This window comes from Pelodiscus sinensis, chromosome 4, assembly GCF_052426305.1.
Source record: "Pelodiscus sinensis isolate ZL-2025 chromosome 4, ASM5242630v1, whole genome shotgun sequence".
Taxonomy (NCBI): Eukaryota; Metazoa; Chordata; order Testudines; family Trionychidae; genus Pelodiscus; species Pelodiscus sinensis.
The window spans coordinates 78,128,624-78,200,712 of NC_143055.1; positions in this window are offsets into that span (position 1 = coordinate 78,128,624).

A 72,089-nucleotide genomic window follows, 5' to 3' on the forward strand; every position below is an offset into this window, starting at 1 on the left:
ATAATGGAGTATGACGTTAATATATGACCAATAAAATACCACTAATATGACAAATAAAATACTACAAATAATGGTAGGAATAAATGGCAAGTTTTCAGAATGGAGAGAGGTAACTACCGTATATTCCGGCGTACAAGACGACCTCTGAAGTTAAAAAACATCCCCCAAAAATCGGGGGTCGACTTGTAAGCCGGATGCCCCGCCGCTGGAGCCCCTCCGCGGCTTTGAAAGCCTCGGGGGAAGCCGGCGGCGGGGCATCCCAGGCGCGCATGGGCTGCCCGCTCGCCGGAGCCCCTCCGCGGCTTTGAAAGCCTCGGGGGAAGCCGGCGGGGGGGCAGCCCATGCGCGCCTGGGATGCCCCCCCGCCGGCTTCCCCCGAGGCTTTCAAAGCCGCGGAGGGGCTCCGGCAGGGGGGAGCCCAGGAGCTCCTGGCGGCTTTGCTCCCGGTGCCTCTGGTCTGCTGGGGACCATCTCCAGCAGACCAGGGACACCGGGAGCAAAGGAGGCGGAAGGGCGCTGGGGTATAAGATGAAACCCTATCTTTTAATTAAAAAGATAGGGGGTCGTCTTATACGCCCAGTCGCCCTATACGCCGGAAAATACGGTAGTAGTGCCCCACAAGGGTCCATACTGGGACCAATTCTACTCAATCTATTTATAAATGATTGGGAGAAAGGGGTAAAAAGTGTGGTGGCAAAATTTGCAGTCGGTACTAAACTGCTCAAGATAATTAAGACCAAAGTAGACAATGAAGCACTTCAAAAAGATCTCACAAACCAAAGTGATTGAGCAACAAATTGACAAATGAAATTTAAAGCTGATAAATGTAAAGTAATGCACATTGGGAAAAAAATAATCCCAATTATACATACAAAATGGAGGGCACTCATTTAGATACAACTACTCAAGAGAGAGATCTTGGAGTCATTGTGGGTAATTCTCTGAAAATGTCCACTCAATGTGCAGCAGCAGTCAAGAATGCAAACAGAGTGCTAGGAATCATTAAAAAAGGGATAGAGACTAAGATAGGGAATATTTTATTGCCTCTATATCTGCCCACATCTTGAATACTGTGTACAGATGTGGTCAGCTCATCTCAAAAAGGATATATTGGCATTGGAAAAGGTTCAGAAAAGGGCAACAAAAATGTGTAGGGGTTTGCAACGGGTCCCATATGAAGAGAGATTAAAAAGACTGGGACTTTTCAGGTTAGAACAGAGGCCACTAACAGGGGTATATGATAGAGGTCTATAAAATCATGACTGATGTGGAAAAATAAATAACGAAAAATTATTTACTTATTCCCATAATATAAGAACTAGGGGTCGCAAAATTAATAGGTAGCAGGTATAAAACAAAACAAAATGAGGAAGATTTCAGTCACACAGCACACCGTCAATCTGCAAAACTCTTTGTCAGAGAATGTTGTGAAGACCAGGAATTTACCAGAGCTCAAAAAGAACTAGACAAACTCATTGAGGTTAGGTTCAGCAATGGCTATTGACTTCCCACATCCCTAGCCTCTGTTTGTCAGAGGCTGGAAATGGATGACAGAAGAGGGATGACATGTTGATTACCTGTTGTGTTCCCTCCCTCTGGGAAGAAAAGGCCATTCTTAGGTTCTTACAAATACCAATAATTGTATCATCCTGTTTTAAGTGGGACTCCATGACATCATAGAGCAGTGATGGGCAACCTAAGGTAGTGAGTAGTCTGCATGAATTTCCCGCCTTCATCTCAGTGGGCCTCAAGTTAAGACAGTTGTAATCAAGACAGTCTTCTGGGTTACAGAAGTTTTGCTAACTATGCTTGTATACCTAGAATCTGCAAAGTGTGCCATGTGAACCATAGCAGTGCTTTGACTGGATGCAGAGGAGTGCACGGCTCTCACAGTCAATGTTGTGTGCAATAAGCACGTACTTCACTTCACATGCCCTTGCTTTATATGCATTTCACTTTAGTAATACTAGCAGGAAAAAATGACATAGACAGAGACCAACCAAATCTGGCAACCCTGAACATGGGCAATAGTAAACAAAATGTCTCGTGGGCCATACCTTGAACCCCGATGAGCCGCAGGTGACTCTTGCCCACCAATGACATAGGGTCTGTTTTGGAAGACCCAGTTGAAGGACTAGGAGTATGTTAATGCTAATACCAATAATACTTTACTCTTCCAATAAGGTGTGGAAAATTTTTTAACATTTAAAACTTGTTGGTAAAACTTAACTTGTAAAACTTGAAGCTTCTCAGATGGAATTCTGGCCCATTTTATTTAGTGCCATAACACTCATTGACTTCAGCAACACTGGGATTTCACTCCCCTATGCTTTCTAAATTTGCATCTATCTATTCAAAATCTTTATGAAATAACTGTTTGTCTGAAACTTTGGCAATTTTCAAACTGAAACAGAAAAACAGGCTTCTGCTAGTTTTGGATGCAACTCAGAACAAAACCACAGGAATGGATTATGGACATGATTCAATTCTGAACCCCTTCCACAAAATCAGAAGTTTAAATTCAGTGTCCTTCCACACTCATCTAGTTATTACACATTTAATAAACATATAACCATTTATTTTTAGTTTACTTACCAGGTATCATGCCTACTTCTTAAAAAGCACTTAAAAGTTTGGAATACATCTAATTAAAATGTGTCATATATATAAAACATATTTAACTCATTTTTAAGATACATGTGACAGACCCAGAGCTGTGGGCTACAGCAGTTTGATCAAAGGCACATATACTGGCCACTGGAAAAATAGTTTTTTGTTCCCTGAATGACCACGGTGAGCAGGACTACTGCAAAGCAAGCAGGTGAATGCTAGAGCCAATTAAGTGCCAGTCAGAAGCAAGAGAGAGACAGGCTAATCCAAAAGGCCTGCTGGAGCCAGTTTCAAAGGCATCCTTTCAGGGAGGGCAGAAGGCCAAGGACTGGGAGTGAAGAGTGTGCTGGGGAAGAGTGGAAGGATGTGGTCTGGTACCAGGAGAAAAGTACTTGGAGGAGTTGGTTGGAGAAGTGGCTCAGGGAAAGGCTGCAGCTCTGGTGGCGGAGGAAACACTACTTGCTGTTGCTGCCATTAGGCTCCCTGGGCTCCAACATGGAGCAGAGGTTAGGCCAAGGTCCCCCCCTCCCCCACCAGCCTCCCCTCACCACTAAAGAGACTATCCCTGAAGGAGGAGGTTGGGACTAGTGGGATTCACCCCACCCTGTTTGATTGGCCCATGATGAAGGAGGCTCAATAGTCTGTGACACCTCTCTCCAGTAAAGGGAGAAGGGCTACTTTGACAGTCACAGGGGCTTGATGAGGCAAGTGTTTATGGCCTAGAAGCACAGGGCACCACAAGGCAAAGCTGGAGCTCTGCCACACAATGCAACTTTCATGTATGGATTATTACTTACTGCCAAATACTTTCTCAGTTTTTAACAAGGCCTTAAGGATTTGGTGAACTATAATTATGGCTGTTGTGCTACTACTTGATCCTTCAGAGTGTTCTAGTTGTAATCAATGCTTTACCTCTCTAATTCTTGCCAAATATAATCCATTCTGTAAGTAAAGAAAGATAAAGAATATGCTGAGGACCCTTGTGAAAGGCAACAAATATGCAGCTGCTTAGTCACCAAACAAGCAATCTACAATGTAAGTATAATATTCAAAGATAATTATGTGTACAGCCACTTCAGTGCTTACCAAGTCAAACCAGTACAAGCTGAAGAAAACTCAGTGATAAAATATTAAATACTCCAACATGGCTTAATGCCTTTAACATTTTTATTTCTACAAAAGTAGTAAAAGCTAATCAAAAATTTAATTTGTATTTTCCATTTTGCTTCAGCCCTAGAGTCAGCTCATATTGTATGTGGATAAAGCATCACAAAATTGTGGTATCTATTTCAGTGGTTTTTAAATAGCTAGTATTAAACATAAAGGCTGTGTCTATATTGGCACCCCTTTCTGGAAAAGGGATGCTAATGAGACACTTCGGAATTGCAAATGCCGTGGGGGATTTAAATATCCCCCGCGGCATTTGCATGAACATGGCTGCCGCTTTTTTCCGACTTGGGGTTTTGCCGGAGAAAAGCGCCAGTCTAGACGGGATCTTGCGGAAAAGGGTTTATTTTCCGCAAGATCTTGTATAGACTGGCGCTTTTCTCCAGCAAAACCCCGAGCTGGAAAAATGCGGCAGCCATGTTCATGCAAATGCCGCGGGGGATATTTAAATCCCCCACGGCATTTGCAATTCCGAAGTGTCTCATTAGCATCCCTTTTACGGAAAAGGGTGCCGGTGTAGACACAGCCATTGAACATAAGTCTTCTGCTACTGCTGTCTCATTTTCAGAGAGCACTGTGAAAGATTACTAAGGCTTTCATTCATCTCATGGTCATTTTTACCATGCTCAAATTGGTCATGGAACAGCATTCTAGTCATTGGATATTAGGAAAATCTATTTCACTAGGAGGGTAGTGAAACACTGGAATGGGTTACCTAGGGAAGTAGTGGAGTCTCCATCCCTAGAGGTGTTTAAGTCTCAGCTTGACTAGACCCTGGCCTTCTAGTGCTCCAGCCACCAGCCAGCCCAGATCTGAAGAGTTGTTTTGCCATTGGCTGTTCATGATGACAAAATTCAATCTATGTGGCCCCAGTAAGGGTAGGTCTAAACTACATGCCTCTTTTGACAGAGGCATGTAGTCTAGATACACCCTAAGTGTGCCCCAGTGTCAGGTTGAAGCAAAATACTGAACAAAAATGAACTATTTTAGCCTTTTAAATTTAGAAATGGAAACAAAGACATTGAGGGAACTAAAGTGTGGAGCCATGCATCATAATCATTTTGGCAAAGAGTTTCTTCAACTTACATTGCTTTGACTTTTTATATACCTGGCTCAGGACAAAGGAAAATAAAGAAGTGGCCTAGAAATGCCAGTTAAATGTTGCCATAGGGGATAAATTAAACTAGCATAAAACAGATTTAAGGAAGACCAGACTGAAGTGAAGGGTTGAATCTTGATGGACTAAGGATGCCAGAAAAAAGACCTGGATTAGGTTGGAGAACTGACAAAAAATAAGGCCAAAATGGGTGTTGGAGGAAAACATGATGAATGAAAAGATAAAATTTCTAATACTTAACATGTAATATACTTAAAAAAATGTGTGTGTTGCAAAATACATGATAGCAAAAATCCATAGCATATACAGCCATCTATCAGATTGTTGTCATCCCTGAGCCTTTATTTTTGTAACCTGACAATGTATCTGGGGTATATAATAATGGTCCACTAAAGTGTGTCCTCTTGTGTCTTCCTGATTAAGAACTTTATAAGTGAACAGTTGAAAAACAACATTAGCTAAAACAATAACCATTATAGATGATTAGCTGCAGGAAAATTAAAATGTTTGTTATGATCAGTTTTTCCAGTCGATTAGAAAATGAAGATCTTTGAGCTTTCAAATTGCAGTTGCCATAGCAACTAAATGTATTTAGTTGCCATAACAGCAGCTTGGGGTTTTTTTTTTCAATAGTAGTGTTACTTCCCCTTCATACCCCTTACAATTGAATGCATTCCTGCGGGCTAGGGAGAAATAACTATTTTGCATACAAAGAGGAAATAGTGAATCTACACCTTAGGTCAATTTCACATAATGGCAGACTGGAACATCGGCCTTGTAATGCAAGGAGAATGGAAACCAAGAGAAAAATATGTTTAAGACTTACAAATCTTCATCCATTTCTTTCGGTCTTTCTCTCTCATTGAATGAGTCTGAAGCAAAATGCAGGACATTCAATCTTCCATATCATCATCAGACCCTTCAAGCCTTCTGATTGTGTATGGATTTCTCTAATACATGATTTCCTAATATCTGATTAATCTGGAGCATTTTACAAATCATTCTCTCCTTCCAATATTCGTTGCTCTTCATTTTTTACCCCAGTTTCATTCTTCTGGCTAATGTGGCCTTTAATCCCATGTAAACAAGTGCTACAATTTGACCCATAGTTAGGATTCCAATTGTTGACTCTCAGGCAAAATACATATACCAACATATCCCCATTTTGTTTATTTTCTGGGAATTTCAGGGAATTATTATAATTTCATTACAGTAGCAATGGTAAGAAAAGCATCACCCTGTAACTCTAATTGTCTCTGAATACAGTGTTTGCACCCCATTTTTCAGGGTATTAAAATGGAAACCGGCATGAGAAACCAAATTAAATCCCAAATTAAAACATGATGCAAATAAAAAAAAATCTCTAAAGAGAACAGTAGTGGGCAATGATTAAGCTCAGTTTAACGTGAATGTGTTGCTGCTACTCCTCTCTTTAAAACTGGTAAACATTTCATTGGGGGGGAAAAAATCCAAAAACCTGGCATGCAGCCAAAACTGAATGTCTAGAAAGCACATTATAGGACTGACTTGTACCAAGGGCAGAAACACCCTTCTTCCCTTTCAGTGGGCTGTTAAGTATATTTGATGTTGTAAACATAACAAAAGCTAAAGGTGTTGTGTGGATGTACTATATGGCTGCAACTGCCTAGTATCCTATCCTGTTGCAGAGAAGTGCAGGCAATTTTCATGTGGCCTTGAGCCAGGGAAGGGCAATACGCAGCCTTTGTGACTCAAACCTTATGCATATTGTGAAGGAAGATCAGTGCCAGTGCACTTCTCATTTTCCGTGTTCAAACTGCAGCTTTACAAAATGAAATGTTACAAGGAGAAGTTTGCATTGATAACTTGTGATTCGGTTTTAAAATAATCAATTTGGCCTAGAAAGAAATGTATTATCTGATATCTTATTTGAGTCGGGTTGCCAGATACTTTCACAAAAAATTCCGAACATGTCCGGTATTTTGTTTGTTTGTTTTTTTACCAGACAGGAGCCGCAAATACCAGACTGCCTGGGTGAAAACCAGACACCTGACAACACTATATTTGAGTTTATTTATAGTAACAGGAGATGTGACTTTCAGTTCATTCTACAAAGAAGGACTTACCATATTGGTCATCTTACCTCCCTCCTTTATGGCCAGTACCACCTATAAGTTTCATAATTTTGAACTGTGTAGGATAAAACTAGTCCAGGGTAGTCAAATGGTGAACTGCAGGCCAAATGCAGACTGGAGACAACCAGGATGTGTCTACACTGCACCATTAATTAGAGATAACTAGTGTTATTTCAAAATAATTTCAAAATACGGACAGCTTATTCCAAAATCTGTAAACCTCATTCTATGAGAAATAACGCTTATTCCAAAATAGCTATTTTGAAATAAGGCGTGTGTAGACACTGTACTTCTGCTATTTAGAAATAGCCCCTCACAGGCATCATTCTACGTTATTCCTTCCCAGTACCTCCTGGGGCTCTAAATTAAGATAGCACATCTACATTAGGGAAGCCGACTAATTTTGAGGCTTCCCTGCAGTGTAGATGTGTTATTTTGAAAAAAGCTATTCCAGAATAGCTTATTTCAAAATAAGTGTGCAATTGTCGACGTATCCTCAGATGCTACTGAAGGGAGACCAAAATCCTTTTAACTATCATTACTGTTTTTATCATCACTTTCTCTGGAGTCTGATTATACGTTGTACAAGAAATTTGGACTTTTACAAAAAATAGTTTATTGCTCCTGTCTTAGGCAAATATGCATAATGCTTTATCACATTCTTCATTGAAGTTATATTAAATAAAGAAGATTGTACAATATTTCTCATCCTTACAGATGAGAAACAAAGTCTATTGGAAATAAACAGGGTTTGTGAGAGGGGGAAGGGGATTAGAGGGCCAATTGTACTCCAAATAAAAATAAACACAAGTCTCAATTACTTAATTATGGGATAGAGTTACTATGACCTGAAGAGCACTGAGTAGCTTAAAATCTTGTCTCTTTCTCCAACAGAAGTTGATCTAATAAAAAAAATTGTCTCACCTGCCTTGTCTCTCTCATGAGGTAAGAAGATAAAGAGAATACATTATATAAAAGAGAGCCCTACAAGTGCTGAAAAAAATAAAAATAAAAACCTTCTGTGATTCGAAGCTCTTTCCCAAACTCACATATATCAGCACAGAATGAAGTCAAGCATGTTGTTTTGTTTGTGCGTTCTGACATTTCCTTCCATTGAATGTTGGTTATGATTTTATTTCTTCCCTCAGTTGTCATGGAAACATGCACACAGGAAGTTATACCAGATAAAGCACTGCTAACAACAACAACAACAAAAACTGGGCTGATTTAGACTGTGCTGTCTGAGACTCTCAATGGCCATCTCTCACTGTTTCCAATAGATGACGTGGGCCGCCTTCAGGTGGCCCTTTGTTCACCTCATGTAGGCCAGAGAAGGGCCGAGATAGGAGATTAAGACGACAAAAAGCAGTGGAGGCAAGTAAATCATAGATGAAGCAGAAAGAGAAAAAATAAAGACAAAGGAATATTGGGTGAAGCAGGGAAACTGAATGTGGGGAGAATGGGAAAAATAATGTGATACAGAGATACTGGAGGTTTAAAAGGGAGACTATAGGGGACAGAAAAATATTGTGGGCCAGGCAGGGAGATAGTGTAGTGCAGAAAAATAGTTCTTGCTTACACTGGAAATTTTAACCTAACTTTTTGGACATAGTTTGTCTTTTACTATGCTTTCAGAGAAGTTGCAGTGGCAGCAGTTTGGGAACACAGAAAAGACTTGAGAAAAAGGAAGGGAGAATGTGCAGGTCAAGAAAGGAGAGAAGCAGACACAAGACTCAGAAGAACGAGCTAGGTGAATGGAGAGGGAGTCAGGAGAAGGATGTGGAATGGAGAGAGGTATGGAATAGTAGCTTCTCTACCTTGCAAGTTGAGAAAGGACAAATCCCACTCCAAAGAACTGAGGAGCAGCTTGCATTTGGGTATGAAATGAAGGGTGAATTTTGTATAATTAAGTCACATGCAGATTGAGGATTGGTGCTTGTCCCTAAATATCAAAATCAGGTATTAGACCAAAATTAACACCTTGTTAGGTTTTCAAAAGTCATGGGCTACGTCTAGACTGGCATGATTTTCCGGAAATGCTTTTAATGGAAAAGTTTTCAGTTAAAAGCATTTTCGGAAAAGAGAGTCTAGATTGGCACAGACGCTTTTCCGCAAAAGCACTTTTTGCGGAAAAGCGTCCATGGCCACTCTAGACGCGCTTTTGCACAAAAAAGCCCTGATCGCCATTTTTGCGATCAGGGCTTTTTTGCGGAAAACAAATCTCAGCTGTCTACACTGGCCATTTTGCGCAAAAGTGACTTTTGCCCGAATGGGAGCAGCATAGTATTTTCGCAAAAAGAACTGATTTCTTACAGTAGGAAGTCAGTGCTTTTGCGGAAATTCAAGTGGCCAGTGTAGACAGCTGGCAAGTTTTTTCCAGAAAAGTGGCTGATTTTCCGGAAAAACTGGCCAGTCTAGACACAGCCATGAAGAATAAGCCAAATCTCATGATTTTTAAACTCAAAGTTGGAAATACTGTGTATATAATCATGTAATTAAAAAACTCTCATACACACAAGAAAATTCTGTTATATCTACACAAGGGGTAAGGGTTGAATGGACAACCTTTTTTTTTTCTGAGTTCTTATTACAGTATGAACATTCCCTTAAGACATATTTGTTATAAAATCAATATAATTTATTAGTTTTAGATAGACTGTGAAGTTACATTATCCCCACTAATCAGCAGTTCCCAGTATATAGGTATCAAAAAAACACCTGAACTGTAAAAATCAGGGTAGAATGGGTATTTTGAAGTCACAAATCATATTTCAATATGGTAATATTTTTCAGTATACTCAATGTCTATAATAAATGAATGTACAAAATATCAGCATTCTAACTCAGTAGACAATTAATTTCCATGTTACCAGCAGGTTTTATTGTATTGCAGCAGAATAGATAGATGAATACTATTGGATAAGATATAATTAAAGATGAAAACTATGGCCTCAGTCCATACAGGGATTTATGTCTTGTAACACTCAGTATTGTGGTGCCTAACTTTTCAGTGCTTTGTCATCCAACAGAATTTGGAGCTCTGAGTTAGGCACATAAGAATGCTCTGCAATTCATGGGAAGAGAAAGGCACTTCAGAATGGGTTATACAGACTTTAGTAGACTTAGCAGAAGCTGCCAGAGTTTGTCCATAGGAAATGCAGAGGTGAATTGTATGGCATAAATCGTGGTTGAGAAACATGCCCATCTCTTAGGATTCACAGCCATAAATCTTCTCTTGTACTCAGGCACCTAAGTAGTTTCCTTCAAGAAAAGTGGCAGCACTCAAACACAAACAAAACTGTCAGGGTATGAAGGACTCACTTAAACTTTAGCACAGAGGTAAAGGTACTCACCTAGGATAAGGACGAATGATTCTCTTCCTCTGCCTCACGTGGAGAAGAGGGCTAGGCTTGGTTTCCCATCTATCAGGTTAGTACCCTAACCACTGGGCAATAGAGTAAGATTTACTTTCTCTATGACCAATACACAGTTAATTGTACACAGTGGAATAGCTTCACTGAGAAAGACTTACACCAGAATATCTATAGCCATTGGATAGGACACTGATGTGAGATGTGACTCAACTCTTTTCTCCAAACCAGGCAGAGATAAGATTTACAAGCATCTCCTTTTGGTCTGGAACCTGAGACGAAGAGCTATGTGAATGGTGAAAGCCAGGAGAGGGATGCTCTGCAGGTAGGTCACTATCTGTGAGGTCCATAACTCCTGGGCCCAGGACATCCTGCAGTCCTAGCCCTTCTGGGGTTTATGGACCAAAACCATATTACTCCAAACAGGACCACCTGATAAACTTGCACTAGCAACCCTTCTTTCTATTTCAGGCTTCTTTCTAAACTGCACATGCTTCTGCTAATCCCCTAGGCTCTGCTCATCCCTTCTAAAAAGAGCTTATCTGGCTGATAGGAAAGCTAATTTAGTCTCTGGGCTGAAACCAGACTTATTTTCAAACAAGAGAAATCCTTCCAAGTTCCGTTCTCCATCCTGGCCACTCTTGCACAGACCTAGGCTTCCTACTTTCACTCCCCGCACCCTACCCTCGGCTCCATGCCTAACATTAGCTGTAAGTGTAGTGGGGTGGAGCCAATGGGTTCCATAGGCTCTCATTAACACTCTTGTTGCCAGTATGGGGGCTCACCTGAACTGAACTAGGGTCAAGTCAGTGCCCTAACCACTCTATAGAGATTATAACGGAATCCAATTAGTATGGAGTTGGGTATGCTCTCAGAACATCTACCCTGAAAGCAAAAATGGGCGAGATAAGTTTGAAGATCCTGCAGGCGCTTTAATCAGCTTTGGTTAAGGCCAATGTTGCCTAAGAGCTGGGTTTAAATCAAGAGAGATTTCAAAGTTTTAGAAATGCATGCTGTGATCAAAGATTTATGTGTGTATATATATATAAAAATAAAGACAACACATATTTTAAAAACCCTGAAAGTTTGCTGCCAAAGTATGGCTCTCTACACACGGTTCTCATCGGGAAGGAATTTGCAGGTGGTGAAATAGTGAGTAATGATGGAAATTCTAAGAACTATAAATTGAGCAGCACAGACACTTGCCATTTTAATTATCTGAATTGAACCTAGAAGATAAAAATAATTTGAATACTGAACTGAATAACTGCTATAGTGATGTAAACAATTTTAATTTCAAACCCAGAACGAACTTTTAATTGGGAATAATGAATTGTGCTCTCCCAACAGAAAAATCCATTAAAAGTGTCACAAGAGGATAATATAACTGGCAATTAATGTCACTTATCCCAAGTGTGCTTCTGCTGATTTGAACACTATATATAAAGTATAAATTTCTAGATGTATTTGCACTCATGACGATAAGAGAGTATCATGAGCCAAAAATAAAATTAATATAGAAAGAGAAACTGTGGTACAGAGAAAGTAAATAATCACAAAAATCACAGTAAGATATTTACTAAAACATGTTTAGATCCCAGGTCATCTGATTCTCAGCTTAATGCCCAATCCAGTAGATCATGCTGCTTCTGATGGAGAGGAGGCAAACTACACAAGTGTTCCTACACAGCTCTGATAATGCCCATCACTCATGACCAATAAAGACTCTACAAAGAGTACTCAGGGATTCTGAGCTGTGAAAAATGTCTACTGCACTTTTCTCTATTTATAATTTCAGATTTTAAAATGTACCCTTCCCATAAGAATACCACCCATTATAGGTGATGTGTAGATGAGAGAAGTGTCCAGAAACTAAACATTGATCTGAATGTGACCACTCTTCAGTTGAACTAAAATCTAGATACAAATATCCCCAAACTGCATGGAGTTGAAAAGCCAGACCGTTCACTTTTATCTGGCTGAAGTCTCTCTGTACAACGAATGCCTCAGTAAGTGTGATCACAGAGACAAATCATCCCTTGTGGGCTGCCTCTGAAGTTATTGTACCTTAAAGCAAGACAGTGTCTCAAGGAACATAGAGTAGGCCTGTCCTATACCCCCAGCCCTTGGAATGCCCCTTCCTTGTGGTGAATTAGTTCTTCCTGGCTCAGAATTAAAGATGGGGTTATGGTCTACTTTGAATACTATCTCTCATCATAGTACTAGACTTGAGCATCCTTTATGCTCAGAGATATACAAGGATTGCTATTACAGTCTCCCTAAGTCATGTTTTGAGGCATTTTAGTGGGGTAGATATCACCAGTTCTACAGTCCGTGTTGTCACAGGCACGTAGACAATTAGAGGATTCAAAGCTCCAAAACTAACAGCACGAGGGACTAAATTAACTTTCAAATTTGAATACTTAGCAATTCCTGTCTGTGTCAAATAGTCACTCATAATAACATTTTTTTAAATGAAAGATAGGTGTATCTCAGGATATAAATGCACAATTAAACATTTCAGATAACATTATAAATATAAAGGAGCAAAAATGGTGAGGCAGAAGGTTGTCAGCTATGTAGAGAATTAAGCAGAATCAGTTACAGATGTATTAGTCATGAAAGTTTCTCTTCTGAAAAAGCCCCAAAGAGAGAGATCCTTTTTTCTGGGCCAGTTTTCTAGTGCACAGTAAGTTCAGAGCCCAGTTTCTTTTTTCTTTTTTTGATTAATGAATATGCCAATATAGTTCATAATAAAGTCTGGTGTTTTCATTTTTAGCTTAGTTTTATGACCCAAGAATCTTTCTTCTATTTTAGTTGAGGCTACTCCACTCTTGAGCAACAGAAAAAATCCTTTACCACATGTGTGAATAAAGATTAGAAACACATTAAGCTTCCAATTGGTGGAACAAATACTAGCTCTTGAGAGCATAATAACCAGCAAGCGGCCAAGCCAACACTGTACCTGCACTTTTATCAAGTCTGCTGTTTTCCATGCCCTTCAGGAGAAGGGCTTTGAAACTCTGCTTAGACAGTAAAAGTACAAGCAGCTTCTTTTTGTTATCATTTCAAAACATAGTATTGTACCTAGACTTATTCACAGACACCTAATAGTCATCTACACATTTCAAGTTAGGCTGCATACAGTTTCATATATTAACAATTTTTTATAAACTATATTACCAACTCTCCTAATTTTACCACATTTTAGGTTATTTAATGTTTTGCTTAAACCCTTACCTGCTGTAATCCTGTGATATGAGAATCTCAGTTTTCATTAAAAATAAACCACATTGTTTTGCACAGTTGCAAAGAAAAGGTTAAAAGACATCTACCTTAAAGAGTAAGAAACCACAAAAGAAATAAAGACTCCCATTTTTAAAACTAAAAATTTTAAGCCAATCTCATGATTTCAGTGGGGTTTAAGATTTTTTGATTGTTCATAGCTTGCAATACTGTATATTTATGGTGGAGAGAAGTCCAACTGAAACTCCAACTCCATTTCTTCCTCTTACCTCTTAAAGATTGTTTTTTATTTTGGGATAACAAACAGCAGCTGTACTGGGTCAGACCAAAGGTCCATTTAGCTCAGTATTCTATCTTCTGAAGGAGGGAGGGATAGAGTCAGAATTCAAACTGAGATAGAGATCTGAATTTTGCAACTAGTACAGTTCTAGATCTGAACAACCCTCACATTTCAAAGGAGAGGGGATTAATATCTCTGGATCTGAGTACAAAATGTATGTTTTGACTATATCAATTAAACACAGGAGAGAATCTAGATTATTAATATGTTAAAATTATGACATAATTAAAATTAGCTGTTATCATAACTACTTTTTACCCACTGGACAACTGGAAAGGAAATGATCTAATAAAGTTTGTCAGCTTAATATTTATCTGTTTCAACATAATATCTGCTAAACAGTTAATACTCAGTGTGAGCTATTTCTTTCTGTTGACATGAAACAAAGAAGACTGCTCTTTTGGGAGTTTGATAAAGCCCTCTTTGGCAATCTTTCAGGGTATGTCTACACTACCCCGCTAGTTCGAACTAGCGGGGTAATGTAGGCATACCGCACTTGCAAATGAAGCCTGGGATTTGAATTTCCCGGGCTTCATTTGCATAAGCGGGGAGCCGCCATTTTTAAATCCCCGCTGGTTCGAACCCCGTGCAGCGCGGCTACACGGGGCTTGAACTAGGTAGTTCGGACTAGGATGCCTATTCCAAACTACATGTACTCCTCGTGGAACCAGCAGGGATTTAAAAATGGCGGCTCCCCGCTTATGCAAATGAAGCCCGGGAAATTCAAATCCCGGGCTTCATTTGCAAGTGCGGTATACCTACATTACCCTCCTAGTTCGAACTAGGAGGGTAGTGTAGACATACCCTCACACTCTTTTTTTCAGATGCTAAATTAAAAAGTACATAAATTACTCATTGGCTAAAGTACAAATTATGGAAAATTCATTTGAAGAGGAAATGAAAGCCACAATGTTGTAGGAACAAAGCCACCTTTATGGAAAGGGTTATAAAATGTTACGAATTGCAAGTCCTTCATGTTTTACATAAAATTTCACCCTAAAACTGTCGTTAATACAAAATGTCTGACCATTCTATGTATTTCAGATTCTTCATACAAATGGAATCATTTGAATTAGATGTATCAGAAATACAAAAGGAAACATAAAGCCAAAAAATAATGCTTACAAAAAAATCACAAACTATTTAAGACCACACGTTGCACTGACAATCTTACATTTAAAAAAAAATCTTGCATTCTAGAACAAATTAGAATACAAGTTTCCACTAAGTTTTTAAGATTATTCTAATCATATAAAAGACTTCTGAGACAGATAAGGACCAAAATTGTACAAGCATATGGCAGGAAGGGTAACCAATATCCTCGTAGAAGTTTATAATGCCTTGTTCCAAGAAAGATATATTCCAGGAACCTTAACATTTGCTTTTGGAACACTGATTTTTAGAAAGGCTAAGATTGGGATTAACGCAATTCATATCAATTCATTTTCCTTGTGAAATTCTGGCACTTCAAAAGCCAGACTAATATCTGGCATAGAATTATTCCAGAGCTCAACTAGGAACTTATTGGCAGTCCACCATAATGAAACATACCAGCCCAGAGACCTGAAGAGTATAGCTCTGTCCTCCCCCTGCTCAGTGAAGAGGCTATATTTCAGTTGCTATCCCTCCCTGTTGCCCATGAACAGACAGAAGATGCATACGGTATGTCTACTTGGCTGAGTAATGGGGTTTAGAAACCCCATACTGAGCAAAGGCAGAAGGGAAGAGCCTTTCCTGCTTCTAGGCAAGCAGTTTCATCAAAACTCCACACAGCTGCCAGACCTGCCTATCGTGAAGACAGACACACACAGCTGTGAGCAGTAAAAGATGCACTTTCAAGGGGAGAGAAAGGTATGAGAGAGCACAGGGTGAAAGCCCCACATCAGGCTGTCTCTGAGAAAGCAAGTAGAAGCAGAACATTTAATACTCCGTGTATGAATCCTGGAATTGAAGGGCTGATAGACTGAAGGGCGCATCCGTGAATTGATGAGTTGATTGAAAAACACACAGAGGAGGGCCAATAAGGAGAAGCTAGGAGACTGCACTAAGTGACAATGACATACCGCTTAAGTTAAGACGTTAGAAATAGAGGGCTTGACCTTACTCTCAGTTATACCTGTGTAAATCAGGAGCAACTCTACTTAAGCCAACCAATTCCATCCTGGTATACAAATCAGTATACATGAGATCAGAGCCAGGAACAAAGATTATTGCAGCTGTGGAAGTTTTTGCCCTGCTTTTGTTATTGGTCTGACCCACATGTGACCTCTGTGGCTTCCTCCCACCTGCTTGAGATGAAGACCTTTCATAATCACTCAGGACTTCTGCATGGTCTCAAGTGAGTCCCTCACTTGTCTAGCTAGTAGGTGTGTATGCAAGATGGTTCCACCAGCATTAGATTTTCAAAAATCTAATCACCCAGGCAATGGGAATTTGGGGGAGTTAGGTGTCTAGGGCTACGTCTACACTGGCACCCTTTTCCCGAAATGCTTAAAACGGAACAGTTTTCCGTTATAAGTATTTCCGGAAAAAGCACGTCTACATTGGCAGGATACTTTTCCGGAAAAGCATTTTTTCCGGAAAAGCGTCCATGGCCAATGTAGACGCGCTTTTCCGGAAAAAAGCCCTGATAGTCATTTTTGCGATCGGGGCTTTTTTGCAGAAAAGACTACTGTGCTGTCTACACTGGCCCTTTTCTGGAACAGTTTTTCCAGAAAAAGACTTTTTCCCGAACGGGAGAAGTATAGTTTTTCCAGAAAAACACTGACAATTTTACAGTAGATCGTCATTGCTTTTCTGGAAAAGCAAGCGGCCTGTGTAGACAGCTGGCAAGTTATTCCGGAAAAGCTGCGGTCCAGTGTAGACACAGCCGTGATGTTTTTGAAAACCCCACTCAGCCCCTAACTATAAGGATCTAAATACCTTTAAGAGTTAGTCCTAAATTCATATCTCTATATTCCGAAAGTGACTTTGAGTATACAATTGGGAGAGTTATCTATTTTACTAGTCTGCACTTGAATCAAATACTGTTAGCCAATGACTTCTTCAATAGACACATTCAACGTTCCCTTTAAACTGCGCAGCAGTACAGTTTCATGGGTGATTAATCAGTCTCATCTAGTGAGAGGCTCAGGGCTCCATACATGGAGCTGACTGCCGGTGCTCAGCTTAGAGGGAACGCTGCACACATTGCAGGAAAGTCATGAGACCAGCAATCACTCCTACCTTCCACCGTGCTCACTCTCATTCCTTTCATTTCCTTATTTGGGATTGCAGCAGGAAAACCATTCTTCCAGCCTGGATACATAAAAAAAAGACACTTACTGGATTGACATGAACAAGCAAGGCCCAGAGCCCAAAGAGGAGCTGCCACTCTAAGCATCATGCTCTGTATTCATGACAGAACTTACTTCAGCTGCTGACCTAAAGTATTAAATTAGTACTGCTAGAAGGGGGATTCTTCATAGCCAAGAAAGAGCTGCTGTAGTCAACAAATGAGCTATCAGAAGTCTGCAGAGTAAGGTCTCTGTTCTGCTGTTTTCTAGATGCTCCAGGGTTGGAGAAATTTCCTCATTTGTCTTATATAGCCCTTAAGAGGGGACTTATCGAAGGAAAATCGGCAAGGCTGCTCTTTCAGTGTTCATGGCCTCTACTATCTTTCTATATGCATTTCTGTGGAGTAGAACAGTTCAGTCCATGATTTCTTGCACTTCATACCATGCTGAGGGAACATTTTCTCCAGTAATAAAAGTATGAGGAAGGGAACAAAAGTGAGGCAGTTATGGTGGCAATATTCTGTCTATGTATCACACCCAGATGGTTTGGGGAATTATTAATGTTTATAGAGCAGCCTCTAGAATGGTATCTGACTTAAAATGTCATGTTGAGAGAGGAGCTGTGTCCCAGTTTTGTCCTTGGCCATTTCTCATTATATGGACATGAACAAGATTTATCAATTTACAACTCAGTCCTCCTACCATGATTAAATAGTTTACCTCATAATAAATGTCCCATGATTCTTCCTACTATTACAGTAGCAAGCCCAGAACCGACAATATTATTCATTTACAAGCACTGATGCACGTGACAGATATTTCATCTGGTGTCACATCAATCATAATATTACCTACTTTTACATCTAATAGCTCCTGCTTTTTAGTAGTAAGATGCAGGATAATTTACTCACACACATACCATTGAATCTATAGGATTTAGATGGGTAAATCAGCCATGTAGTAATCTTATGAATATAAAGGATCTACTATCTTCAAACTTTTGTGGAAAACTATCTAGAAATTTACTAATGGAATTTATTGAAATATGGTCCCTATTTATTTCAGGAGTGGGGAACCTCTGACCCTCAGGCTGTATGTAGTTCATCAGGGTTAACAGCTGTTGGGCCACCAGAGGCTTTGTTTACCTGAGCATTTGGCTCTCCTGGACATGGCTCACCATTCCTAGGCATTAGGAGCTGCAGTAAGAGGTGGCTAAAAGTGTTAGAACATAGCAAAGGAGACTAATTATCATGTATATAATAACCACAAGGCCACCTTTTATATCTTGTTTGATACCATTTGTTAACAAGTGATTTATACTCATGCTGCACTATAGAAACTGAGCAAGTAACTGTGGAAAAAGTTGACAAATGTATGGAGGATGGGGGGGTTTAAGCTCCTTCCCCCCGAATAAATAGACTTTCTTACTCTCAGTCTTTAATCATTTTGGTGGTAGGTTCTCCACTAAACAGAATGTCATTCTGTGATCCTTTTATATCTTTTATCCACTCAGTTCTTAGGCACATGCTAGCAGATATGCACTGTCACAAGTTTGCTTTATTTGGGTCTCGCACCCTGTTAGTTTACAGTGACTAATGTGCCCCAACCGATCTGTAACGAGCCTTCCCCTGAGCCAGCTGTGAAGGCCCCCAAGAGGTGAGCCTCTGCCTTCTTAAGCTAGGTGCCACCGAAGTGCCTGCCGGTAGCAGGGAGGGGGGCCGGGCCCACCCTCTTTCACAGAACCCGGCCCAGGGCCCCGACACTGGGAACAGAGCTCCCAATGGTAGTGAGTGGGGGCGTACCCCTTAACAAGCCTACTCTCGGGCTCCACAACCCTACCCTGGGCCACACTGAACCCTGCCACCGAGCTTCCCTTTTCCCGGAGCAGCCCTTACTGCCCCTCCATCACCTTTGACTCCCCTTCCGTACCTCTTCCGCGTCCAGCCCTCTCCCTTTGGGCTTCCCCTGTCCCCCTTTTATACCCCGCACCTGTCGCAACTGCACTGGTGGCGTCCCTCCCTCCCCCCCTGGCGCCTGACGCGCTGGTGCCGTCATCTCCGACGCCCGTCGCGCCGATGACATCATCCCCCGCGGCTGGCCCTGTGTGCGGCTGAAGTACCTCTGCCGCTTTCGCCCGCTACGCTTGCGTGCCTGGCTGGCCTGCTGTTTCCCCTTCAGCCTCTGGTGGCGCCTGCCTCGCCGCCACCTGGGCCACATCCATGCAGTCTCCCGCTGCGTCCCTGTCCCCTTGCGGGGTATAGTAGCGGGGTTGCTCCACCTCGCCACATGCACCTTAACCATATTACAACAAATTTTGACATACAGCATGAAATAAACACTCTGTGACAAGCTGGCATAAATGTATACACTGAATTACATAAGTGAATTATCTAGAACTCTTTGTTCCTTAGCAGAGGGCAGCAATTGTCACTGAAGCACTTACATTTTGCTGTATTATAATTCTGCAACTATTGCTCACAAAAGCCATGACTAATAGAGGACCAGAATAAAGAAAAACTCTATCTGCCATCTAAGTAAGCAAGACTTGAAAAAGGTTTTGAAAGATGCAATCAATCTGGTAATTTAGGCAACATCAATACTGCACTGTAGTTTGAAATTAGACATGCAATTTGAGCTATGCAAATTGACTATCTTATTTTGATCGTATTTCAAAATAGCTTACTTCATATGTTGGCACTGTCCACACAGCACCAAATTTTGAAATAACCCGCTATCCCGAAGCATCCTTGACTTCTTGTGGAATGAGGTTTACGAGGACATTGGAATAGTGAGCCAGAAATAATGGGCTTGCTGTAAAGACATGGGATAGCTATTTTGGAATACTCCGGTATCCCAAAATAGCGCTGCAGTATAGATGTAGCCTTAGAGTATATGCTAACCTCTAAAGGTTTTTAATATGCTAGAGTAAGACCTGCTTTTATTGATTCTGACAATGAAAAGAAGAACACCTCTCTCATTGTAAGATGGCAAAATGACAACACAATCAATAGCAGGGCAAAGGTGGCTTACCGAATACACATCCACATCTTTGAAAAGAAAAAGAAAAGAATCATTGTAGGATAAAGCACAGAATTTTTTGCAGACATCTGGAATGGACTTTCTTCACTCAGAAAGATTTGTTGTTATCCAGAAAAACAAAATGGCATTATTTCAAAAAAGCAGTTTATTAAACAGGTTTTTTTATATCTTTAGGTTTAAAGAATACTGAATAATTGTTACTGAAAATATTTTAGAGAAAGAATTCTAATGGGCAGCTACATTTATTATTTAAATCCATTATTTTAAAACATAGGCGCTCCATTTTGCTGGCACTGTGAGCATTCATTATTTAATACAGATCATTTTGGAAGACCTTTGTTCCAGGTTCTTCTCATCTCTGAGTTATTGTTAAGAGCCAAGAGTTTAGACAGCTGTTGCCAGCTCTATGTGGTTTGTTTAAAACAATGAAGTGGGGGGAGGGAGGATTGCTTAGCAACATCACATCACACTTTTGGTACCCTACTATATTGCACATTCCAAAATGTTCAGCACATCTTCAAAATTTAAAGGGACACAGTCTACTTAATAAGCATAGTTTAAAAAGTGAATTTCCCTCTCTATATAGGGTATGTCTACACTACAGCTCTAATTCAAACTAACTTAATTCGAATTAGTTAATTCGAACTAAGCTAATTCGAACTAGTGCATCTAGACCTAAAAACTAGTTCGAATTAGCATTTTGCTAATTTCAACTAGCATGTCCACATTGAGTGGCCCCTGAACCGAGGTTAAGGATGGCCGGAAGCAGTGCCGACAGGGCATCAGGTTAGGACTTAAAGTGTGGAGCTGCTGTCTCAGGCTAGCCGAGAGCTGTGCTTAAAGGGACCCGACCCCCACCCCGGACAGACAGTTCTCAGGGGTTCCCTGCTCGCTTGTCTACCATGATGAGGGACTGCAAAGCAGTCCTGGCTTGGAGTGCCCTGAGTGCCCACACTCGGCACATCACAGCACTCGGCCATCAGCCCGGCTGCACTTGCCACAGGCTGCAATCTGGGAGGGAGGTCAATCGGGGGGCTGCAGGACAGCTTCCACCCCGAGGAGCCCGCAGAGCCACCCCAGTCCTCCCCATCAGGGGCTCGTACCCCATTCCTCCCTCACCTCCTTCCACTTACCCCTCCCAAGCCCCCCTTCCTGATGTACAAAATAAAGGACACGTGTGTTCAAAAATAGAAACTCTCTTTATTGAACAAAACTCGGGGAGACTGGGAAAAGGAGGTGGAAGAGGGGAAGAGAGAGGTTGGGAGAGGGGAGGAGGAAACCTGGGAAGAGGGAGCTGGAAGGGGGAAGCCAGGGGAAGAAGGAGGAGGGGAAGTATGCCATATCTTCAGTACTGTATACTGATGTGATCTCCTCACCCCAGAAAAGATATTTTGGCCTTGGAAAAGGTTCAGAAAAGGGCAACTAAAATGAACAGGGGTTTGGAACAGGTCCCATATAAAGAGAGAGGCTAAAGAGACTGGGACTTTTCAGCTTAGAAAAGAGAAGACGGAGGGGGGATATGATAGAGGTCTATAAAAGAATGAGTGGTGTGGAGAGGGTGCATACAGAAAAGTTCTTCATTAGTTCCCATAACAGAAGGACTAGAGGACACCAAATGAAATTAATGGGTAGCGGGCTTCAAACTAATAACAGAAAGTTCTTCTTCACAAAGCAAATAGTCAACCTGTGGAACTCCTTGCTGCAGGAGGCTGTGAAGGTTAGAACTATAACAGAGTTTAAAAAGAATTTAAATAAAGTCATGGAGGTTGGGTCCATGGAGTGGTATTAGCCAGGGGGTAGAAATGGTGTCTCTGGCCTCTGTTTGTGGAAGGGTGGAGATGGATGGCACGAGACAAATGGCTTCGTCATTGTCTTCGGTTCGTCCCCTCCAGGGTACCTAGTGTTGGCCACTGTCAGCAGACAGGCTACTGGGCTAGATGGACCTTTGGTATGACCCAGTACGGCCATTCTTATGTTTTTATGTTGTAAGCTCAGGGTCGGGGTCTCACTCAACCACCTTGATTTTCATGCAAACCTGCTCCAGGGTGGCCAGGCTGGCAGCTATCCTGCCCTAGACGGCCACTTTCCTGTGCCTAGTGCAGTGGCTGTGGACGTTGGAGGCTTCCCCCCAAACCTCGATGAGGTCCACGATGTCCGCACTAGACCAGGCCTGCGCCCACCTCTTGCGACCCCAGGCAGGCTCCTGGGACCTGCCAGCCTGGTCCCGGGAAGAGGCGGAGGGCTGGGTGGCAGCGGGTGCCGTGCCGTGCAGAGTCGTGCCGTGCCAGGTGCAGGGTCTGCTGGCTGGGTGCTGACAGGCTTGCACCTGGCACGGGCACCGTGGCCAGACCGTGCCCCTTTAAGGGCTCCGGGGCCGGGAGGGGGGCAGATGAGTTTCCCCAGTGGTGCCCAGAGTGGCCACCAGGGAAAGCTGGGGAGGGCTAGCCTCCAACTAGTTCGAATTAAGTGGCTACACAGCCCTTAATTCGAACTACTTAATTCGAACTAGGCGTTAGTCCTCATAGAACGAGGTTTACCTAGTTCGAATTAAGCACTCCGCTAGTTCGAATTAAGTTCGAACTAGCGGTTTGTATGTGTAGCGCCTATCAAAGTTAATTCGAACTAACGTCTGTTAGTTCGAATTAACTTTGTAGTGTAGACGTACCCTATGTTATTAATGGTTATTAATATGGTGGTGAAAGGAGAAATGGAATCTCACTTGAAAGATGCTGATTGTGGATTTAAAATCTTGCCAAAGATCAGTAGGGAATACAACTCCTGCTCCCTGCTGAGTGGCATCACACAGTGGAGATTAGGGATGTCAACATATAGTCAACTACATTATTAGCCAATAAGCTTAGGTTTATTGGTTAATCTTGTCAACTACGTGCACTGCCTCCCCTTTGCTGCTTCTGTATCACAAGCACCAGATCCATGTGTCTCCCCCACCACCACCTCTGCGCTGCTGCCTCTGACAGAGAGGAAGCAGCGTGGAGGGTGAATGGGAGATTGGAGCTGATACATGAGGGGAGCCGGCTTTCAAGCAGTCTCCCCGTGAGTGCCAGCTCCATGAACCCGCCTGCCCCCTGCCCCACTGCCTCCTAAAACCATCTCACCCAAGCACCGGCTCTGTTGTACCACCTGCCCCTCCTCCCCCACATTTCTGCCTCTATTAGAGGCAGCAGCATGGGGGTGAGGCAGAAGAGGCTACCATGAAGCAGCCTCTGTCCTTGGGGTATTTGAGCTCCCCATGGACAGAGAGTGCTCTGCATCCGATGGAGCAGCCTCTGTCCATGGCAGGAACAGGCTCTCCACAGACAGAGACTGGTCCACCACAGCAACCCGGTCTAGGGCAGGACCAAGTTCCACATGAATAGAGGTTGCTACTGTGGAGCAGCCTCTGTCCACAGGGAACTTGGACCCCCAGTAGACAGGGGCTGCTACCACCCCACGCTGCTGCTGCTGTACCAGAGGCAGCAGTGCAGGGTGGCAGGCAGCTGGTCTGCAAGGGGAGCTGGTTTTTGAACTAACTCCCCAGGCAGCAGATACAGAGGGAGTAGCACAGAGTGTCAGAGGTCTCCCCAGGAGTGGGGCCAGGAGTGCAATGATTGTCAGGCCTGCCCCTGGGGACTATCAAGTAGTCATGTAATTGCTAAGATTTCATGAAGTTACATGACTATTCAGTTACACAATACCTAACATCCCTAGTGGAGATGGCCCTAGATGAGGGTGGGCAAAAAAGCAGATGCTGTTTTCAAAGTGCCTTCAGCAAGGGACTTGATGGGAGCACGAATAGATAGAAAAAGGGCAATATGGTTTAATTCAGGTATGTCACTAATGATCCTGTTTTCTCTATAATGCTCCATTAAATATTTTCATGATGCAAAGTTTCAAGAGGACCAGTTCAGAACTGGGGCCTCATTTCTGTATGAACCAAATTTGGATTTTGGTCCATGGCAGAACCGGATTTTGGCCCTGGCCTGAGGCGTTTACAATTGGTAGCCAATTTTTGAGGCTGACTGAGTGCAGTAAGGGGCAGACATATAGAGACATTTGCTCTTCCTTGTTTTGCTGTTTTTTCTTAACCTTAACTAAGAATGACTAGAGTTAGGTCTAGACTTCAGGGTTATAGTGGGAAAAGATATGCAAATCACAAACCGCAATTTGAGTATCTTTTTCCGCTTTTTTTTAATCGGAAGACATTTTTCCAAAATTTGGCCCATCTACACAAAGCCAAACTTCAGAAAAACCTCCTTTTCGGAACATCCTTTATTCCTCATAGAATGGGGAATACAGGGTTGCCGAAAGAATGCATCTGCTTTTATGGAAACTGTTCCAAAAAAGTGGATGTGTTTCTCTGGTATCCTTGAAAAGCTCTTCAGTGTAGACATGGATTTGCTCTCTCCATTTGAACAAAAGTAACAGTGGAAGGAGGGAGAGAAGATGAAAGTGATGGTAAGAGTGGAGAATGATAAAACTAGAATGGAAGCTGTAAGGCACATGGAACAAGGAAGAGAAGGGTATAGAGGAGACTGAAGAGTGGAAAGCAGAGACAAAAATCGGGAAAAGAGTGAAGAGAGAGGGAGTAAATAAAAAAAGAGTTATTGGAATTGGAGGGAATGCAAAATTGTGTAGATGTATATGCAAATGGATTACAGCCTCTTGCCAGTGAAATAACTGTTTATCGCTGTTATTACTTGAGAAAGTCCCTTTTAAAAAGAGAACAATTGCACATCGTAATCAGAAACAAATATATATTTATACAGTTGTAAAATGTGTGCTTCTTAGCTGGGTTTTTTACCATCTAAAGTAGGTACGTGGACAATTGGTTCTAGAGGAGAACTAGGTTTGGGGGCCAATCAAGGCTTCATGTCAGAGTTGGCTCTATCAACATTTCTACCATTCTAATTTAAAATTGGTGTCATGGAGTGCAGCCCTCACTTCCAGATTAGTGCCTTGTGCAAGTCCCTCTGCGGATTACACATAAGGCAGATACACCCATCTGTGGTCCACACTCAGTTATTCTATTTCTGCTTCCATCTATGATTCCTTATTTTCTGGAACCACAGCGTCTTCCTCACAACTCATGCCTCAGGGCAGGCTGCCATCTTGTTTTCTCCCCTTCTGGTAGTGTGTATCACTGTCCTATCACTGTCCGGTCATTTCCTTAGTGGTGGGGACCCAGGCCTACTCACCACTCCTGGTCCCAACCGAAGGACTTGTAAATAGTAGTAGCCCACTGCTGTATCTCCTTAACTTTTCTCGATCCCAGTATATTTCCCTGGGCCACTTGCACATGACCTCAGCACCTTCTTTGCTCTCTTCTTAGGGCCCTCAGCTATTCAGACCCAGCAGCCAGTCAGAAGCTGAATCTGGATCTCCCAGCCCCTAGTAGCAGCTTCTCTGTCCAAAGTGCTTACAGTTCCCTCAGCCACCCAGAGACACAATTCTTACTCCCTGGGCTCCCAGCAGCAACTAATCCTCCTTATCCCTGCAGCTCTCCTTTTTGCATGGGACTAAGATTCACTCCTAATTCAAGTATTATATTATTCAAACTATGGGCCATGACACTGGTGTTGGAATAGTTTTTAAAGTGGGAATGTTGCAAGCCATTGAACAAAACAGTGCATCCTGTATATGACAGAAACCAGTTTAAACCAGGGGGGTGCTACCACACCTCCACCACCCACATAGTTCCAGCACCGTGTGTCATTTCTCCAGTAAAATTTGCAGTAGTGCTAATTTTTCAAAATAACCCGAAACCACTAGTTTGGGCAATTTTAATTGAAGACATACTATATGGGGGAGAGATAGCAAGCAACAAAAACCCTCACATTATCCAGTGTTTTAGAAAACAGACCAAGAAACTAAAAGGGTTTTTTTGCTCCATAGACCATGCCATGCTGAAACAGGATAACATCTAAGGTAGGGAATGTTACCTAGGAAATAAAGTGATGGGAAAGAGAGGGCATACTTGCAGCCCTAACAGGAGAATGAGTGCAAGTGAAACTTGGTAACAGGCTGAAAAGCATTGTCTTGTAACAGTTCTGTGATTCCTTTTTTGATTTTTTCTTGTCCATAGCTTAAAATAATCATCTCTTTATTAAAAGAGAAAAGAGAAAATAATACTGAAAGAGATCAAAGCAATCTAATCAGCCTAGGGTAAAATAAAAGAAAAATGTTTGCTAAGAAATTTCTACCAAGCATTTTTGTTTTGTTTTGTTTTGATTTTGCCAGTTATCTCCCAGTCAGGAATGCCAAGGCTTTTAATTGCTATTATGGTGTTATGGGATTTCTGTTCTGAAGATCCTTTTATAATTTTGTTACAGCTTCTTATCTTGCACTCATATTGAAACACTCATCGCTCTGCATCAGAAGCAAATTCAGTAACTGTTGCAGCAACATTTTATGGATGAAGATTCTGTTTAAATTTCAAGTACTTTATTTATGTTCATGAGGATCTACCTACTCCTAATGAATCATCCGAGTCATTTATTTAGTCACAGTGTATAACAGCAGCATTTTACCATGGCAGCGTTAATTGCACAATCAATAGAACAACTCCTGAGAAACTACAGAAGTCATTTTTTATTTTGCTATATATAAAAGGGTACCAAGTAAAGTTTCAGAAGCAATTTCAACTGTCTTGTGTAAATGTAGCATTGAATTTGAATGAAACTCTTACACAATGATACATCATTAGAAAACAAAAAACCCCTCAGTCAAGACTGAATAACTGTTAAAGAATTACTAAGAAAGGTAAATATAGAATAAGAGAATTGGATTCTCTGATTCTATAAGAAGATAATATTTGTCCAATGGTCTGAAAATCATTGTAGAAAAACCGAAATAAGTCACCATGGGAGTTTTCTCTGGGCTCTGAAGATTATTTTTAGAGATTTTTATGTGTGCTTTTGACCCTTTTCCATGGAATGAAGATCTCCTGTACAAATTATTGGCTCTTGGAACATATCTAATATGATAAGAAAGTTCTACAGCAAGCAAAAGAGCAAAAATTAGAAAAAATAGATCTTAAGCAAAGAGAAAATATAAAGTGAGATTGAATTATCTCCATCTTCCATTTGGACTGAAAAACACAAAATGTTTATTTTTAATGAAAATGTGAAATTAAACAGAAATATAAAGTGAGTGACAACATTTCAGATCAGCAGCTGAATTTCAAATCTCTTGTGATCTGGAGTTGATAAGACTCTGGGGTTTGGTTTAACAATTTTAATAAAAATCAAATGGAGAATTTGAATTGTCTTGGGCATCAGATCCTGAACTTTGCGGTGGGTAAGTATGGATTTGGTGATTTGGTTCCATTCAATCTCAAGTTTAAACACATATGTTCATTAAACAACTCCTAAAAATAGTAATTTAAAGATGCCAAATAGAAAAATAGGGAAAATACACACTATTTCGGAATATTCCTTCATTTTATACACTTTATCCTCCAAGCCACTCCTACCCTCAAATATTTTCTTCTCCTTGACAAAATATAATTTGACCATGATAGTTTTTCTTTCCCAATAGTGGAATCTATATGGTAAGTGTTTTCAGTGTTGTGCTTGTCAAAGGAAATTTAAAAGCAATGGAAAATATTTCTGGACCATATTCAAGAGTAAGGGTATGTCTATACTGCAACACTATTTCAAAATAACTAGTGCTATTCTGAAATAACTTAGTCTGCACCTACACAGCAGAGGCAATTATTTTGAAATATTGTCAAAGTATTGTCAAGCTGGAGGACTTCCTACTCAGACTCCTGTAACCCTCACTGTACAAGAAATAAGGGAAGTCGGAGGAAGAGTGCTCTATTTCAAAATAAGTGCTGTGTAGACATTCCCTATTTCAAAATAAGATACACATTTGACGTAGCTCAATTTGCATAGCTTATTTTGAGTTAAGACCTGCAGTGTAGATGCACTAAGGATATGTCTACACTTGCACCCTTTTTCAAAATAGGGATTCAAATGAAGAGATTCAAAATTGCAAATAAAATGCACTGGGTAGACGCATTATTTCAAGAGAAAAGCCTTCTCAAAATAATTGTTAAACCTCATTTTATGAGGAATAAGGGTTATTTTGAGAAGGGTTTTTTCTCAAAATAATGCGTCTACACAGTGCGTTTTATTTCGAAATAGCGCTATTTCGAAATAGCACCATAATGCGATTATGCAAATGAAGTGTGGGATATTTAAATCCCGGCTTCATTTGCAATTTCGAATCTCTTCATTTGCATCACTCTTTCAAAATAGGGTGCAAGTGTAGACATACCCAAAATGACAGGTGTAAAAGAAGGTTGTACAAAAAGTTTCTTGACCTCACAAATGACATTAAAAGCAATGATGACAAATGGGTAGAAATCATAACAATGAAAATTGACAGAATTGAAGACATGTGTAGGGACAGAAAATACCTGCTGAGTTATCTACACTGATCTACCACATTCTGCAGGACTAAATAAGATGGGAACATTGTGACATCAAGGCACATTGGTGTTTAACTATTTTGTCAGCAACTCTTATGAGGCCTAATACGCTCATTACTCTTTACATACTGTTGTTATAATATATTCCTAGAAGATGGAATGTAATATATCACTGGAAAACTCATAATTCACTGATCACTAATATTTTTGTGGTGTGTTCAATTTATATGTACAACATTACAAACATATGCTAAAATCATATAAAATATATTGCAGCTGGGACAAAGTACCCCGCTCCAGACAAAAGAATGCAATTCCATCTGCTTAAATGTGTCTAATATAAATTAGGCAAGATGTAAACAAAGACAAAGAAGAGCATATTTACATGGTTAGTAAACTAAGCCATTAGGAGAGCAAGCAGGGAAACATAAAGGCTACGTCTACACTAGCCCCTTTTCCGAAGGGCTTTTTTCCGGAGGATCGGGGCCAGTGTAGATGCTCTTTTCCGGCTTTTCTACAAGCCGGAAAAAAGCGGCGGACATTTTTATTTAAATGTCGTGGGGGATATTTAAATCCCCCACGGATTTCCCTATTATTACCTGGAAAATTAGCATGCCCCTTTCGGAAAAGGGGTCAGTGTAGACGAGCCCAAACAGTGTGCATCTGCACTGAAGGACTTAACTCAAAATAAGCTACACAAATTGAGCTACATCAATTGCATAGCTTATTTTGAAATTGGGAGTGTGTACATAGCACTTATTTCAAAATAGAGCACTCTTCCTCCCACTTCCCTTATTCCTTGTACAGTGAGGATTACAGGAGTCGGAGTAAGACGTCCTCCAGCTTGACACTATTTTGACACTATTTCAAAATAACTGTTTGCTGTGTAGATGCGGACTAAGTTATTTTGGAATAACGCTAATTATTTCAAAATAGTGTAGACGTACCCTTTATCTCAATGGAGGATAAAGACTGCATACTTCAGGAGCCTGACTGTTGATGCAGGAGTAATGAGCTTTGGGATGACAGCATGTCTTCTACAGTCTAGTAAGAAAGAAACATTTGGATGGGGTTTAAGAACATAAAAATGGCAATACTGGGTCAGACCAAAGGTCCATCCAGTCCAGTATCCTGTTTGCTGATAATGGCCAATGCCTGGTGCCCCAGAGGGGGTGAACCAAACAGGTAATGATGAAGTGATCTCTCTCCTGCCATCCATCTCCACCCTCTGACAAACAAAGGCTAGGGACACCATTCCATACCCATCCTGGCTAATAGCCATTAATGGACTTAACCTCCATGAATTTATCTAGTTCTCTTTTAAACCCTGTTATAGTCCTAGCCTTCACAATCTCCTCAGACAAGGAGTTCCACAGGCTGACCATGTGCTGTGTAAAGAAAAACTTCCTTTTGTTTGTTTTAAACCTGCTACTTTAACTTTGTTTGGTGACCCCCTAGTTTTTATGTTATGGGAATAAGTAAATAAATTTTCCTTATTCACTTTTTCCACACAAGTCATGATTTTACAGATCTTTATCATATCCCCCTTAGTCTCCTCTTTTCTAAGATGACAAGTCCTGGTCTCTTTAATCTGTCTTCATATGGGACCCATTCCAAACCCCTAATCATTTTAGTTGCCCTTCTCTGAATCTTCAAAGTATACATTTCAAAGTTTTATGGGTTATAAAACAAAAGAGATCTATTACCTGGGGGATTCAAGAGGCCATAGCTCTCAGAATTATAGAAGTCTGAGTCCTCCAACCCAGGACATCTCTGGGTAAATCTACACTTGTACCCTCTTTCGAGAGAGGAATGCAAATGTAGACATTTGAAATTGTAAATGAAGCTGGGATTTCAATATCCCGTGCTTCATTTATATATTCGCGTTATGTTATTTCGAAATAACAGACGCTATTAAGATGCAGTTGTTTCGAGAGAAAACCCTTCTCTCAAAATAACTGGTAAACCTCATTGTCTGGGGAATAAGGATTATTTCAAGAGAAGGGTTTTCTTTCAAAATAACTGCATCTATACCACATTTTGTAGTTCAAAATAGCGCTATTTTGAAATTGTGCCATAATGCGATTATGGAAATGAAGTGTGGGATATTTAAATCCGGCTTCATTTGCTATTTCAAATGTCTTCATTTGCATCCCTCTCTCGAAAGGGGGTGCAAGTGTAGACATACCCTCTGGGCACTGTATACACAGATGAGAATTCTGCTTAGGCAAAGATTATAAATTAAGGTATAGGCTCAGAAACATATTTTTACCTTTGCTTGTTTGCAACCATTTCTGTTTTTATTCCTTATACTTGATATCATTTATATCTATAACTTTGTTTAATAAACTTTACTTTGTTTTAAATTGTCCCATAAACCTGGAGAAAGTCAAAAGGAGAATCCTCATCTTCATAAACTAGAAAGGAAAATAATCCTTATGTAGATTAATTTTAGAAGCTCAAAGCTTGGTGCCATTCTGTTAAATTTTATGTAACCCAGGTCAGTTCTGTGATTGAAATGAGTGTTGGTCAAATCATATTCAAATTAATGAGCTGCAGAAGCAAATAATGTAATGACTTCTGTGACATTCCTGGAGAGGGCTAGACACAGCGGCTGCGTCTATACTGGCAAGTTTTTCCGCAAAAGCAGCCGCTTTTGCAGAAAAACTTGCCAGCTGTCTACACTGGCCACTTGAATTTCCGCAAGAACACTAATGATTTCATGTAAGATTGTCAGTGTTCTTGCGGAAACACTATGCTACTCCCGTTCGGGCAAAAGCCCTATTGTGCAAATGCTTTTGCTCAAGAGGGCCAGCATAGACAACACAGTATTGTTTTGTGCAAAAAAGCCCCGATCGCGAAAATGGTGATCGGGTCTTTCTTGTGCAAAACCGCGTCTAGATTGGCATGGACGCTTTTCCGCAAAAAGTGCTTTTTGCGGAAAAGCGTCCTTGCCAATCTAGACGCTCTTTTCCGCAAATGCTTTTCTGTTAAAAGCATTTGAGGAAAATCATGCCAGTCTAGACATAGCCAGCAGGAAGAAAGCTCTGGGAAACTTGGTAGTTGAGGGACACTATTAGCTGCAAGGAAAATTTTTGATTGGCAGGCTACTAAAAAATTCTGACAACGTAGACAAGCTGATGTTCAGAGTTGTCACAGTTTAAAACTCTCAATTGCTGAAGGGCCTCACAATAATGGAAACCCCAGTAAAAGGTTTTGGAGAAATACCTGACTGACGGGGCATGGGATCACTCTGCAAAAAGTAACTGGGCAGTAGAAGCCAGGGTATAACCTGCATGCTTGTATGATGACTTATGGCATCGAGGCTGAGATCATAGCAACACAGCATTTAAGACACCCAGAATTGCAGTGTACTTGGTGATTGGTCTGGGCTGAATGCCAAAGTATTAGGCTTACTTAACTCCATTCTTGAACTTCAGTAGCAAAGATACCTCCACAATTTATTGAGACTATTCTGTTGTCTAGTTGCGCTTTCTGTCAAGAGTTGTTCCAAACCAAATCTTTGTTTTGAGCCTTTATTTCTCATCTTGCTATCACTTGAGATTTTGAGTAATTATTTCTTCAATAAATTTACTATATAGTTTCAAATGCTCAGAATGAACATAGGTTACTCATTTAGTTGGGACATGTACTCCCATTCTTACTAGTGTGGAACGACTCTGGTGATTTTAATACAGTTTCCATAAAACACAACTCCCCAAAATACAGCAACAATGAAAACAGCTAACACTATTTAATTATTCCTCTCTCCAAGGAGCTCAGCCCTTACAAAAGAATTAAGACTGAACTATCCTCTCAACCATAAAAATTTGTCCCATAAATCTAGAGAAAGAAAAAGTGAATCCTCATTTTCATAAACTGGAAAGAAATGTAATCCTTATGCTAGCTTAATTTTGGAACCTCAGAGCTTGGTGCTATTCCTTTAAATTTAAAACAACTGTTAATATAGAATATTTGTGTCAGAATATCAAATATCAATTGCAATCTTAAGAACATAGGAATATAAGAACAGCCATAATGGGTCAGACCAACATCCATCTAGAATCCTGTCTTCTGACAGTGGCCAATGCCAGATGCTCCAGAGGGAATGAATGTAACAGGGAATCATCAAGTGATCCCTCTCCCATCACTCATTCCCAGCCTCTGGCAGAGGCTAGGGACACCATTCCTACCCATCCCCTGGTCTGGGGAGATGTGGAGCAAAGCCGCGGAGCACGCGGGCAGCGGACAGCCCAGACGCGCCGCAGTTGTCCCGCTGCCGGTGTCCTCAGAGGCTTTGCTCCCCGTCTCCCTGGTCTTATGGTCTTCAGCAGACCAGGGAGACGGGGAGCAAAGCCGCGGAGCACGCAGGCAGCGGACAGCCCAGACGCGCCTGCGTGCTCCGCGGCTTTGCTCCGGATGCCTGTGGTACAGCAGCTGGGGCGCTGCCGTTTGGTCCCGTAGCACCGCTCTGGGCGCTACTGGACCAACCCGGCAGCACCCCAGCTGCTCTGCCCCAGGCATCCTGATTCAGCCACTGCTGGTCAGTTTCAGCAGTGGCTGAGTCAGGACGCCTGGGGCAGAGCAGCTTGGGTGCTGCTGGGTTGGTCCAGTAGCACCGAGGAGTGGCGCTACTGAACCAACCCAGCAGCACCCAAGCTGCTCTGCCCCAGGCGTCCCCAAGTCAGCCACTGCTGAAACTGACCAGCGCTGACTACAGGAAGTCCGAGGCAGAGTTGCTCTGCCCCAGGCTTCCTGGAATCAGCCACTGATCAGTTTCAGCAGCAGCTGACTTGGGGACGCCTGGGGTTCTTAAGTTGAATCTGTATGTAAGAACTGGCATCCAGATTCAGCCTGTTGAAACTTATCAACGGCTGATTCCAGGAAGCCCGGGGCAGAGCAATTCTGCCTCGGGCTTCCTGTAGTCAACCGCTGGTCAGTTTCAGCAGCGGCTGAATCTGGATGCCAGTTCCAATTTACATACTGATTCAACTTAAGAACAAACCTACAGTCCCTATCTTGTACGTAACCCGGGGACTGCCTGTAGCTGAAAGGAAAATATACTTTAGAGGGAGAGTAATGATTTCAGAAAGCACCACACACAGCAACTGGAAAATGAAAAAGAAAACTTATAACCATTTTTCATTCATTCATTCCAAAACCATAAGCAGGATGTAATTTAAATGTGATTTATAGTAAATTTGAATGTTGGTATCAGCTCAACTGCTGCAGTAGGTTCTGGCAAACACTACTAAAGTGTTCAAAGCAATATAGCATTTTTAAAAAGAGAGATGGGCATTCTTCTCTACTCCCTCAGTAGGAGGGACTGCTAAACCAACTATAGCACTGACTCCTTTCAGTGACATTGGCCAAGTCCCATAGCTTTTCTAACTTTATTTCTCCATTTCACCAACTGTAAAAATGGGGGTAATGGGAAATATTCAGCTTCCAATTAAGTCAATATAAAGCTGGAGTTACTTCACTGAAGTAAATAATTGAGCGATATTCATTACCTACCTTATGAATGTATTTTGACTATTAGCTTTTGTTTAAATTATGCAATGATTTAACTCATTTTCCAAAGCACAGTGCAGCAAGACATGTCACAGATACTATATGTAAGACTAAACACTGAGATGGAATTCTAATAAAAACAAATACTTCCCTGCAACCAGTGGGAAAGCTGAAGTGCAAACAGAGTGTGTGAGTGGGAGGAGGGGCATAGCATTGAGCTAGGGTATTGGACACTGATGGCCAAGTCTCTGCTGCATCAGATTCATAGACTATTTGATGATAGATTGCTCTGCAACAGGGACTTCAATCTAAGTCTTCTCAGAGACTTTACTATTGAGCTCTATAGTCTATTTACCATTTAATAGCCATTATTACAACTGATTTATTTTCAAACTTTAATTAAAAGGAACCAAATTTGTTGAATTCAAAAGACTAAAATATGTATCATGCTTGAGTAAATTTGTGCATACACTTACTTTTTAAAGTGTGTACAGTTTTTCTATTAGCTGCTGATGTTTTATACCAGTTTATTTATTACACAGCAGCTCTCAAAGTTACTTCATGTAGGACTTTGTCATGAGTGTGAGATTATTAATGGATACATACTTTTTGATATACTTAATCAATGTATTTATTAATTATTAATTATTATTATTATTGTAGCACCAAAAGTGTGAAATATACTTCACCACCAGTTAAGACAAAGTTTCTGCCACAAATATTTTACAGTCTAATCAAACACATGAGCAGCAAGAAGGGGAGGAAATGCAACAAAAAGTGACAGAACAATATTCCTCAGCTGTTCAGATTCTTTTATTTAATCTATTTTGAAAACACTTTGAAGGAGCAATTAGGTGTGTGGAAAAAAGGGTCATCCTTGAGTTGGCAGTAGTATATCTAGAATGAGGTGTTGGATGTACAAATCTAGCTAGACAGAGATTCGGATGGAGAAGATCTGTAAGGCAAGGTCAGAATTTTGGGAGGGTGGAGGTGGGGGGTGGGGCACAGCAGCCATGCACTCCAGGATTCAGCTTGCTTTTCATTCCATTTCCTGTATTATCAGGGAGTGAGGTGAAAGGACTTGCATTCCATGAATTCCTTTCACACCTGGCTGGTGAGCTCCTTTCCCCTTACTCCCTTAGCACCAGGAAAATAGGATAAAAAGCAAGCTGCATCCTTGAGTGCGTGGCTGCTGCCTCTTCTACCCTTCTGAAATTCTGCCCTTGCTATAAGATATCCACATAAGGGTGCTAGATAGAACAGTTTAGGTTCCAAGAAATAAGTAACAGAGGACAAAGAGAAGATGAACAAGTACAGAACCCTGAAAGAATCCAGGGTATTGGGAGGAGAAATTGAAAATGATGCTAGAGACACAAAGAAGGAACAAGAGGGCTCTATCAAAAGAAAATCCAAATCTTGGGCCATGTAATTTCTTTGGCTAAACCACTTCAAACAGAGTTCATTTTCCCCATTTACAATAAAAGGCAAAACAAGCCATCACCTGTACAAATAATTTTAGGCCATGTTGTTACACATGAATCAACAGAATTAATTGAAAGAGTTCTACAATACTCAACTTCCTGAATCATCACCACCCAGGAAAAAAAGAGTAGTTGAGAGAAGCAATACAGTAAAAGCTTCGTTATCCGGCATTATGTTAACTGGAAAACTGTTAACCAGTATTGTCCCCAATCACATCGTCATGCACATGTGCCTGACTCTTGCCTGTCCATCCATCCAGCCATTGCCGAGTTTCTGAGAGGGCACTGCTGGCTGACATCATCAGCAAGTGACACCTTCCCCCTTAGCCTGCTTTGAGTTGCTGGGAGCTGGATCTGTTGGTAGGGGGTGAGGGCAAGCAATAAGCTTTGTTATCCAACACACCCAATTAACTAGCAAGCCTCATTTCCAATCAGTGCTGGATAACAAAGCTTTCACTGTACAAGCTTTCAAGAGATAAAAATATGTTTGTTCTTCCTCCTGTACCTCTGACTGCACTACTTTCTCTCAGATTAGCCATAATTGAATTTCCTTCAGTGTATGTCAAAAACTATTAATGTGAAGTCCTATTACATAACTAACACACACTGCCACTGTAGGGTTGTTTAGTGCTCCCAGAAGCATATGAAGCAGCAGACACAACATTGGTTATGATCTGACACACTTGAAAAAAATCACTGCAAACATGCCTTTTGGAGAGATTGGAGGAGAGGAATGAATGCACAATTTCATCCATCATATTATTATTTTATATATACACATTCTTCTACAAGGAGGACAAATACCACTAATTTTACTATACAGGTCTACTATATATTTGAGAGTCTGTCCATCTGTCTGTCTAAGAACTCTTCCTAAATGGTAAGAGCTAGGACCACCAAATACAGTACATAGCATAACTTAAAGCAAGACAAGGGTTTGTGACAGGAAAATTGGATGTACCAAAAATGGGATTGCTTCTCATAAAACCATACAGAAAAGAGATGGAATCACCAGGCAGGTGAAAAGGGCTGGCTGGGGGTGCCCAACTGTCTGGGACTACCCCAGCCCCAAGCTTCCCACTTCCCAGGTACCCTTTAGGGTGGGGAGGTGGGAAACTTTGCCCCTTCCAGTTCGTATGGGGACATTGATGGCTGTTCCCCTTCATCAGGGAATGAAGGGAAAATGCACACTTTGCTGCATTCTTCACTCTGGCTTAGGAGCATGGGGGCAGACAAACTTGGACCTGCTTCAGCCAGGGGATGTGCCTCCCTCCACTGACTATGCCCCCTGGAGCTGCAGTGACCATGCGGAGGTACTTCTCACCTGGTCTCTAGCTACTGGGGTGAGAGAGGGCTGGGGTAGTTCTCTGTCCCCAGGGCAGCCTGTATACTGAACCCCTCATCCTCAGCCCCACCAGAGTAATGATACAAATGAAGTATGTACATTTTCATTTTATTTTCCAAAAAACAAAAATTAATTGATTTAAGGACCCAACCAATGCCCGGTAAATCTTCTACTTATAAATAAAAAAATGCATATCAAGCTTGAAATAGCCTATGCCACCTTTCTAATATTTCCTGGTTTCTAACTGCATAGAATTTGAACCTATATTCCCCACAAGCCAGTGTGACATGCCACCTGGCAGGCACCAAAATCTTTTTTAATCTGACTTTTTCATCTCAGGTAAGGTTTCCTGCTGCTGCTGGCTTTGGAAGAAAACTATGGATTTCCTTCTTGGTGTTTATGTTCAATATTATGCTTCCAGTGGTTTAGCTAGGATGAATATCACTGGAATTTAAAGAAAAAGGAAAGACATATATATTTTGAATACAAGTTGATCGTATGCTTTTTTCCTCTTGTCTGTAATTTTTTATTGTACTCTTTCACATCATTTTATACATTAACATGAATTGTTAAACAACAGAGAAATGGCGTGGGACAAAATGACCCCTTTTCTAGGGAACTGTAGCTCAGAGCCTACTACATGTAGCCACGGCTTTCAAAAGAACGTAGTAAACACTAAAATTTGATCCCCAAGGCTTAGTTCAGAGATTTGGTTTGTTTGAGTGTTTTAGCCAGAACTTTTAAGAAAAAGGTCTTGAATATGTGAGTTAATGGTATTGATTACCAACCACAAATTTTTAGGAGCTGTACTGGGGTGGCACTCGTCTCTTGTGATCACCCCTGTCTGGCAGTGTGCATCTGCCTGAACTCTCTGGGTACATCTAAACTACATGGCTCCGTCGACGGATAAAGGACACATGTTCATAACTTATTGTTTCCACCGATGCCAAGAACATGTTAGATTCTGTAATTAGAGTTACCCCCACAAAAGACAACACTGCAGACAGACTTAAATGGGTTCTGGGCCATACAGGTGTCTTTGGTGCTTTTCCTACAGAACTTCATCTTCTTAACAGTTACAGCTAGCAACTTAGGCAACTGTCCTTTTCACAGAAACTGTGACCATCAGAATATTGTAGGATCACGATCACATGTTTTATGTTCTATTTATCTTGAAAAAAATTAACCTGCATATTATATAGTTAAAATAGCTCTGTGCACATGAATATAGGAGCCTCTCATCAGTTAGAAAGCATGATATTCTAATTTGGAGTCTGTCCTTTGAAGAGTTGAGTGCCCTCTGCAAGGTTCTCAATGCACTCAGCTTTAGGATAAGCTGAAGAAAGTCAAAATTATTCTATTCCTCCCAGCATCAATCTGAAAATATTGGTGGGATTTCTTTTCCAGAGAGTTAATGCCAGTGGGACAAGAAGTCTGATTTGCTGCTACAATTAGTGTATTTTCTACTATTTCATGACAGGGAACTATTAGGAGCCTTTATTTTATATAACAATTTGAGATTCACTTTAAGATCCCCTCTGGCCATTCCAGCTCTTCAAAGAACAATAAAACCTTATAAAAACAGATTGAGACTGTAAGTTTTCTTTGATAACTCAAGCATAGCCTCCTTCTCTTATGAAACATAGTCCTAAATAGCTTTGAGAAGAAATAGTATGCTAATTTTTCACTTATGGTTATAGACACCAAGTTTAATTAGCTACTGCTCTCAGCAAAGTTGGAAAAAACTCTCTCAACTTAATTTACTGCATTAAACCAAACAGTTGAGTTTTACATATAGTTAAACTCATGAAAAATCCTGTTCTCCTATCAGTGACATATGCTATATTTATGATTAAATTTAGCATAAATCAGGTTAACTATAATGGTAAGCAGGATTCAATGTCTTAAATTCAATGCCTCTCACACTGATCACTGAAAATATTATTGATCATAAAATTGTGAAACAGACGCTCAACAATAAAAATCACAATTTGTCTTATGGAATTGTGCATAGTAAAACAGAAACAGCTCTATCAGCAAGATGTATTTATATTTGTATGATTCAGTGTGGTCTAATTAGTGTTATTTAATCATTTTTGGTTCAGCATATTTGTTTCTCAATGTGTTTGGTTCGTATTACTGCAAGAGAACTCATTATTGCCTCCCTCAACTTTATTTTAATTTATTTCTTTAATTACAGTACATTGCTCTGGCAAGTATGCAACTTCAAGGCAACTAATTCTCATATTCAAGTTTACATTAAGGCTGTGTCTAGACTGGCATGATTTTGTGCAAATACTTTTAACGGAAAAGTTTTTCCATTAAAAGTATTAGTGCAAGAGAGCGTCTATACTGACATGTGCCTTTGCGCAAAAGCAAATCTTTTGCGCAAAAGCATCCATGCCAGTGTAGACGCTCTCTTGCACAAGAAAGCTCCAATGGCCATTTTCGCCATCGGACTTTCTTGTGCAAGAAATTAACGTTGCTGTCTACACTGGCCCTCTTGTTCAAGAATACTGGAGCAAGAGGGCTTATCCCTGAGCGGGAGCGTCAGAATATTTGCACAAGAACCACTGATTTTGTACATTACAAAGTCAGTGTTCTTGCGCAAATACTCACGGCCAGTGTAGACAGGCGGCAAGATTTTGCGCAAAAGCAGTTGCTTTTGCGCAAAATCATGCCAGTCTAGATGCAGCCTAAGTATATACTTAAGCTTTGTTGATAAATTTTACTTATGTTTTCCTTTGCAGCTAAAACATATTATGTGTCTGTCATTAAACAAACAATAAAAACACACTGTTAAATACCACTTGAGAGTGATAGGTATTATAATGATAAAACATTTGCTTACCTTTGGTTTCTTGTGCCTGCTAAATGGGAGTGGGATTGTTAGATCGCTCACTTGCAAAAAAAATAGAGTTGATTACAGGGACTGGCACATAGGTGAACAGCCCTAAGTAATCAGTACTGCTGGTGGAGGGTAAATTTATTCAGGTATATGTTGTTACAAGTGAGCAAGTTTTATATTCATTTGCTTCTAATGCTGGGTTTTGTATGTGAGGCTTTGAGTGGTGATGGATCTTTTACTGAACCCAGGATAAAATATCACTCTAACTCAGGCCTGCGGACAAGCATGGAAGGGGACAAGAAGAGAGTAATTGCATTTTCACCCAGCAATTCAAAGGAGCCCATGGTGCTTGGCCTCCAATAATGCTACTACAGCAGTGATAGTGGCCGAAGCTCCAGGCCTTTTAAATCGCCAACAGAGTTATGGGCGATGGACACCAGGCAGCACTAGCAGCAGAGCCATGAGGGACATGCTGCAGACAGCCCCACCCCTTCTGCCAGAGGCCCCACCCCTTCCTGAGAGCACAGAACCACACACCCCAACTTGCCCAGGAGCCCGGAAATTAGGTTTTAGAAGTGTAAATATATAATTCAGGGCCCAGTCTAGTCTATTTAAGTCAATGTGAATCCTTTCATTCACTTGAGAGGCTTTAGGTTAGGCCCCTAAGGAGCAGAAGTGGTATATTTTTCCATCTCTATTCAGTTGCAGGTACAGATGGATTTTTGTCCTTAAATCAATACTATCCTTAGATCCTACTTGATGCACAAGCCCAGTAAGAGGATGTGTCCTTATGACAGAAAAAAGGGAAAGTCAGTGTAGAGATATGTTTATGAAAGATTGAGATTTGGAGATGCTCCCTCATAAGGAGTAGTGTTGTGAGTGTGGGAATTTGGAGATATGCCCTGAAGGAGAGGTTTAGGAATACTGCAGGCTGTGTGTGCAGCAGCTCACAACAGACACTCTCCAGCTTGTTTTATTAAAGTTTTATTCCTTTCTTATTCACTAGTTTGTTATTTAATGAACCCCTAAGTCATTACAGTTAGAAAAAAACCAAAAGCTGAACAAGAGCTTAATTGCCAGAGGAGAGGATGAACTGTAGAACAACCTCAGAAGGAAAATGGTAGCATTAAGAAATGCAGGTCTTGCTTATGAAATTGGTATATGAGAAGGTAAAAGCACACAAAAGACTGGATTTCACAGTCCTTAGTTCTTTTTTCATGGTCATGAATTTGCTAGGGGCCTACTCAGAATAATTCTTTTGCTATAAACTTGACTGATGTTTATACTTATTCCTTTCCTTTTGTCCTTCTTCAGAAAACACAAGTAATTTGCTTCTAAGTTTTCTTTAAATAACTGTGTAGGTGATGAATTTTGTCATAATGGTGCTATTCTATTATTTAATAATGCCAAATATAAGAGTGTTTCTTCAGCTGTTGTAGTAATCATTTTATTATTTTTACTCTATTTTCTATGAGTCCATTAGATTGTGAGTAACATAGACCTGATGTAATAGGATTGAAATCATATGCCATGGCAAGACTTTGACTCTGGACTGTGAAATTGAGGTCTATAACCATTTTGGGAGTGCCATGAATGGCAAAAAAATATTTAATTTTATTAATGACTTGTTTGCTACATGTGTTTTCTCATCTAGATATTTCAGGAACACGTGAAAAATAATCAGGAACTATAACACATGCATGTCCCAATATATATTTAAACCTAATTGGATTCAAGGCCTTAGTTTTTCTTCAATAAATATAATATATGCTCAGTTTAAATAATTTAAGTACAAATAGAAAAATAATCAGGTGATATGTCTTCTGGATTTCTTTTTGACATATTTACTAATGGTTTATTATCTATATCTGCCAGTACACATCTACCAGATATAACTGTGAATAATTCTGCATGCAAAAATTAATGCCAAAACTAATTTTTATCTTTGAGCATCCTGACATCAGTGGCATTGGAACAATTTTTAGGGCAAGGGTCTGAGCTCGCTCTCCTTTAACCCGTGACTAGGAGCAGCTACGGAGCCCTCCACCAGGGCCAGGAGCAGAAATCCTAGCACAGGGCTGCAGATCAGGATCCTGGGACCTGCAGCAGTCTCCCTGTGACCAGCAGCTGGAAACCTGGGAGGCAGCAGAGCCCCTGAGACCAGTGGCTTGGACCTAGGGCCAGCAGAGAGCCCCCTACACACCTACTTCCTGTGCCTATGGCTGACATTCCGTTTTTGATATTACACTAGATGCATATGCAACTGGTTTCCACTGAATACCATAGAACCTCTCCTAGGTCTTTTTTTCATGAATATGAAGGCATTTAAGTCTGTTACTATCAAACATTTTTAATCCTGTCAGTGTTTTTATTAGTTACTTAAATGCTCAAATTCTTATTGATAGTCATAGGCTCATTTGCCTTGATAATTTTTACAAAACAAAGCCCTTAAATTTGTTGTTTTTTCTACTATACTAGCCATTCATTTTCCTACCAAATTAACCAGACCCAAAAATTTCTGTATTGACTGTCTTTTCGGAAGAAATATCACCAATGGCTTGTGTTTGTTGTGAAGCAATCTCTAATCCCTGAATGGTCAATTTTTCTACTAGAAACATTAAATCTTACATGCTAAAGATATTTTTATCGTTAAGTTTTAATCTGCTTCTTTTTGCTCTATATTAGGCTCTTCTAAATTTCTTCCCCATATTGCTACATCATTTGTATATACTTGTGCGCCACATATATTTTCAAAAAAATCTTTTTGTATTGTGCTATAAAATATTTCTTGAGCTGAACATAGTCCAAAAGATAATATTTTAATAACAGTAATGTCCAAAAGGTGTGTTAAATTTACATAGCAATTTACTTCCTTGCTTCAATGGTATTTACCAAAATCCATGCAAAGCATCTAAAAAAAAAATTTGCTCCTCACATTTGTCCAAATACTTCTTGTGTGTAGGTGTTTTAAATATTCCCTTTTAACATACTTATTTAACACTTTCGGATCTAAACATAAATACTGTATAAACACTTTCTTTTTCTACTATTACTAATCAATTTAGCCACTCAGATGGCTCTTTCACTGCTTTTAATTATATGTAAATTAACTAATCTTTCCAATTCTTTTTTGCATGCTCTTTATTAAATATAAGGATATCTTCTAGCATCTAGTTGTATATAAAATTGGTTTATTTATTTCATTTACAATATTTTGTGGATGGTATCCAATTTATTATTGTCAGTGACTAACCTTTTAAATTTCAAGTGTTTCAGGTTCCTAAATAGTCTGAATTCTATAAATTAGAATTAGTGCTAAAAACATGTTTTTAAACCAGGAATAGAAATCTTTTTTTCCTTAAATGCTACAAATCTTATGGTTTCTAAATTATCTTTAATTACTACCTATAATTCATAAATATCCACAACAGCATTTTCCTACCATTATACAATTGTAAATTCATATGTATTTTTCTCTCACTAATGGTTTTACTTTTTGAAATGTTTTCATTCTTCTAAAATTTCATTATCTTGTATATTCCAGAAATTATACTCTGTAATTCTCAAACTGTTTCAAAATATTCCAATATTAATTTTCTTCATCTGTAATGTCTACTCTATATTCCTTATTTGATACCTTCTATGAAATCTTTGTATTTTGAAATAAATTAATATTTCTATATTTTCCCAGACATCTATTTACAAACTTCTGTGAAATGATTTTGTTTCTTGTAGTTATGCAAGTTTGATTTATGCTGGAAATTGTCTACGTTGATCCCTTTTCCCATGTCTAGAACATTTTTTCCATATGTGTCTACATTTTTATTTTAAAACTTTCATGCTGTTTTCTTCCACAGACTTGTTTTTAACATGTTATTAAGTCTATATTCACATTATTTTTCTTCTAAAATTTACAATAATTGTTGATTAAGTTTAGCAATTTGGCAAATTCTTATTGTTTTTACGAGGTTCAAATCTGCTTGTCTCAAAATCTCCTCACAATTTGCTCTCTCACTGGAAATTAGATGTCTGACTTCATCTCTTTAAATTGTTAAAAAATGATCCACAAATCACTTCCTCTGTTTGATTTCTTGAGTGAAACTGAAATCTTTCAGAAGTTTCATTTCTTTTGGGTAAATAGTATTTCTCAATTTTTTAAAATAAATACAATCTTAATCAGCTCATTCTCTGATTATTACACTCAGATAAATTATATAATAAATTGCTTTAGTACATGCAATATTCAAAAGCAAGGCAATTTTGTTCATCTTCCTTCTGAGTAGATTCCAATGCCTTCAAAAATTAATCAAATTATTGTTTGAATCTTTTCCATCCAGTTTCCTGCCATATTTCTCAACATTTTTAGAACTGTGGGAATTCTTAAGTGATCTTTCTTATTTCATTCAAACTTGCTTTTTTACTTCTCAGCATCCTTTATCTGTACATTTCTTCTTCCTATATTAGGACCTTGTGTCATAAAGTATGTGGAGCTGGTATTGTGTCTTTCTATAGCTTCAATGCAGGCACTGCATAGTCATAGAAATCTGCCTATGCACGTTTCCTTCTGCAATCAATGCTTAAATTAAAGGTGTTGGGTACAGCATGGAAGATACATGATAAATAAGGACAAAAATAATCACATCAATACAATCACATGACATAGTAGCATATACTCACCTTCTGGGTGGCTCTTGGTCTCTGGTCACAGCACTGCATAAGGTCCTCATGTCTGACATCTGCTACGGGGCTTTCCCTTTAATATGCAATGGCCTTTCTGAGACTCAATCTTCTTCCAGCTTCCACTCATAGTGCTGAGTAGCCTGGCCCTTCACACAACAGACATAAAAGTCTAGCACAACCAAGTCCACTTCTCAAGCTATACTGCATCTGTTTTCCTGGCTCTATCTCGGTGGATCCCCTGCAGTAGCCTAATCTGCTCTAGAAGTGTTCTTCCTCTGCTATATCCTGCTTGTTAAACCCTAATCCAAGAACTTCCTCCTGTGTGGGTTTTCCCTCAGTCTACTCATAATGCCCCTATCTACCTCCACTGACTAGGAGCCAATTAATCAATCATCTCCAAGATTCAGAGCATGACAGTTTTTTCCATCGCCTTGCAGGTCATGGGGGTGGGGGGGATGGAGGGCAAGCCCCCTCATACAAGATTACTCATTGTAAGCATGTTGACATTTTATTACATCATTAAGGTTTTTTTTTTAAATAAAAATCTAGGAAGGCAAATGTATGAGGTAGTGAACATTATGGACCCGCTTTTATCCATAATAGAGCATTTTGGACTCACTTTTGTCCATAACAGAGCATTTTGAGAGCATTTTGTGTATATTGGCAGCATGGAGAGATGCTTGTGGAAGAAATGGTTGAATTCAATAAAGGCTGGCATCATACAGTGGACAAACAGTTCTACCATTTTGTGGTACCATAGCATGAAGGAGTCTTGGTCATGGGTCAGCACCCTTCTTGTGCTAGGCACTCTATAAACAGAAGTGGTTCTAGCCATACTCCCATTCTGGGATGGATTCGGCTTTTCTTATTCCCATTAAATGGTATCTCATTCAGCATATATCCCTATTGATTTCAATGTGCCTATTCACGGAGTAAAATGCTATGTAACATGAATAAAGAGTGGCAAAATCTGAAGAGTATGTGTAGTGCATCTCTCTCCAGCTGGTAATATTTTTTAAAAAAATCTTACATGTACCCACCATTGTAAATGCTTTAAAAGAATGTGCAAGAGTATGCAACATCTAACTCTACTTTTGTGTAAACTTAATAGAAATACATAAATCATGAGTAGAATCAGTGGAAAGTTGCATTAGCTGTGATTGCAGTTGGAATTGACAGTTTATGATTCACTCACAAAATAGGCAGTCTTGGAAGTAAGCCATACTTGGGGCACTGTGCACAAGATACTTTTGTTCCTTCAGAAGTGTACAGTGATTATGCTGCACCACATTATGGCACAGGACGATAAAATGAATCAGTTATTCAGGAAATAGGCTTCTATCCTGTGAGCATAGCAGACAGTTCAATGTCTGCACAGCTTCAAAATGGACTGAGCTCCAGTTCTTCACTATGTTAAAATAGCTGGCACTTCTTCCAGTGTTGTTTTTCATCGTCTTTCTTCTTGCTGTCCTTCAGAATAAGTGACACAGATAACAGACTGCTTGGAGATGAAAAGGCTACAGTCAGAATTTCTATAAAACACAAAGGTTGGAATGAGAGATGGGCCTGAGCCAGAATCCTAAATTTGAAGTTTGAGTCTCTCTCTTTCAAAAGAGGCAACTCCAGATCCACAAATCAAAACATCTCAAACATCTTGAAAAGTTTGGATTAAGAGGTGAATGCAAATCCAAAGTTTTGAGATTCAAACTGAATTCTGCTTTGGACAATAGCTTCCATCTTGATAAATCAGTCTGGACTGTGCTATGGGAGAAGAAAGGGCTTTGTTCCCATTCCTGTGCTGTCTGTGGTTGTTTGCCAATAATGTGGGAAACCCAAAAAGTTACCAAAGAGACTAGGTAAACAGATCCAAGCAGTGCTGAAACCTCCAAGAATCCACACATTCATTAGATTTCCAGCAAGCAAAACAGCTAGGATTTTTGTTTACTTTTGGCATATGTTATCCAGTACATTTGTTGGTATTAACCCTGTGCTTTTGTATGTTTATGATGATTCCCTGGAATTATGCAGGCTCATGAGACACCTTGGAACAACCTGATTTTCACATGAGGAAGCTTTGCTTGCTATGGATCATTTCCCCAATACCACCAGCTTCTGGCAATAAAAATGCTGCCTTTCAGGCCTCTGCAGACCTGTTCACTCTTTATACGTTAGTGCTAGACACACTGCAACCTTCGTGTCCTCCAAGCACCTCTTTGGAGTGGCCACTCTGATCCTCCAGACACAGATTTCCTGGATCCTGTGCTCAAAGGCAAAGTACACCTGAGCTAATTAGATACACCGTACAACACAGCACTGCTCAGCACAGCCCTTAGATGTGTTTCCAGAGACAGCAAGTATAAGCTCATTGTCACTGAACAGAAATACAAATGTTATCAAGTAGAAATACTGCAAACAAATTGTTACCTAAACAAAATCATAACATATGCACTCAAACCTGAACTTAACTAACTCCACATTGCCAGGTCTATAGAGCAAAACATCTCCCCAAATCCTTCTAGTATATTAGTCAGGCATGCCAGTGATTTTCTGTTCATGAGACACACTGTCTCTCTTGACTCAGTGTAAAGAAGCAGTTTGTCTCTGTACTATAATTGCAGTTCAAAAAACCCCGTCTTCACTTGCAAACAGGACAGTTCTCCTTGCTTGAATCCTCCTATCTACATCTCTCCTGAAGACTTTCCAGTCACTAGATTATCATTTTTCTCAGATTGTAAATAGGTGTTTATTGTGACGTATACATTACAAAATTAACATGTAGATAGATCAAGAAACAAACAAGATGTTTACCCATTCCTGGTGACTGGCCACAAGTTACAGAGCTTATGAATAATTTTTTCAGTATGTACACATCACTCCTTACATATTTTTGTACATATGTTTCACAATTATTATTGTCATCAGACATTCTTTGGTGAACTAGGATGTAGCTATCAGACCTGGGGGATCCAGGCAAGCTTTATGCATCCATGTGGTTCCAAGTTGTGGAGTGCAAGTTGTCCCATATTTATACCTCCTCTTTTACATTGACAGATAGGGTCAGCCACTGGCATCAGTTCATGGCCCATCTCTCTGGATGAGGATCAGTGACTACATTTTCTCTACCTTAATATGTAGAATTTCCATATCATATTCTTGGAGTACTATGGTTCTGGATACAGTACAAAATAATAGATTCCATTAACAAGGGATCCAGGCAAATTTGCCTCCTCCGTCAATATGACAGGGACTTTAGCTGTCCCTGTCTTGCACTTGGCACTTTCACTCATAGACACTGACTTTCCCTCTAGACTGGGGGGCCCAGCCTGTATTCCACCACCTTCCCCAAATTCCTCTTCCATGCCTGTTCCTTGCCCATTACACCCATTGCCTCACGCTTGCATCCCACCTGTTCCCTGCCTCCTTCCCCAAGTGCACCCTGTCCCTTCTCTTCCCCCTCCTTCCCACAGCATCCTGAATACTGTGAAACAGCTGTTTGTTGCAAGCAGGAGGTTCTGGGAGGGATAGGGAGGAGCTGAATAGCAGGGGTGAAAGCAGGTGAGAGAAACTGTGGGGAGCATGGCTGCCAATGGGTGCTGAACACCCACTAATTTTCTTCATGGGTGCTCCAGTCCATGTGTTTTTCATGATCCTATCAGGAACTGCTAGGAACTGCAACATCAGCAATATAGGCCTATGCAAATTTCTAACATCCATTTAACACCAGGTTAATAAACCTCTGAAAGGTGGCTCTTGCATCAACTAACCCAATAGGCAGCATTTTGAACTCAGCAAGATCTAAATCAATAATGATGGTCGACTTTTTTTTTCCTGGGCTTCACTGTCTAAGAAAATTTGTCAATATTCATTTGTTAATTCCAGGGCATTTGGGAATTTTGTTTGGATTAATGTGCGTAGTTTGTTATAAATTCTGGACATAAATGCACACATTAGGAACTATGACAGCATTAAGTTTTCTATAATCAACGTAAAACTGCATGGGCCTAATCTTTTGGGACATCATTAGAACTGAAGCACCCAGTGATATAATTATTCCCACATGAAACAGGCTTTATATCCCCTTAAGAATTTGCTTCTACATTTTACTAGTTATCTGGTATGTTCTGTTGGGCACACACTGTGATCCCACAGAAGTGGTGTTTTATAATGTTCCTCTGTATGGCACATTATGTTTAAAATGGCTTCTTAGTTCGGATTCTTTTTAAACCCACAATCTGAGAAGCAGCCCTGCTGTGGGGCTTTCATACATTGCAAGTAACCCTTTCTGCTACCTCAAAAGCTCCTTCCCAAGCATTCTTCATTTTGTACTTTTTGTTTTTAAATAAGGATTAACACTAGCTCCAGATCACCCACGTCAAATGGTTGCTCACAAGTACAGTGATCATATCATGTTTTTAGGTGTTTGGCTTCTTGTGTGGTTTTCCTGAAAACAGTACCTTAATTGTTTCAGATTCCACGTTAGACAAAGCAACTGCTTCCGGGTACCTGGCAGCAAAATCCACTGAAATTTGGCAAAAAGAAAATGCTACTTTGATTGGGTATGTCTACACTACTCCCCTAGTTCGAACTAGGGGGGTAATGTAGGCATACCGCACTTGCTAATGAAGCCCGGGATTTGAATTTCCCGGGCTTCATTAGCATAAAGCCGGCGCCGCCATTTTTAAAAGCCGGCTAGTGCGAACCCCGTGCCGCGCGGCTACACGCGGCACGGACTAGATAGTTCGGATTAGGCTTCACGCGGCACGGGGTTCGCACTAGCTGGCTTTTAAAAATGGCGGCGCCGGCTTTATGCTAATGAAGCCCGGGAAATTCAAATCCCGGGCTTCATTAGCAAGTTCGGTATGCATACATTACCCCCCTAGTTCGAACTAGGGGGGTAGTGTAGACATACCCATTATTAGTTAGTGAATGCAAAGGAGCAAAGGCTAGTGAATGGAAAGAAGCCCTGCAGTGTCTTACAAGGATCTTCTGCTTTTGATACAAATCACAAGCCCTTCAATAATTCATTCTGAATATTAAGCCAGTTAAATATTTTCTTTAACCTTTTGTATGTCCGTTCTATTACCAAGTGACTAGCAAAAGACAATTATAGTCTAGTGGCATGAATACCTCATGATGCCATCAGTTATTCCTGGAGCACCCAAGACTCATTGCTACTTTCTACTGATAAGAGCTCATATACAACTTCCCTGATGCTGCTGTCCCTATCAGCTCAGAGTTTACCTCTGGGAATTCAGAGACATAATCCCATTTTCTACAGGTCATAATATTAACAGCTTCAGGAGCGAAGTGTCATTCCAACCAACCAACACACCAGCTGGTAAATTCTTAAAAACTCGCACATGCAAAGTACCGTTTAATCCTTCCCACTCTAATTAATTCAGAGCTAAAGCCATCATAGTTTTAAACTCCCCTAGGATTATATGAATTTATTTACTCACATCTCTCCTTACTAAAGGAATTTGTGCTCCAGTGTCTTTCCACCCCTGACATACTTTACCATTATCCTTAGTAGAATTGTTATCTACCTTCAAGCTCTCAGACTTGACAAAATTCACTACTGCTTTCCTGCCACCACTGAAATCTGACTGGAGGGACATTGCATTAAAACCTGGACAGAGGAGAGAGTGGGACTCCTATATTTAGGGCATTTCTTCTTGTGTTTAAGGAACTCACAGATGTGAGTAAAGCTTTCTTGGGCCTTTGTCTGAGGCTGGGTCTGATAGATAGTAGGCCACCAGTACTGACATGCGGTGAGTACCGCCTTTACTCTCCCCCTCCTCCCCATCAATCCACTTTATTATAGACTTTTACCTTTTTCTTTAGGATGTGTGCTTCTATGAACAAGTCAGCTGCTTCCACAGACGGGGATTTCTCCCACATCTCAACCCTCACCTCTTGAGAGCAAATATCTAAGAACTGTTCTTGAAGAAATAAACCTATGAAATAGTTTTAAGTTCTTGCCCCTTTTTAATCCACTTTTTTCATGTAATTGATCATTTTTATGAACGTATCCCCATGATGAAGCTTGTCAACATTTTTAAAGTTTCTAAATTTTAAGAGATATGTCCCGGTTTTTACCTATTAGCCTAAACTCTGGCTTCTCACCATTCAGCAATTTCTAAAATGCATGTGTGGGTCAATGCAAAAATCTGCCTCATTAACCATTTGGGTGAATGTCAACATTAAATTTTTACATAATGCATAACAGGAAGAATATACTAATTGAATACACATAAATTCAACTTTTGAAAACCACAGATTTTTCAATTTGCTGCACCACAGCACAATAAGAACCATAGTGCCTTTCTGCCAGATTTTGGCCAGATCGTCAGATGGCGTAAATTAGCATTGTTTCCCTGAAGTCAGAGTTGCTACTCAAATTAACAACAGTGGAGAATACAACGCCTTTCATCCAGTTTGCTGCAGAATAGAAAAGGTCTTACAAACAAGAGAGAAAAGGATGATTAAGGCTTATTTGAGAGGTCTTCAAGATATTATAGCAAAGGAAAGGCATGAGACAGGATCAGACACACACTAAGAACCAAGGTTAAACAAAGAGCTGTTATGAATGTATTATATTCCTAACAAAACCTTCAAATACATTTCCTTGCTACAGATCCGGTACCTATTAGATATGCCCGAGAATAATCTTGATAAATGAAAACAATGGGTTGAAATCAATAAAATGTGGTTCAAAAAAGACAACTAGCAGGTAGTTCGCACAGGAAGAAATAATTAGTTTAAGTATATATAGAAGGTCCACAGACAAGGTAATAGTACTGTAGAGGTTGTGGTGGGTTTGGAACAGATAAATTGTATGTAACAAATCTATGCAGCCTCAGAAAAAGGAAATACTGTAGGCCCCAGGCTGGAGAACTACTGTCCATGGAAGTTAGGAAATCAGTCTCTGCAACATGCTTTTATTCCCTGACCCTGGAGAAACCTACCCACCAGAATATATAGAGTTTCTGCCTACCTTGAGGACCTGGGAAACTGCTGCTGAAGATAAGGTGACCAGAAAGGAGGTGGCTCTCCTGTTCTGTGTTTTCCACCCCCCTGAAAATGTCTAAGGAAAAGTAGCACAAGTTAATAGTACCTGGACCTGTACTAACTTCAGTTGTTTCACTCTGTGAAGTAGAACTTCAACTTTAAGGACAGTTCCAAGGGCAACAGTAGCTGGAGAAGTCCCTGCATATATGGGTCCTCAGGCCTGAACTGGAACTGATGAGCAACGTAGAAAGGCAAGGGGCAACTGTTTGGATCAACCTTGTGTCCTTGGTTCTCCAAAGTCACCTTGCTTCTTCTGCCTCCTTCCCCTCACCTCCATGTCTTCTGGTGGATTAATAGGAAACTACTGGGATGAAGTAATTGAATTAACAGTAAAATTTGTGTTGACTTCAACAGAGTCAGGATTTGTCTGGAGCTGAAACCTGCAGAATTTCTTTACCTTTTCATGAGTTCTCCACAAAAGAAACTGTGCCCTAGGAGATTTTGATCTCAGGCATCTGTGTTTAACACGGGAGATATTTAACTGATCTTAGTAATTACTTGCAATTTACACTAGAGTAAGTAATATCAGAATCAGGTCCTACATAGGCTTATGCAATATTCATAAGAGCATGCATGCTCTCTCTGTTCAGTACCTATATGGCCTCAAAGCACTGGATGCATTACATTTTAAATAAGACCTATTAGAAAAAAGTGTGAAGGAAAGCAATATGATATAAACTTTGGAAAATATAACCCATAAGGTCAAATTCAAGAAAACCATCCCTGTTTGGTCTGGGGAAAAGAAGATGAATGAAACCTACCTACAAATATATATAAAAAAACAACAAATGGTCTGGTAGCACTTTATAGACTAACAAAAAAGCTCATGATACCATCTACATGTTTTGTTAGTCTATAAAGTGCTACCAGACCATTTGTTGTTTTTTTCTGTAACAGACTAACTCGGCTACCCCATAAAGCTACAAATATATATTATACAGAAAATAGCTCTATTATAATCATTAGCAATTAGAATAGAACTTCAAGTAATGGACTTAATGCTAGTGGTGAAAATGTGGGTGAAACATTAGCAAAAACTCTAGGAATAAAGGAAGATTTATTTTAAACAATTGTACAAGCTACCAAAGGAGAAAGCTGAATTACCTTCACTGAAGTTATTCAAGGCTAAACATGTCATTCATCTATCAGATAAGGAAATTCACCCACCCACAATGCAGGGATGAAAACAATACGCTAATTATTCCTTCCAGCTGCATAATTCTATGCTAATTGTAACTATTGAGAGGTAATACATTCTATATTCGAACACTCATACCTAAATAATGAATAATATTTACCTCTGATAGTACTTGCCATCATAGCGCTTTAAAAAGTCTTGTGTACCATGATGATCTCTTTATAAATAGAAAAAATGATGCACAGGAAGATGAAGTGACTTGTTCAAAGTTATATAAAAACTGAATAGCAGAGCTACTTTTAAAGCCATTGCTCTGGAATTCCTTTCTCCCTCTTCTTAAAGGTCAGTCTTCTAGAGAAATTACACTTTGTCATAACTGAAGTACTTGATCCAAAACAAAGCCATGGTAACCTGTTGCAAATAAACATATATGTGCATACTGAACATGGAAACTATTTATTTGTCTCAGAAAGAGAGATTGTTTAGCAACAGTTCAATTTATTTTGGAATATCTGCTAACACCTTAGCAAAAATTTTGCAAGGACTGCTATTTTTTTCAGTTGTGCAAAAATATAGTACATTCTCTGGAGATTGACAGATGAAGTAGAAATGAATCTCTCTCTCAGAATAAAACCTTTGAAATAGTCACCATAATTCTGTTATGGTACAGAATGCTACATCATTTAAGAAAAAACACAATTTTTCTAACCACCAATAGCATGTCAGCTTTTTGTGTAAGTTCAGTACCATATGCTGGAAAGTAAGGTTCTATAAAAATTGCAGCATTAATGGAGAGTAGGGTCACGACAATGACCACACTACACAGAAAGTGGGGTTTGGCTTGCTAGGGAAAGTTGTATATACCTCTAAGGGGAAGAAAGGCACAGAGATTGCTGAAGAGTCAGAACAGGTCAGCATGGGGATCCTGAGGCTATGTCTACACTGTTGGGGGAGTTTCAGAAAAAGATATAGAAATTGCGAACAGCAATTTGCGTATCGTTTTCCGCTTGTTTTTTCGGAAGAAGCTTTTCTGACATTTGGCCTGTCTACATGGGGCCAAATGTTGGAAAAACCTCCTCTTTCAGAACATCCCTTATTCCTCATAAAATGAGGAATACAGGGATGCTGAAAGAACGCACCTGCTTTTTTGGAAACTGCTCCGAAAAAGCGGACATGTTCCCTGAATACAGCAGAGTTTTTTCGGGATAACACAGTTGTCCTGGAAAAACTCTGCAGTCTAGCGTAGCCTGACTCATTCCTCAGATGACCAGAAGAGAGTGCAGATTATATAGGTGCAAGCAGAGAGAAGGAACAAGGACTCCAGCTCACCAATCGGCATGGTGCCACGTAGGAACAAGACTGTGAGAACAGCGAAAGGGAGGAGGGAATTCCCTCCCTTCCAATCTGCAGAGGGAGAAGCAGAAGGGGAAAGGGAGAAAAGGCAGATAATGAGACACCTCAAAGTGATATGAGATAGCAGGGTTATGAAGAAGGGAAAAAGTGTACCCTCTACAGTTTGCAGGCACTGTAACAGGGATGCTGAAGGAGAAGCAGAGAGACCAGGTTTCATGCTTTGCTTCAAGTGGGTGGGTGAAATGAGTGTGGATGGAAGGGTGGATTCCCCCTCTATACAAGCATAGCAGGAGTGCTAGAACAGGGAGGAGAAAGGAGTCCCTGATATTTGGATCAGAGGCTTGGACCAGGGGCTGGCAAATCCCAGGATACCTGTTTATCAAAGGAAGTCCCTCTGCTGAGGAGGAATCGGAAAACAAATGCCTGTGGGTGATCTGGCTAATTTGCAGATGGGACAGCAGAAGAGAGTGGATTCCAGTGGGTAACAATTCAGTCTACTGACAAACATACTGCCAGATAGCCAACTGGAGATAGCGGAGGACACCAGTCATTAGGTTGCTGAAGACTCTGTGTACAGCAGCACAAATTCCTCAGCAACAGGTATGTGACTGGACTTCCAGATCCTGACATTTCACAAAAACAGTAAAATCTTCCATAGCTCTGCAATATTCAAGGAGCTACTTGCCTGCTCCTTGGGACAGCTCCTAAAATCTAGCTAAAACAATGCATCTGCATCAAAACATGTGCCTAGGGTTGATAGTAGCATTTTAGATTTGGAAAGGGTACAGAAAATAGCAAAATGATGAATGGAATTGAACAGCTTCCAGATGAGAAAAGATTAAAAATCCTGGGACTTTTCAGCTCAGAAAAGAGACACCTAAGAGGGGGTATGATTGAGGCCAATAAAATCATTAATGGTGGAGATAAAAGTGTTGTTTACTTCTTCAAATAAGGCTAAAAAGCAGGGGTCACCCACTGAAATAAATAATCAGCAGGTTTAGAACAAACAAAAGGACACATTCTTCACAAAACAAAATGAACCTATGTAACTCAAGGAATGTTGTGAAGGCCAAAACTATAAAGGAGTTAAAAAATTAGATAGGTTTATCAATGGCTATTAGCCAAGCTGGTCAAGAGTGCAACCCAATGCTCTGAGTATCACTAGCCTCTGACTGCCAGAAGCTGGGAGTGGACTGCAGGGGATGGATCATTCGATGACTGCCGGTTTTGTTAATTCCCTTTGAAACATCTGGCATTGGCCACCACCAGGAGACAGAATAGTGGGTTAGATGGATCGTTGGTCTGACCGACTGTAACCATTCTTAGTACGAGAATCCCATAAGGATTCTTCTGCAAGGGCTTTGGAATTGCAAGATACATGCTGGAAGGGACAAGCAATTCTTTTTAATTTGTGCAAGTCAAAGATTGATCAAGGAGATTGGAGTGAATCCATAATTCTGCAGGAAGATGGTGAGCCTGGAGTCTGACCAGTGGAGGCTTTCAGGGCATATACGGTGATAATTTCTGTGAGGGATAGGCCCATCTTTCTGCACAGCGAGGGGGTGGTCCTCTCACAGCATACCAGTTACATATGAGGCTAGGGCAAATCAGGCAGCTAACAGGGCATTCTGAAGTGTACAGATCATACATTTGACTTCCCCCTCCCCCCAATATGGGGAAAATCAGTGTTAATTTCCCATTGTGTTTTCATTCCAGGTTCAGGAAGATGTTCCAGGCAGACGGTGGTATGGCTCTGTGGGCACAGTACTGTTTACTTGGCATATATGCAGGCTTCTGGGTTGTCCAAGTATTCACACATGGGACTCAGAGATGAAGCAGTCCTGAAATGGCATGGAAGGACAGTCTTGTTATAGAACCAGCTGATGCCCCTTCTATACACTGTGGCTCCGTCTAGAATGGCATGATTTTCCGGAAATGCTTTAAAAACGGAAAAGTTTTCCGTTAAAAGCATTTTGTTAAAAGCATTTTCGGAAAAGCGTGACTAGATTGGCAGGATGCTTTTCCGCAAAAGCACTTTTTGCGGAAAAGCGTCCGTGGCCAATCTCGATGTGGTTTTCCGCAAAAAAGCCACAATCGCCATTTTCGCGATCGGGGCTTTTTTGCGGAAAACAGTACTGTGCTGTCTACACTGGCCCTTTTGCACATAAGTCTTTCGGAAAAAGACTTTTGCCCAAACGGGAGCAGTATAGTATTTCCGGAAAAGCACTGATGATCTTACATGAGATCGTCAGTGTTTTTCCGGAAATTCAAGCGGCCATTGTAGACAGCTGGCAAGTTTTTCCGCAAAAGCAGATGATTTTGTGGAAAAACTTGCCAGTCTAGACACAGCCTGTGGGAGCCCATGAGCGGGCACCAGATATTATATCCCAGGTGTAAAAATTATATTTTGATGTTGCAACACAAGGTGTAGTGTGGGCTGTGAAGCTGCCTCTGGCTGACAAGAGTAGGAGGTATGTGAATAAAGACGTGTCCAAATTCCTGGGAGTCATAGAAAGGTTGGTAATTTCAAACCAACATTGTGTACAGGGCACCAGAATTATTCAGAGAGTCTGGGCTTTATCTGTGGAGGCTGATATGTGTTTGGTTGATATTGAAGGGGACATTAGGAGATGTCCGAGAACCCAGCTGGATATGAAGAAGGGAGGACACAAAGCCAAACTAACTGGTGGTGCTTCCTTGTGGTGTATGTCCAGTGCAGGTATTCTATAGGAAAGGGATACAGTGATCATATAAATGGTGTGTTAAAAGAACAGAAAATTAGAAAACTGGGAGAGGGAAGGATTGGGGCGTGGGGTCCTAGGTTCTGCAGTCCCCACTTTATACACTTTAACGTTCATTCAAGAGATGTATGGAGAGATGGGAAAGATTTAGCAGCAGTCTGGCTGAGAACCAGGATGGGAAACAGGAGGGTCTGTCAGAAGCCCCTGGGTTGATTTTGATATGATCCTGGACTTACCTGCCTTGTACACTTATCTGCAAGTACACCTAGACAGTTAGTAATAACATTATGGCCTAATTCAGAGACAGCATCTTCTGTCCTTCTTCTGATGTAGCTGGAAAATTTCTGTGTAAGTCTATTCACCTGAATAGCGTGGAGGAGTAGATTTTATCTAGATCAATGAAGAGTTCTGACAACCAAGAGGGCACTGAATAAGCAGCAGAGGAAACAAAACAAAGATGTCAGATTCTCACAATGCATTTTATTGAAGAAAAGCACATTTATTGAAAAGAAGATTATTTTATTATCAGGTTGCTAGGAATGCTAGCTTGCACAAAGCACACTGAACACACAATCACAGGCTGTTCTAGGAACCAGCTACAAGCCAGTTATAGCAGCCTGATTTTTAGTGCAATTTATTTTTTCTACTGCCTCTCTGTGTAACTTTCAGAAAAGCAAGATGTGCAGGTCACTTCTGATTCTTCTTCCAGTGTAAAAAGCTGTTCAAGCAGCCTCTGCTTCAGCGGCAGTGGGCTGATGCAATGGTGCTGCTGTTTTTGTGTCCTCATTGTCCTCTTCAAACAGATCCATGAGTTTCATGTTATTCTCAGCAATGTTAACAATATCTTTGTCCAATAGCTCACCACAACCCTCTTTCTGGGCATAATCCATCCATTCCCAGATAGCGTGTTGTCAACCTGTGGAACTCCTTGCCAGAGGAGGCTGTGAAAGCTAGGACTATAATAGAGTTTAAAGAGAAGCTGGAGAAATTCATGGAGGTTAGGTCCATAAAAGGCTATTAGCCAGGGGATAAAATGGTGTCTTTGGCCTCTGTTTGTCAGAGGCTGGAGAGGGATGGCAGGAGACAAATCGCTTGATCATTGTCTTCGGTCCACCCTTTCTGGGGCATCTGGTGCTGGCCACTGTCGGTAGATAGGATACTGGGCTAGATGGACCTTTGGTCTGACCCAGTACGGCCGTTCTTATGTTCTTATGTACTCAGGTTCCAAATCTGTCTCCTCAACAATTGCATGCACTCCATTTGTTGCCTCAGTTTCCTGGGATACTGTGATAGGCTCAGGTTTGGGTTCGTGTAGGATTTAGATTTTTCCACAAAACCTGGCTACTGTTTCCTACCAAATGATAGAATCACAGGGCTGGAAGACACCTCAGGAGACCATTGAGTTCAACCCCTAAAAGCAGGAGAAATGCCGACTAAATCAGCCCAGCCAGGGCTTTGTCAAGCTGGGACTTAAAAACCTCTGGGGATGGAGATTCCATCAACTCCCTGGGGAACCCATTGCAATGCTTCATCTTCCTCCTCGTGGCATCTTTTATAACTGGCTTCTTAACTGAGCCCATCAGCTGCTCATTTTCCTCATCAAAGACTTTAGCCAACAATTTAGCACTGTGCATGCCTTTAAAGGTTGATAAAATTCCCTGTTCCCATAGGATGGATGTCTGCATCAGTGTTGGCAGGCACAAAATGAACACTGGATACCACCGTTGATGGAAGTGAGCTGATCAGAATCAGGGTAGGCACCTGCATTGTCTTTACTGAGACTCGCATGCTGCGGGAGGTTTAATGACCACAAAAGCATTTGAATTGCTGGCACAAATTTTCAAATGTAGTTCCAGTTACGATCATTGGAAAGATAAGCTTAATGGCAGGCTAACAAACAATGACAACTTTCTTTCAGCCAGCCACACAGATATGTCTCAGTCACAGGTGGAGAAAGTATTCTCTATTGCCTATCTCCAACTGTTACACATGGTTTCTAGGCACTACTGAATAGTTGTTTCATTTCACACAGATGACGCAGTAATGGGTCAAACATCTCATATTATATGTAATCACTTAGGAGCTCCAGTAACCAATGAGGACCCCATTATGCTAGATGTCCGGCAAACCAACAAAAGATAGACTCTAAACTCCTAAATGAGTATAAGACAAGAAACAAGTAGATAGATGGTGCTCCTAACACAGATCACAAAATACTATGTGCTGATTCCTGCATTGCTCAGTAATAATTCCCATTAATGAAAGCTGTTATAGGAACTTTCCCTGAGAAAGGATTTTTCCCATAAGTAATACATGTTATTACCTTATCTTCACTCCCAATTCAACAGGAACCAGAAATACAGAAAACTGAAAAGCTTATAAATTTATTCAAAAAGTGATTAGCAATTTTACAACATTAATACTTACTTGCTTTGTGAACTTTATTTATATGTCATATCTATTTCAATTAATCACATTCCAATAGCAAAAAATTAAGCATTTGGGTTCCATGCATTGCATGATTTATCCAAACGGCATCTGCTTGCCTTTCCTAATCTTAGAGGTTTTGAGAAAAATGGGACTTGAATCTGAACCAAAACCAAAGCTGGGCCTGGTTTTCCTCTATCTGACATATAAAGTATGCAATAGCTCACCCTATGTGATCAATAAATTCTGTATTATGTTGGGTAACCTGAGTAATATGAAAAAGATGAGTCCTCATCTGGAGAGTGGCTATAAAGACATTTAGGAATGTTTCTCTCACCAATTACTGTAGCCTCCCAGAACAGTCTACTTCAAACCTAGTGTGGGTAGGAATAGATGGTTTATTCTATTTCATGTAATGCAGAATGCCTATATTTTTATATAGATATAGATATAAATATAGATATAGATATATATTTATTTCTGTTGCTATTGTATCTGGGAGAATGGTTGTGTTTATGCCAGTTGTATTTCTACTTAAGTAATCAGAGTAATTTTCAGTAGCAACTGTCAATCGGGCATGTATTCTCTTGTTTTAAACAAATTAATAGCATGCTTATTTTAATCACATTTTTCTTTAGAATTGTTCAGTTGCTTTTTAGTACATTTGCGAGAGAAAAAAATTCAAACAGTATCAATGGTAATGGTATGTTGTGGTAGTACCTAGAGACCAACATTGTACCAGTTTCATTCAAACATAGTAAATATGCTAATAATGAGATAATTAGCTTAATAATCCAATAGAGATAGTATCTAGAAAACATTTATTGCTCACTGTGATAGAACTGTAACTTGAGTTCAATGATTGCATTGTTTACAAAACATAAAATTCCCCAAATAAACATGCAAGATGGAACTCAGCACTACTATAGCTGTAAAAGCAACTAATCAAATGGTCAGAGACAAGAACATTATTGCCTGTTTGGTTTGGAATACATTGCATGAGAAAACATAAAGGTCATTTAGCTAATGCTTCTATAATGGAACCATTTCTCAGAGTGTTCATCTGCCCTATGGATCCACATTTCTCCTACATGAGAACATGGTTTGTGAGTAATATAAATATCTGCATTTGCTGACTTAGCCATGGTACTGCTTTACTTTATGACAGCATAAATACATAATTGTTCTTGTTGTGGGGTGTGGACATGCCATATAATTTGAAACATAAAACAACTAGTCAAAAAGGAAGGATTTGTGTGAAAAATGTCTTCTATCCTCTCCCCAGTCAAAAAAGTGTTTTGAGTTCAAACATTTTAAATCACCAGTAAAGCTGGTCAAAAAGGGCACTACTTTTTGTAAAAATGTTTGCAAAACATATTAACCCTTTCTCATCAAAGTAGTCTAAATGCAAACTATTTTTCAGCCAAACACAGTAAGATTGAAAAGTTAAATTAAAAATTCAGTTCCACCACTTCAGTTACAAGAGTGAACCACCAGATGCCAAAATTCCACCCATTCAAAACCAGGGTATCAAAAGGTTTGAAGTCCCACTACCCAAAAGCTCATAAACAAAGGTGAGCTTTGAAGCTTGTCCAGAAAGTTAACCAATACAGGATTTGGCTGATGAAGAAAGAGGAAATGAATTCCTGAGAATGGGTCCCCCCATTGAAAACATCCTGACAATACTTCTCTCTCTCAAGTGGGCTTCTGATCAAGTGCATCCTCTGATCACAATTTACAACAGAATCATAAATAGTGAAGACAATGAACAGAATGAGTTCATTTTTAAAGGTACTGGAAATGTGCCCGTAGGAGATCTATACAGAATAATCACAAGGAACTCAAAGAGATATAAAGCTTGCTTGGTTTAGAATTTCATTACAAATTGGGAATGCAACTCACATTAACTGAGGTAGTCACAAATTTTGTGTGAACCTGAGCCATGGAGAATTTGTGGGTTTATATAAGCTTCAGTATGAAACTGAGCAAAACATTTTTCTTTGAGTTCTAAATTTAAATTGAATCCAACCTCAAAGCATATTCCATGAAAAGAAAGCTAAGTAGGTCAAAGCTAACTAAAATGTGTAAAACTAACAACTTTTCACAGCCACAATGGCACATCATTCTCAGGTAAACAGAGATTTGAGAAGCTGTGTGAGGCCTTGTATATATGACAAAATTGTATTGATATAATTCAATTGGTTCAGAAAATGATTTGGTTAAATTGCTATAGCCCCATTAAGTGGACAATCTTATTTCAGTTTCGGAGCTTGTTTGAGGGTGAATATGATTAGAGATCTATAAAATCATAATTAAAAGCCACAAAACAAGCTCAATCTAGCTAGAGACATAAAAAGTAGCAAGAAGATATTCTACAAATACATTAGAAGCAAGAAGACGACAAAGGACAGGGTATGCCTATTGCTCAGTGAAGAGGGAGAAACAATAACAGGAAATTTGAAAATGGCAAAGATGCTCAATGACTTCTTTGTTTCAGTTTTTACCAAGAAGTTTGGTGGTAACAGGCTAGTGGAAATAGGATAGGTTTAGAAGTTAAAATAAAAAAAGAACAAGTTAAAAATTACTTAGAAAAGTTAGATGTCTTCAAGTCAGAGCCCTATGAAATGCATCCTAGAATCCTCAAGGAGGTAATAGAGGAGGTATCTGAGCCTTTAGCTATCATCTTTGAAAAGTCATGGAAGTTGGGAGAGATTCCAGAAGCAGGGCAAATATAGTGTCAACTATAAAAAGAGAAATAAGAACAACCCATAAAACTACATACCAGTTAGTTTAACTTCTGTGCCAAGAAAGTAATTAAGAATTCATCTGCAAAGATATTAAGGTGAAAGGTAATAGCCAGCATGGATTTGTAAAGAACAAATCATGTCAGACCAATCTAATAGCTTTCTCTGTTAGGATAACAAGTCTTGTGGATAAGGGAGAAGTGGTGGATGTGATATATAACTAGACTTTAGTAAAGCATTTGATACAGTCTCACATGTCCTTCTTATCAATAAACTAGGAAAATACAACTTAAATGGGATTACTATAAAAGTGGGTGCATAACTGGCTAGATAACTGTTCTCAGAGTAATCATTAACTGTTCTCAGAGTAGTTCACAGGCATGCCTGGAGGGCATAACAAGTGGGGTTTCACACGGGTCTGTTTTGGGACCAGTTTTGTTCAATATCTTCATCAACAATTTAGATGATAGCATAGAGCGTATGCTCATTAAGTATGCAGATGATATCAACCTGGGAGGGGTGCAAGTACTTTGGAGGATGGGGTCATAATTCAAAATGATATGGACAAACTGGAGAAATGATCTGAGGTAAATAGGATGAAGTAAAGACAAATGCAAAGTTCTCAACTTAGAAAGGAACAATCAGTGTCACACATATAGAATGGGAAGCAACTGTCTAGGAAGGAGTGCTGCAGAAAGGGATCTAGAGGTCATAGTGAACCACAAGGTAACTATGGATGAGTGTGATACTGTTTTTTTAAAAAAAGCAAATATTCTAAGATGTATTAACAGGAGTGTTGTAAACAAGACATGAGGCGTCATTCTTCCACTCTACTCTGCACTGATTAGGCCGCAGTTGGAATACTGTGTCCAATTCTAGGCACTAAATTTCAAGAAAGATGTGGAAAAATTGGAGAAGATCCAGAGAAGAACAACAAAAATGATAAAAGCTCTAGAAAACATGACATATAAGGGAAGATTGAAAGAACTGGGCTTCTTTAGTTCAGAAAAGAGAAGACCGAGAGGAGGCATGATAGCAGCTTTCAAGTATCTAAAAGGGGACCTTTGAAAAGAGGAGGAAGAAAAATTGTTCTCCTTGGCCTCTGGTGAGAGGACAAGAAGCAATGCACTTAAATTGCAGCAAAGGAGGTTTTGGTTGGATATTAGGAGAAACTTCCTAACTGTCAGGGTGGTTAAACACTGAAATAAACAGCCTAGGGAGGTTGTGGAATCTCCATCACTGGAAATATTTAAAAGCAGGTTGGATAGACACCTGTCAGGGATGATCTAGATGGTTCTTAGTCCTGCCCTGAGGGCAGGGGACTGATCTTGATCAATCTAGCATGCTATGATTCTACAAAAGTAAATAAGGAAAAATTAGTTAGTTATTCACAAAAAACACAGGAACTAGAGGTCACCAAATGAAATAGGCACCAGATTTAAAACAAACAAAAGGAAATATTTCTGCACACAACACACGGTGAAGCTCCTTGCCAGAAGTTTGTTGTGAAAAAAAGGACTTTTAACAGGGTTCAAAAAAGAACTAGATTAATTCATGGAGGATAGGTCCATCAATAGCTATTAGCCAGGATGGGTAGAATGGTGACCCTAGCCTCTGTGAGAAGCGGGGAATAGGCAACAGGAGTGGGATCATTTGATGACCTGCTCCGTTCATCCCCTCTGGGGCAATTGGCATTGGCTACTGTCAGAAGACAGAAACCTGGGCTAGATAGACCTTTGGTCTGACCCAGTATGATCATTCTTATATTGACCTCATATATTCTGAACCTAAGAGTGCTGCTGCACCATTATTCCAGCACATTGACTGATTTAAAGTTAGTAAGGGGTCAGCTTAAGCTAAATTCATATGAGACGCTTAAATTGCAGCAGATGTATTGATAGACACTGACTTCGTGGGGAAAAACAGCACCCAAGCTCCACCTGCTGCCCCTCCGTCCTGCACCTCTTGCCCTCTGGTGGCCTCACTGACAAAGAGCTCCCCTACCCTCCCAACACTTCTGGAGCACTGCAAACATCTGATTCACAGTGTTCGAGGAAGCTCTGAGAGGGAGGAGGAAGTGCTGGGAAGAAGAAGTGGGGAAAAGGCAGGGCAGAGGCAAAGGGTGGTTTGAGCACCCCTCAGTGAAAAAAACCAGGATTTATGGAAGTGTTTATATAGTACGATGGCACAGATTTCACAAATTCTGTTTCTAAACTGATGTCATTCCCTTTTTCCTCCCTGGGTTACTTAGGAGCAGGCCATGCTCACCTGTGTACCTGATATTTTAACATAAAAAGAGATCCTGAGTACCCCAGTGGTGATGTTTTATACCTAGGGATTCCCTATCCACTTCCTTGGTGCGGTCCTTTGCTCCTAAAGGAAAATATAAGGACGGTGCCTCCACCTGGCTAACCCTGTACACACCTAATGGTGTTCCTTGGGAGCCTCCAGGAATAAAATTATTCCAGTAATAATTTGGATCTCACTCCAAAGCAACAATTACAAATAATATACAACTAATTGATTAAATTAGAATGAACACACCTTTACTTAACAACTTAAAGAAACAGGGTTTAACAGAAAGCACACAGAAATAAAGGAAACTTAACTATCTGGCACCCCAGAGTGTGCATTCCTCTAGATTCAGAGTCCCAGACACTTGCATGGGCATGCTTGACGTGCTTGAAGGTTTGCAGCTGGAGTGAAGATAGCAGGTTGTGTGTGTATCAGTCCAAGATAAGCAACAGTCCAAGCAAGGCAGTCCAGCAGCTCTGGATCACTGGGCAGATCACTCTGCCTCTCTTTGGACCCAGAGTCAGTCTGTTTTCTGTGCTCTGTCTCAAGCAGAACTTTCCCAAACAGCCAAAGTTACACACAGTACCTTCTATGCAGGTTTTACAAGCAAGCTCTTCTCAGCCACAGGCACAGCCAAAGTTTTTCCTTCGCAGGGTCAATCACTAACAGCCCCTTGAGTAGCCTGCTAGATCCAAGCCCCAGCAGGCTCCCAGTAACAGGCTCTAGCTTCCAGCAGCAACTCCTGGACTGGAAAAAGCTCCACACCAGCAATCTGGCTCCTTTCCCCAAAATGGAGCCCACCAACACTCTCTTTCTCCCTGCCTGGAACAGAGCAAGAGTGTCCTCCTTTTTTCCCATGGGCTCATGGGAGTTGTAGTCTCTAGGGTTAGATTGCAGCACAAAAGATCCTCCCAGTAAAAGTCTGAGGATCTTATAGTAAAGTTAGCCTACACTGAATTAGTTAATTGATACATTTTTTTTAATGTAGACAAGGCCTGAGTAACAAGCAACAACTGGAGTATATTTTTTCATGTGAAACAAAGCAACATATGAAACCTGATTTTTCCATCTTGGCATTTTGCATAATCACCTCGGCAAAGTGAATACAATATGTGAATCAAATCCTATGAAATCCAAATGGATCTTGAGATCCATTGTGATCCAAAATGAGATTTTGCACACACTTGGAATTTATTTTTTACAGGTGGAGTAGAAGAGACAAGGTGCAAGATGATTAAAAAATCAGAGTCATGCTATCAATAAATAAATATCTAATTCCCCATTATGTTAAGACAACTATCTAAAATTATTACCTGGATACAGGAAGAGGATGATTTATTTGCTTAACAGAGCTTCTATGGATTAGAAAAACTTGTGGTATCATAACTGCAGAGAAAGCAAAACAATAAATAGTGAATTAAAAGAGCTGGAAAGCTGGTCCTCTGAGAGCATCAGCCACAGCTATCCTAGAGAAGCCCTAAGTGAAACAGCCAAAGACTAAATGAATGTGTATTTAAATATAGTGTTTTAGATGGACACACATTCAGTGTCTTGCTTTTCACCACAATACTTTGTACATTATTGTGAATTCGCCAAGCTGGGGAAGAATATCAGCTTTACCAACCTGATTTACAATAATCAGTATATGTGATGACAAAAGCATTAAATGAACTTTGCAGATCACATTACTACACTCTCTTAATCCAATTTTTAGACAGACTACCAAAATAGAAAGAAGTGTTATTGTACTCATTTGCCTGGAGTGAAAGTTTAAATATAGAGCAAAATCAAATATATCCCTAAGGTTTGGAGGAACTGTTTGTATTGGTTATAATCCTCTAAGAAAAGGGGACACAAAACCATTTTTCAAGGCTGACAGAATTCCAACGAACTAATTTGCATTAAGGTCAAGCTATTAGCCATTCCCGAACACTTTGGCAGGCAGACACTCTTAGAGTCAATAAGGAATTTGTCAAAGAAACATTTAAAAAACAGCAAGAGTGTAATGTCTGCATGCTAATGGTAACTAAGAGGACATAATATCGGCTAATGCAATTGTGCAGACACAGAACACTACAAGGTCAAGAATGTATTTGCAGTTTTTGGAAGATAAAGCAACAAGTAACTAAATAGAATAGAAATTGTTAAAAGGCAACTGATCTACTGTAGAAACATTATAATGTGAACAAATGCACTATGTGAAGCCTAATGAATAAGCAAATTATTCCAGTGAAATCAGTAGCATTACATTCAGAAGGAACTTCAGAAAATAATGTGGAAATATCACTTCAGAATATATAAAAGTGTCAACAATATATAATGATACAACTTCAAAGTGATTTAAATGTGGATGCATTTTTAAGACAAAAAGTATTATTCAAAGAAGAGATCAAGAAGTGCAACTTGTTCACAGGTCTTGGATATAAATACCTCTAGAAAGGAGTTTGAAAAGGCTCAGTTAACACAGCAAAAGATTCTTTTAAAATAGACAAAATAGCTAATTTAAAGGTCAAGGAGACAATCTACAACATTATTTACATTAATGAAAACAAGGCTCAAGGAGACATATTTAAAGAGACGATAAGCATGATATAGATACAGAAATATAAACATTGCAGCTTAATTTTTAAAGAGTGTTGCAACAGAGGTGACCTTTTTGTTGCAATACTGAGGTGTAGCAAAGACTGCAGCCCCATGTGTTTATATTTCCTTCACCCTTTGTGTTTCAGATTAATGATCATGCACTCTCCCATAAACATTCTGGATATATCTTCACTTGGAGCTAGGTGCAGGATTCCTAGGTTGAATAAACTTAGCAGGGTAGACCTCATCAAGCTAGCATGCTAAAAATAGAACTGTAGCCACTGCATCATGGGCAGCATTGAGTACCAGCACAGGCTACCCATCCCAAGTATGTAAATTCATTTTTATACTGAATTCTAAAATGAACTTGAAAAAGGAGCAATTTTTTTTTATAATCATCTCACCAGAACTGGCTTGCCTCTTCATGTGTAGCCTCAAGATGAAATGATTTGTGATAGCAAAATCCATTCTACCCATCTCTGGTGGCTGTCCCGGTACAATCTAAAGATTCCATAGCACCTTCATAAAAGAACAAAGGACAAACTCTGGCCAGCAGTTCCTTTCACTACCACAATTACTAAGGTTCAAAGGTGCATATATAATGTGTACTGTTAAGTGCATAATATATGTTCCTAGGCATGGGGCCTGTTCCAAGCTCCTTCTGAGATATATGCAAGACTCCAGTTGATACAAACAGGTACAGATCTGACTAACAGTGACTGCAAAATACTGAGCTGAAGTGTCATTACTACATTGCACTGTACTTTCGTACTGGGATTCTATCTCCAATACTCATAGACTCATAGACTTTGTCAGAAGGGACCATTATGATCATCTAGTCTGACCCCCTGCACAGTGCAGGCCACAGAATCTCACCCACCCCTCCTAGAATAATCCTCTCACCTATATCTCAGATATTGAAGCCTTCAAATACTTTGAAGACCCCAAGATGCAGAGAATCCTCCAGCTGTGATCTGTACCCCATGCTACAGAGGAAGGCGAAAAACCTCCAGGGTCTCTGCCAATCTACCCTGGAGGAAAATTCCTTCCTGACCCCAAATATGGCGATCAGCTAAACCCTGAGCATGTGGGCAAGACTCACCAGCCAGACTACTCAGGGCACAACAACAGGCTGCTTGATCCTCTCAGGAGCCAACCCACCCCCTGTGACAAGGTGCTTTAAATGGTGCAGTGGGAGAAGGCACTACCCTTCCCACTACCCTTCTTCATTCCGATTGGTGATATTAGTATGGAGCAATGGCACCATCTTCCATCAAACAGTAGCTGATCTCTTTGCAAGGGTGCAAAGAGAATGAAAGGATTCTTGCACCTTTCTCCATCCACTTATGTTCCTTCATGCAAAACCACCAATAACTGGGCCTAAAAAGTTGGTGGGGGTGAGGGGCACAAAGAAAGCACCACAAAGGAAATTGGCTGCATAGGAGAACCCAGCAGAATAGCTACCCATATTACATCTAACACTTTGGGAGGGAAAGCAGGCTCTGCACAGTCCCTATATCCATCCATCACACAGCTGGGCAGGAGCCAAGCCCTCTGCCTCCCTCTCAATGCACTAACTAATGTACCTGTGCTGGCATATTAGCACCGTGATGGGTATAGACCTGGCAGTTTGCTCCCTCCATGGAGCAATGGGGGAAGCAGGATGGAAATTATGACCTAGTTACAGGCTTCTCCAAGACAGCACACCACCTTGCTGCCCCTTGTTTGTGTCTTGTGGCAAAGTCATGATTCAGCCCTACGTCATTTCCATCTACTGTCACTGTTGTTTAAAGTGCAATAGTGCCTTAGTCACTGTGCCCCAGCATGGTTCTGGATCAGTCATCTTTTGGATGACTCCTCCAGATTGTAAGGTTCAGATAATTTCTGGTCATTCAAGTTCCCTAGACCTTTTGGCAAGAGTAGAAGTATTATTCCCCCTAATATTCTGGTCAGATTCTATCTTGAGTATTGATACTATGTTTAATGTTAGATGCTGTGTCTGTTCTGTTAAGTATCCATTATTTAAACAAATGTGGTGCTACAGGTTCTTTAAACATTTTGCAAAATCTTTCTAAGACTAAGACTTCATGCAGTATAAACAACATGAAGAGTCCTGTGGCACTTTAACAGATTTATTTGGGCGTAAGCTTTTGTGGGTCAAAACCACTTTGTCAGATGTATGGAGAGGAAATATTAGTTTTTAGTCTTTAAGATGCCACAGGACTTCTAATTGTTTTTACAGTTGGGCTGTGTCTACATTGGCAAGATTTTGCGCAAAAGCGGCTGCTTTTGTGCAAAATCTTGCCACCTGTCTACACTGGCTGCGGGTTTTTGCGCAAGAACACTGACGTTCTAATGTATGAAATCAGTGGTTTTTGCACAAATACTCTGATGCTCTCGCTCAGGAATAAGCCCTCTTGCACAAGAGGCCAGTGTAGACAGGCAGCCAAGACATTTTGCACAAAAGCAGTCTAAATGGAAAATAAGCCCTACTGGCCACTTGGACGCTCCGTACTTGAAGGCAGCTCCAAACTTCCTGGTAACCCAAGCCCCCTTAAAGTGAGACGCAGCCTACAGAGGCCACGAGGCAGAAGCCTTTTTTGCTGCTCTGCCCAGAGCTATGCCATGTGGCTCCTGCCATCCCCAAAAGCCACCAGAGCACGATGGCAGCTCCAGGGGGGGAACAGCCACCTGCACCCCCAGCACAGGAGGCCCCAAGGGACCAAAAACGAAGGGCCCCATCCTGGTCCGCAAGGGAGCTGGAGGCCCTCCTGGACTTGTGGGAGGAAGAGGAGGCCCTCCACGACACCCGCTCCCGTCGCCACAATGTGGAGATCTTCAACCGCATGGCCCAGGTGCTCTCACACCAGGGACATCCAGCCCGGACCCTCGAGCAAGTCCGGGCTAAGGTGAAAGAGCTGCGCCTGGGCTATGTCCAGGCCAGCGAGGGCCAGGAGCCTACACCTGCCCCCACTACCAGTGGCTCCACCACATCCTGGGCCAGGCACCACCCCAGGGACCGTCCGTCCCTGTGGACACCTGCAGGTGCCTCCCCGTCACCAGGACCAGCAAGGCGGAGGAAGAAGATGAGCCAGACAGGGGGTCGGAGGACAAGGGCAGCACTGCGACCCTCCAGACGGAGGACCCCTCCGGCAGCCTCGATGTCTCCCATGTATCCCTGGAGGCTGGGGAAGGATCCACCGGTGAATATTGCACTTTGCACTTACAAGGGCGGGGGGGAGCCAGGCGCCCGGAGGGGGGAGCAGGAGAACGCGTCACTCAGGCCACGTGAGTTGTACACTGTGTAGCATTAGCAGTATGCAGCATGTGCAACCACATGCAGCCTGGTGATCGAGCGGGATGTAGCCGCGGCAGGCAGCTCCAGGGCACGCCTGGGACCGTGCTGCTCACACACATCCGGCGGGACCAGGGGGGAAGGGTGGATGCTGGCTGAAACCAGCCAGGGCCCCAGGGGCTCAGGCCAGAGCCCGCACCTCCTCAAGGGTGCAGCACGCAGAACGGCACACTGTCCCATGCCTGGCTGTGAGGCACAGCCAGCTGCTCCTGGGAAAACCGCAGTGTCATAGCCCATGAGCGTGGCCCCCACTGAGCCCCTCGCCTGCTCCCGGTGACTTGGCTGAGGGAAGTCCCCACTGTGGCCACACATGTCCCTGGGCTACCGTGCATGAGGGCTAGCGGGAGGAGGAGGGGGGATGCGCTCGGGCCGGCCCTAGGGCCACCTGAGTTTTGCTGCAAGGATGGTACACTACCCAGTCACCCCTGGTTCCGTCCAGGAGAGATCCCACACGATGGGGATCTGAGATCCTAGACCGCGTCTGCCATATGTGCTCCCAGGCACTGTGTGGGGATTCATCTTGCTCCCTGTCAAACACCATTGATTAGCCCAAAGCCTCACAGCCTCCACTGGCAGGGAGTTCCACAGATTAACACAACGCAAGCACCCTCCCACACTCCATGGGGCCAGGACACAGACTGGTGGTTACAATACATGGAGGAGGATCCTACTCCAAGGGCAGTCCTGTATGCAAACATACAACACGGGGGGGAAGGAGGGTAACCGAGTGGGCCCAAGCCACACTACTGTGGTGTCACCTGGGCTCAGGGGTGGAGGGCCTGGAGTGTGGGGACAGTGGCCGGGCTGCCTGACTGACCCATCCTTTCTTCTCTTCCCTGCAGCGGGACCAAGCAGAAGCAGGGGACTGTGCAGCCCCGCGGCAGCAGCAGTGGCAACACCCCCAGCCGCCCAACGAGCAAGGCGGCAGGTCTGGCAGCAGGACAAGCTCCTTCGGCGCCACGTGCAGGCCATCGAACGGGTGGAGGCAGCCATCACGCACCGGGTGGAGGCGGACCTGCAGTGGCGCCAGGAGGCCTGGGGCCCCTTCCAGGCCCAGTGCGTGCACGTGACAGATGCAATTTTCACCCTCACCACGCACATTGGCCATGCCATTCATTATGGCATGGCCTTGCCCCATGCACCCACCATCCCTCCCATAGCAATGGCTCCTGCTCCCGCAATGGCCTCTCCTGCGCCTGCCCCTCCTGCTCCCGCAATGGCTTCTCCTGCTCCTGCCCTTCCTGCTCCTGCAATGGCACCTCCTGCTCCTGCCCCTCCTGTCCACCTCCCCGCGCTGCCTGCCCCGATGCAGCCTCACCCCCATGTGCAGGTCTGCCCCCGCAGAAGCAGTCACAGGGGCCACCCCTCCCAGCAGTGGCTCCCCCCTCCCAGTTAAGAGCCTCCTCCCCCACCCAGTTGAGAGCCTCCCCCCCATTCTATATCTCCCCCCTGCCCATTGTAAATAAAAAGTTCAAACATTGTGTTCCAAAAAAATCCTGTGTTGTTTTTTATTGGGAGGTAAGGGGAGAAGAGGGGAGGGGAGTAGGGGATGGGAGGGAGATGTAAAGGGAGACAGAGGCAACCCTACTATGGGGCCTGTGAAAACATGTCCGTCAGGGCTTCCCGGATGCCCCATCATGGTGCGCCTGGCAGATGGCAGCTGTGTGGGGCTGTTCGTAGGCCTGGCCCTCACCTGCCATCCATGCTGGGAGGAAGGCCTCCGCCCTCCACTGCACGAGATTGTGGAGCACGCAGCACGTGGCCACTACTTCCAGGACATTCCACTCACCCATCTCCGACG